At 35.9% G+C, this 71,636-nt stretch overlaps 4 protein-coding genes, 1 long non-coding RNA gene and 1 pseudogene across 10 annotated transcripts; 4 read left to right on the plus strand and 2 right to left on the minus strand.

Moving 5' to 3' along the window:
• The first annotated feature begins 5,681 nt into the window (after positions 1-5,681).
• Positions 5,682-16,624, plus strand: LOC113696228 (transcription elongation factor SPT6 homolog). 3 transcript variants are annotated; one of them, XM_027215631.2, is made up of 17 exons: positions 5,682-5,902; positions 6,031-6,129; positions 6,821-6,950; positions 7,081-7,165; positions 7,249-7,402; positions 7,467-7,602; positions 7,696-7,963; positions 8,043-8,243; positions 8,325-8,450; positions 8,527-8,913; positions 9,001-9,111; positions 9,197-9,973; positions 10,238-10,379; positions 10,455-11,626; positions 12,323-12,532; positions 13,472-13,949; positions 15,772-16,624. In XM_027215631.2, the coding sequence occupies exons 1-17, from the start codon at positions 5,869-5,871 to the stop codon at positions 16,293-16,295; spliced, it is 5,034 nt and encodes a 1,677-aa protein (XP_027071432.2). In that variant the 5' UTR covers positions 5,682-5,868; the 3' UTR covers positions 16,296-16,624. The 3 variants fall into 3 exon arrangements, with proteins under 3 accessions (XP_027071432.2, XP_027071431.2, XP_027071433.2); XM_027215630.2 differs by having other exon boundaries at positions 5,720-5,902; positions 8,524-8,913; XM_027215632.2 differs by having other exon boundaries at positions 5,720-5,902; positions 7,249-7,390; positions 8,524-8,913.
• Positions 16,625-26,972: 10,348 nt separating this feature from the next.
• Positions 26,973-31,919, plus strand: LOC113696231 (nascent polypeptide-associated complex subunit alpha-like protein). The gene is made up of 4 exons (XM_027215637.2): positions 26,973-27,132; positions 29,009-29,090; positions 31,145-31,272; positions 31,390-31,919. Exons 1-4 carry the CDS (start codon positions 27,073-27,075, stop codon positions 31,720-31,722), a joined length of 603 nt encoding a protein of 200 aa, XP_027071438.1. The 5' UTR covers positions 26,973-27,072; the 3' UTR covers positions 31,723-31,919.
• A 1,143-nt stretch (positions 31,920-33,062) lies between these two features.
• LOC113697580 (uncharacterized) lies at positions 33,063-35,338 on the plus strand. 2 transcript variants are annotated; one of them, XR_011817092.1, is made up of 3 exons: positions 33,108-33,572; positions 34,472-34,581; positions 34,958-35,338. It is a non-coding gene; the product is annotated as an uncharacterized lncRNA (long non-coding RNA). The 2 variants fall into 2 exon arrangements; XR_003449904.2 differs by lacking the exon at positions 34,958-35,338 and having other exon boundaries at positions 33,063-33,572; positions 34,472-34,652.
• A 41-nt stretch (positions 35,339-35,379) lies between these two features.
• LOC113696666 (uncharacterized) lies at positions 35,380-36,375 on the minus strand. Its single transcript, XM_072056155.1, has 3 exons — positions 36,010-36,375; positions 35,538-35,773; positions 35,380-35,440 (listed from the first exon to the last, which is right to left on the minus strand). Exons 1-3 carry the CDS (start codon positions 36,373-36,375, stop codon positions 35,380-35,382), a joined length of 663 nt encoding a protein of 220 aa, XP_071912256.1.
• Positions 36,376-36,715: 340 nt separating this feature from the next.
• LOC140010036 (uncharacterized) lies at positions 36,716-39,444 on the minus strand. Of its 3 annotated transcripts, XM_072056406.1 has the most exons (4): positions 39,095-39,444; positions 38,052-38,160; positions 37,889-37,980; positions 36,716-37,569 (listed from the first exon to the last, which is right to left on the minus strand). In XM_072056406.1, exon 4 carries the CDS (start codon positions 37,426-37,428, stop codon positions 36,913-36,915), a length of 516 nt encoding a protein of 171 aa, XP_071912507.1. In that variant the 5' UTR covers positions 37,429-37,569; positions 37,889-37,980; positions 38,052-38,160; positions 39,095-39,444; the 3' UTR covers positions 36,716-36,912. The 3 variants fall into 3 exon arrangements, with proteins under 3 accessions (XP_071912507.1, XP_071912508.1, XP_071912506.1); XM_072056407.1 differs by having other exon boundaries at positions 36,716-37,964; XM_072056405.1 differs by having other exon boundaries at positions 36,716-37,980.
• Positions 39,445-59,411: 19,967 nt separating this feature from the next.
• LOC140009824 (nascent polypeptide-associated complex subunit alpha-like protein 1) lies at positions 59,412-60,597 on the plus strand (annotated as a pseudogene).
• Positions 60,598-71,636: the final 11,039 nt, after the last annotated feature.

Genomic DNA, 71,636 nt, shown 5'->3' on the forward strand with positions numbered 1-71,636 from the left:
ATTTGACCACATTGAGAAGGATTGAAGATTCAGGACCAATCATCAACTGCAATTTCAGAAGACAAGCAAGGAGCAGAAAACTTATTCTATGCTTGTCTCATGGCCACTAAGGTCAAGAATAATATGTGGTATTTTAACAGCAGTTGTAGCAATTATATAACAAGAGATAAATCTATTTTTGTTGACTTGGATGAATTTACAAAGATTGAAGTGAAGATAAAAAATGGAGTCATAATTCAAGCACAAGGATTGGAAACAATTGGTGTCCAAACCAAGCAAGGTATGAAGTTCATTCATAATGTTTTATTTATTCTTGATTTAGACCAAAATTTATTAAGTCTTGGACAGCTTTATGAGTATAAATATGCACTTAATTTTGATGATTATGAGTGCTGCATTTATGATGAAAAGGATGATAGATAGCTTGTGATGAAAATTGAAATGCAAGCCAATTGAAGTTTTTCAACTAAATTTAATTATAGGGGAAATCAAGCCTTGAAAACATATGTCAATAAAGATTCATGGTTGTGATACAAGAGGTTTGGTCATTTGAATTTTTCATAGCCTCAAAGTGCTTCAACAAAGAGGGATGGCATATGACTTATCAAGAATTAAAGAGAAACATAAAATTTGTTAAGGTTGTGCACTTGGCAAACAACACCGGCAACCATTTCCTAAAGGAATTACATGGCGAGCCAAAAAGCTTTTGAAACTGATTCATACCGATATTATAGATCCATGAAGACAACTTGTCATGGAAGTAACAAGTATTTCATCCTTTTCATTGATGATTTTTTAAGAATGACTTGCAGTGATTTCATGAAAGAAAAATTCTAGATGTTTTCAATTTTTAAGAAGTTTAAAAGTCTTATTGAAAAACAAAGTGATTGTTACATCAAGAAGTTGAAGAGTGATCGTGGCAAGAAGTACACATCAAATGCATTCCAAGAATTTTCTAAAGATGAAGGTTTGAAAAGGCAGTTAACTATTGGCTACATACCATAACAAAATGGAGTTTTGGAAAGAAAGAACCAAACTGTGATAGAGATGGCAAAATCTATGTTACATGACAAAAACTTGCCAAAGAAATTTTGGGTCGAAACCATTTATACAGTTGTATATTTGTTCAATCAAAATCCTACAAAACTGTATGGAATCAAACTCCAATTGAAGTATGGAGTGAAAGGAAACCGTCAGTGAAACACTTGAAGGTTTTTTGGGGCATTTGCTATACTCAATTCCATAAGAAAAGAGGTACAAGTTTGATGAAATAAGTGGAAAATATATTTTTGTTGGTTATAACTCCAAGTCTAAAGGTTATAGATTGTTTACTTTGAAGACAATCGAAATCATTATTAGTCGAGATGTTGTATTTGATGAAAATATTGCTTGGAATTGGGATGAGAAAAAGATTGTGAAGCAAGTTGTTTGGCATCATGAAGAAGAAGAAAATTCAACAAATGAAGAAGAAAATGGTGATGATTCAGCACCAACAAGCAGTCCACCATCATCTCTAAGTTCAAGTTCGAGTTCAAGTTTGAGTTCTCCAAACTCAACTCCAAAGAAAATGAGGAGTTTGAGTGATGTTTATGCAAGATGCAATTTTTGCATTCTTGAACCAGAAAATTATGAAGAAACATATGCAAAAAAGAATTGGAAAAAGATAATGGAAGATGAAATTTATGCAATCGAGAAAAATGAGATTTGGAAACTAGTTGAAAAGTTTCAGGACAAGGAGATCATTGGTGTCAAGTGGATTTACAAAGTCAAACTGAATTTGGATGGTTCAATCCAAAAGAAGAAGGTAAGACTTGTTGCTAAGGGTTATTCATAGCAGTTCGGGATTGACTACAATGAAACATTTGCACCGGATGTAAGATTTGATATAATTAAAGCTCTCATTGCCGTGGTAACCCAAAAAGGTTGGAATCTCTACCAACTTGATGTTAAATCTGCCTTTTTGAATGGAGAATTGAAGAAAGAGATGTATGTTCAACAATTTCAAGGTTTTGTCAAAGAAGGACAAGAAGACAAAGTGTATAAGTTGAAGAAAGCATTGTATAGATTAAAACAAGCTCCAAGGATTTGGTATAGCCAAATTGATTCTTACTTTATGGAGTAAGGATTCAAGAAGAGTAAAAGTGAGCCAACCTTATATGTGAAAACTCAAGGTAACTCAAACATTCTCATTGTTGCTTTATATGTTGCTGATTTGCTTTACACCAGTAACAATAAAAAATGATTGCTGATTTTAAGAAAGACATGATGAAACGATATGAACTGAATGATAGGGGACAACTACATCATTTTCTCGGTATGGAGATTTATCAATATGATGATGGAGTCTTTATTTGTCAAAAGAAATAAGCTGAAATTTGGCATGGCTTGTGAAATTTGGCATGGCTGATTGTAAACTTATGGTCACACCACTTACTGTAAGTGAAAAACTTGTCAAAGAAGATGGTGAAAAGAAAGTTGATTCTATTTTATATAAAAGTTTGGTAGAAATTTTGTTTTATCTCACAGCTACAAGGCCGGATATCTTATTTGCTTCAAGTTTATTGTCAAGATTTATGCACAATCCCACTCAATTATATCTTGGAGCAGCCAAGAGAGTGTTAAAATGCATCAAAGGGACACTTAACTACGGCATCAAATTCAGCAAAGCCGCTTCTTTAAATTTGCATGATTATTGTGATAGTGATTGGGGTGGATGCCTTGATGGTATGAAGAGTACCTCAGGCTATTGTTTTTCACTTGATTCTGGAGTATTTTCTTGAGCATCAAAGAAGTAACAAAGCGTGGTACAATTATCCACTGAATCTGAATATGTGTCTGCAAGTTTGGCAACATCACAAATCATTTGGCTTAGGAGAATTCTTGAAAACATTGGTGAGAAGCAAAAGGAAACTACGGTGATGTTTTATGATAACAAATCAGCAATTGACATTGCCAAAAATCCAATTTATCATAGTCGAACTTGCCATATTACTATCAAGCACCATTTTATTCGAGACGCAATTGAAGATGGTGAAGTTGAACTAAAATTTTGCAAGAGTGAAAAGTTGTAGGCATCTTTACCAAGGCACTTCTAAAAGACAAGTTCAACTATTTTCTAGAGATGCTTGGAGTTCAAGAACAACATATGTTGAATAATGTGCTGAATCAATTAGTTGATTAATTACTTAGTAAATGAGATAGTTGGAATGTTCTCTATGTATCTAGAAGGTTGAAAATTAAGAAAGTTGTTGGTAAGTGTGGTTGGAAATCCTTCCTATGTATCTAGAATGATCATTTACAACTAAAAATTGACCTTGTAAGCTCCAAAGCAATACAACAAAAGAGTGAAAGAAATAAAAAGAAAGAAATAATTGAAGCTACCCTTGTTTCCAAATATTCTCAGTTCTTGGTCTAATATCCAACAAAAAGACAAAAAATTAAGCAAAATCTAAACATCCTCTTAGAGCCAAAAATAAATTGTAAATTCAAGAAGTGGCACCAGATTATGCAGCTAGTCGGTGAAATGGTAGTAGTCCTTGGCTAACCGAGGTGGCTCCGTGGCAGACTCACGGTAGACTGCTCACGGATTCACGACAGTAAGTGGCGGTGCATCCTTAAATTCTAACAACAACAAATCCTAATGAACCGATGGTGGTGAGGTGGTGGATGGATTGAGTGAGTTGGTTTGGGTGCGAAAACTGGGAAGCTAACGGTTGCGAGCCGCAGTGCTGTGGAAGACGAGAAGAGGAGATAAAACTAGGGCAACGCCGCAACGGGAAGTCAACACTAGGGCAGCAATGGCCAATATCCTCCTTGATTGGTGATGGTGGTGAGACGGTGGATAGATTGGTGATTTGGTGTGAAGGAAGAGGTGGTTGTGAGTGGTGGAAAAGGGAAGAGAAAAATTAGGGTAGCAATGGGAATCCTCGTTTGGGAATTGAAATTTAGGATATAATTATCAGATACACAGTGAAATGACAATAATGCCCCTATTTTCGAGCCTGTTGAGTAGTTTACAGGTCGTGCTCAACTCGGCTTGTTTCATAAATGAGTACATATAGAATTGAACTTGACTCGTTTACTGAGAAAAACGAGTTGAGTCGAGCCCTTAACAAACTGGGTCGAGCTCGGCTTGCGAGCTATCCGGTTTGATTAACAACTCTATCAAAAACCCATTGTCATTGAGGGGCCTTTTGATAGTGATTATCATTATCATTTCCAAGTAACAACAAAACAGGTGGTAAGTTTTTGCAATGATTTTGAAAGTAAGGTAGGTGATTCATGGAATTTTTTTAAAAAAAAATAATACTAAAACACTTTTTATAATGTGATGTATGTGATATAAAAAGATAGTTGGGATATTAAAAAGGTGATTAAAAAGTATGTTAGGATGCAAGTAAATAATTTTGCAAATAATTATCAATCTAGACAAACCCAGCATATTCTAGATCAAATAAACAAAATTAAACTCCATTTTTACAGATGATGCAAAAATTATTACCTACTTATAGTTTTTGCATATATCCAAAATTTTCATTTCTTCAATATTTTTTCCATGAAATTTATGAAAAATTTTCTATTTCGATTTCATTCATGGGAACAATTTAAATCTTTACTCATAAAACTCTCTTTTTGCTATTGATTTTTTAAACTTTTCTTCTATCAGTCGTTTGATTACACACAGCTAAAGAAAACTTTTGATTCCTTACATAAGACCATATAGATCCATATTTTTGTAGTTTCATTGTAAAACAACACAAAATTAAAAATAGTTTTTAAATTTTTAACCCAGTTTCTATTTTTTGTATTTTTTTCCCTGCTTTAGGGATGTTTGAGTGCGAGGGTGATTTCAAATTTTATTATGATACATTATATTTATATATGTATATCCTTTCACTTCTAGACATGGGCATCGGAAAATAATTCCTTTTTCTTTTACATGTTGTACATAGAATTAATTTGTTGGCACTAAATGGGTAAAAAGAATTAATTTGTTGCACTAAATGGGTAAAACTTGTATATTTTAAGTTCTTATTTTTTTATTAATTATAATATATATATGAGGAGTTTTGATTTGGTAAGTCTAGAATATTTGTTCATTAGAGTGCTAGAGTTTTTATTATTAAAGTCAACTTGTAGGAGTTATCCTCTTTAGATGAGAAAGATCATAGTGTATGATTTAGTTGGGAAAACCAATACAAATATCATTCTAAATCTAATATAAGATTCAAGAACAATTTCATGATTATGAGCCAGGTTACAATTACTTGAACTAAGCGCAAGATTCAGGAACAATTTCATGATTACGAGCCGGGCTACAATTATTTGAACTAAGTGCAAGACAATTTACACCATGAAGTGTGAAATTTGATAATTTAAGACATAAAGTTAGAATTAACGATAATTGAGAGGTGCATATCGCAATTAACGTCATATGAGACCTATAAGGCTTTTAGGCCCCAAGAACAAGGGGCCCATAAGCTTTGCACCGTTCTTATTTCTTAATCATGAACATCATCAAATAATAAAAGTTTGAGGGCAGAAAGTAGAATTATTACGTAGTTCCACACCACTTTTTAGGGTATATTTAACAATTGAGGAACTTTGAGGGCATAAATAGAATTAGTACCTAATACCGCATCATCCAATAAGTTTCCCATTCCAAATGAACACCCGAACCGCCTCTACCATTTGCTCAAAGTCCCACACGCAGTCACACGCTTGATATATAAACTCAGTACTTCATCTTTCTCTGCTGTATTTACTTCCCAATAACAAAGTGGAGAGCAGTGGGAGAAGGGATTAGGCTAATTTTTCTCATATTCCACTCTCTATTTTGTTTCTTTATTGTTTTCAGTTCTTGATAAAATGGTAGGAAAAGCTGTAATTTCTGACGACGAAGGTAAATATGATTTCTTTTTTCTTTCTGGCGAAAACAATCGATGTTTTTTGAAGAAAAATTTGTGCTTAGTTCGGAAGAAGCAAATTTTTTTTAATGATTTTTGAATGGGTTATCCATTATTTGTGAAGATGAGGTTGGAATCGAGGAAGAAGAGAGGGATGAAGAGCCCGAGGACGGGGAGAGAATAGGCCGCGGCCACGACGACGATGAGGAGGACGAAGATGAAGGTACGCCGTCAGATTGTATTTGTTGTATTTGTATACTCGTTTTTCCTTTTAACCTTCTTCAGCTCGTTTCTAGCCTGGATAATATTGGTCTTTTTGTTTGGGGGATTTTAGGGTTTTGATGATTGATTTTGGAGTTTTTGTGCAATGGGCTGAATGGGCATTTGTATTTGGCGTATTTTTTTTAGTGAAATGTTGATTTGGAGGCTTGCTGATGTTTGATTATGGATTTTACTTGCATGTTGTTGAATTTTTCCCCTCCTATTTGTGCTTATTTTCATTGTTTCTTTTCTATTATTTACTTTAGAATTTTGTTCAGGAATTTCACCGTAATCTATTGCTTGGGAGATTTGGGAGAATAATAACAATCTTCGAAAGAAGCTTGGTTAACATTATTATGTACTTGGATGATAATTACTTCATGGAATATCTGAATGAGTAGTTGTAGACCAAATTGTGATGGAAAATGCATAGTGTTGGATACTAAGTAAAACTTCAAAAAAAAAATTCAGAATCTCATAACTGCATTGATTTGGTGTTATTGTGCTTTAATAACAAACTTTGTTGTGCTAATTGTGATTGATTGAAGACTAGGTAAGCTCTATCTCAATCTCCTGTTGTCCCTTAGAGAATTTGCAATGTGCGATATGCTTCTTCTGTTTAAGGACTTTCTTTTCTCTGTTTTGTTGAGCAGAGGAAGGTCAGGATGAGTATGAGGATGATGGGTTTATAGTTAGCGATGTTGAAGAAGAGCAGGAAGAGGAGGAAGACGATAGGGCTGATGATGGTGCGGAGAGACAAAAGAAGAAGAAACGCAAGAAAAGGTTAGCTTCTTCATCTTCTCTCTGTGTTTTTCGTGGTGCTTTTTATATGATAGTAGTAAAGCTGTTTTTTTTTCTGGATAAGGAAAGGAAAAAAGAAACAGTTATCTGATGTTTTTACTCTTAACTCTAGGGAGTCAGAGAGGAATTATGTTCTTGACGAAGATGACTATGAGCTCCTTCAAGAGAGCAATATTACGGTTCCTCGACCAAAGCTTGTAATGCCCCTTTCTTACATTGTTTTTCCTTGCAATGCATTAAAAGCATTGGCAAACAGTTTCTAATGCTTAAATTCTATCAGGAGAGCAAGAAGTTCAAGCGACTGAAGAAAGCACAGAGGGACACAGCAGAAGAGCATTCTGGGTTTTCCGATGGGGAAGAGTTTGATGAGACAGGGAGGAGGGGAAGAACTGCTGAAGAAAAGCTCAAACGCAGCTTGTTTGGTGATGATGATGGTATAATTAGTCATCTTGATTTGTATTCATGGTGATGGTGGTGAATTCTTATGAAATATTTCAGGACAACCGCTTGAGGATATTGCTGAAGAGGAGCAACTGGAAGAGGAGGATGAGGCAGATATGGGTGAGGAGGATGAGATGGCTGATTTTATTGTTGATGAGGAAGACAGCTATGATGAACATGGAGCGCCCGTGAGGTAAATCTCTGCCATAGATCAATTTTGATAATTGGTCTTTTTATTTCTAACTACTAAAGGTTTCTTGAACTTTATCTTATTGGTTTGATATAGAAGGAAGAAGGTTAACAAAAAGAAGGCCCGGCAGGCACCAGGAGTTTCATCAACTGCTCTCCAGGAGGCACATGAAATTTTTGGTGATGTTGAGGAGCTCTTGAGGCTTCGCAAGCAAGGTTTGGTAAAGATGAGCAGGCATGATGATTCTGGTGAGTGGAAGGAGCGAAGGCTGGAAGATGAATTTGAGCCTATCATCCTGTCTGAGAAGTATATGACCGAGAAAGATGACCGGATACGTGAAATAGATATCCCTGAAAGAATGCAGGTTTTTTTTTTTGCCTTTTAGATGGTATTTTGAATGTATGTTACTGGTCTTTTTTTTAACCATCTTCTCGCATCTGTAGGTATCAGAGGAAAGCACTGGTCCTCCTCCCACAGATGAGGTAGATGATGAGAGTTCGTGGATACTTAATCAGCTTGGTAATGGTGTGTTACCTCTGTCTATGAAAGGACGAACAGATACGAATGAGGCTTCTAACGAGCCCCCAATAGACAAGAATCACATTACAAGATTCTTGGAGTTGATGCATGTCCAGAAATTAGATGTAAGCAAGATTTTGGTTGTAGTGCTGAATTTTGACATTACCTGTATGAACTCTTGAACTGAATTTTTTTCTCTATTTTAGGTTCCATTCATTGCTATGTATAGGAAGGAGGAATGCTTGAGCCTACTGAAGGATCCAGAGCAGCCTGAATCAGACAATGATGACCAGAATAATTCTGACAAAAAACCTAGCCTGAGGTGGCACAAGGTATATGATCTGCCATTGATACTGTACTGGAGTTCATTTTGATCTGGTTGAATGATTTTATCGTATGTACCAGCAGATGCTTTGGGCCATCCAAGACTTGGACAAAAAATGGCTGCTTCTTCAGAAGCGGAAGAGTGCTCTAGAATCATACTATAGTAGACGGTATGATGAAGAATCTCGTAGAGTATACGATGAAACTCGATTAAATTTAAACCAGCAGCTTTTTGAATCAATTACCAAAGCGCTCAAGGCAGCAGAGTCAGACCGAGAGGTTGATGATGTTGACTCAAAATTTAACCTGCATTTTCCAGCGGGTGAAGTTGGTGCAGATGAAGGACAATATAAGAGGCCAAAGAGGAAATCACAATATAGTATATGCAGTAAAGCTGGTCTATGGGAGGTTGCAAACAAGTTTGGCTACAGCTCTGAGCAATTTGGGTTGCAGATATCTCTGCAAAATATGGTAGGTATCTTGAGTTTGGTATTAGAATATTGCTCTGTATGTTGACAGGAACATGAGGAATGGCATGTGATCATTTTCCCTGTCCAGAGAATGGAGGAATTGGAAGATGCCAAAGAATCACCAGAGGAAGTTGCCTCAAACTTTACATGTGCAATGTTTGAAACACCTCAAGCAGTGCTAAAAGGTGCTAGGCACATGGTATGTGAACGTATCGTCATGCTTGCATGTCATAACTAACTGCTTTTTCATATTTGATTGTTTAAAAATTTGCTTGTCATTCCAGGCAGCAGTTGAGATTAGCTGCGAACCATGTGTTCGGAAACATGTGCGTAGTGTCTTTATGGATAATGCTACCGTGACGACAACTCCTACTGCCGATGGCAATGCAGCTATTGATTCTTTTCATCAGTTTGCTGGAGTGAAGTGGTTAAAGGATAAGCCACTTACTAGATTTGATGATGCACAGTGGCTTCTTATTCAGAAGGCTGAGGAGGAGAAGCTGCTACAAGTTACTATCAAGCTGCCTCAAGCAGTTCTTAACAAGTTGATTAGCGACTCTAATGATTATTATCTTAGTGACAGTGTGAGTAAATCTGCTCAATTGTGGAATGAGCAGAGGAAGCTGATAATTCAGGATGCCTTTTTCAATTTTCTTCTCCCTTCAATGGAGAAGGAAGCCAGGTCTTGGTTGACCAGTAGAGCGAAAAGTTGGTTGTCTATGGAATATGGAAGGCTCTTGTGGGACAGAGTTTCTGTGGCGCCATATCAGCGTAAAGAAAGTGACAGCACAGATGAAGAAACTGCCCCCCGGGTTATGGCTTGCTGTTGGGGTCCTGGAAAGCCTGCCACAACTTTTGTGATGTTGGATTCATCTGGAGAGGTTATAGATGTTTTATATGCAGGATCTCTCAGTCTTCGTGGTCAAAACATCAATGATCAACAGAAGAAGAAAAATGATCAGCAGCGGGTTCTAAAATTTATGATGGACCACCAACCGCATGTTGTTGTTCTTGGAGCTGTGAATTTGTCCTGTACAAGATTAAAGGAGGATATATACGAGGTATGCACTCTTGAAGTCTTCACAATATTTTATTGCAGTTGAAGTTTATTGTTTAGTGCTTGAGCTTAATTGTTTTCTAAATTTTACAACAATGCCCTTGTTTCCTGGGGATTTTTAGTGGTCTACTTATTAGGAATATATCATTCATCTTGTTCACATTGTTTATGTTCCAAATTACTGCCATGTTTTTCTTGTTTTTTCATTAGTTTGTCAGGGATGTAACCTAACACTTTCTCCTCTCCCCTCCTGAAAAACACATTACAGATAATCTTTAAAATGGTAGAGGAGAACCCGAGAGAGGTTGGTCACGAGATGGATAACTTGAATATTGTGTATGGTGATGAATCTCTACCACATCTGTATGAGAATTCCCGTATCTCAGCTGACCAGCTTCCTGGGCAGTCAGGTAGATGCATTTTCCTAGTTGTGAATATTGTTTCTGTAATATAGATGGGAAAGTGACCATTTCCTAAATTTATAGGTATTGTCAAGCGGGCTGTGGCTCTTGGGCGCTATCTTCAGAATCCATTAGCTATGGTTGCTACGCTATGTGGACCAGGAAGAGAGATATTGTCTTGGAAACTTGGTCCTTTCGAGAGCTATCTTACTCCTGATGAGAAGTATGCTATGGTTGAACAGGTCATGGTTGATGTGACTAATCAAGTGGGTCTTGATGTGAATTTGGCTGCTAGCCATGAATGGTTGTTTTCTCCTCTGCAATTCATATCTGGTCTTGGGCCGCGGAAGGCCGCATCTCTTCAAAGATCTTTAGTAAGAGCTGGAGCTATCTTCACCAGGAAGGACCTTTTGACTGCACATGGGCTTGGTAAAAAGGTGTTTGTCAATGCTGTAGGTTTCCTCCGTGTAAGACGCAGTGGATTGGCTGCTAGCAGTAGTCAATTTATTGATTTATTGGATGATACAAGAATACATCCCGAATCCTATGGTCTTGCACAGGAGTTGGCAAAAGATGTTTATAAAATGGATGTAGGAGATGACATAAATGATGATGATGAGATGCTGGAGATGGCTATAGAGCATGTCAGGGAGAAGCCTCATCTGCTAAGAGCTGTCCATTCATCTGAATATGTTGCCGAGAAGGGTTTGACCAAGAAAGAGACCCTTAATGGCATAAGATTGGAATTGATGCAAGGCTTTCAGGATTGCCGCAGACCTTATGTAGAACCAAGTCAGGACGAGGAGTTTTACATGATTTCTGGAGAGACTGAGGAAACACTTTCTGAAGGGAGAATTGTGCAAGCAACAGCTCGCAGAGTTCAACCTCAGAGGGCGACTTGTGTTCTTGATTCTGGATTGACGGGCATGTTGACAAAGGAGGACTACACAGATGACTGGAGGGGTTTTGATGATTTGACTGAGAAGTTGCGGGAAGGTGATATTTTAACTTGCAGAATCAAGTCAATTCAAAAGAATAGGTATCAGGTCTTTTTAACTTGTAGAGAGAGTGAAATGAGAAGTAACCGGTATCAAAGCTATCGAGAAATGGATCCATACTACCATGAAGACCGCAGTAGTTTACAGACTGAGCAGGAAAAGGTTCGTAAGGAGAAGGAGCTAGCGAAGAAGCATTTTAAACCAAGGATGATTGTTCATCCTCGTTTCCAGAATATCACAGCAGATGAGGCAATGGAGGTATGATTTGTTCAATAGTGAGATTGAGTTTACATGTTTATGTACATTAAACTTGATGGAGGAAATTCTGTAAGTTTTGTGGACTTTATTCCTGTCAAGCTTTTTATGACTCTTCATTTGTCAAATGGTAATAAAGATTTGACACATGTATGCCTTGAACTGATAATAATTTGTTTAGGGAGCATACTTGATATAGGTAGGATATGACACTTTAAAGATAGACTGAAAGACGGATGTAGTTTTACAGGTATTTATAGAATGTCATCATGTAGAGATGATATGGTTGCCTGGACTGCACCTGCCCACAACTGAAATTGCCATAATCTTAAGTTCATTTATTTAGTAAAATGCTATATAGACTTGCATTATTTTGTTCATTTTTTTGTCTACATTAATGTTCTTGTATTAGCTTGCGCTCTCATTGTTTGGATATTGTTAGGCTATGGTCTAAGATTTCACCTATTGTAATTTTAGTTAAATGCCCTCACTGATGCATGTCTAGTCTGAGAGTGTACTACGTGTGGCACAGCCATTTAATGTTTGTGCTTCTTAAGTGTTGTCTGATTTGTTTCTAATATAAAAGATGTGAAATAATTGTCAAACAATTAGATTTCGTCAATTGTTGATCACGATAGTTATGTTTACTTGAATATGCTTATAACCTCATGTTTTGTTGCTTACTTTTTTCTGGTGCAGTTTTTGTCTGACAAGGATCCCGGCGAAAGTATTGTCCGTCCTAGTTCTCGTGGACCCTCATATTTGACCCTCACACTCAAAGTCTATGATGGCGTTTTTGCACACAAGGACATAGTTGAAGGCGGAAAGGAGCACAAGGATATAACAAGTTTGCTTAGGATAGGGAAAACATTAAAAATTGGAGAGGACACATTTGAGGATTTGGATGAGGTAAGAATCTGGAATCATATTATGTTGAGCTGTTAATTTTATGGATTGTCATGTGACGCACACTGTCCAGTCTTCCCACAATTGGCCCAAAGGGGGTAGTGAATGCAAATTTTATTAATTTATTTTGGACCCTAGTAACCACAGTTTCATCCCCGTTGTTTGTGCAGTTTTTATATAGAATTATGGAGATTAAATCACTTCTCAGGAATATGTTCTTGTAGTTGCTACAGCAAGTGATTGTTTCTCCATCCTACATGAGTGTTTGTTTCTAGACTGACCTCACTTAGTCTTCCCAATTCATTTTCACCATGGTAACTAGTGTTTGCCAAAGGATTGTTTTTCAGCCAAAGGATTGTTTTTCAGGATTACTAGTTGCAGCATTTTTTTTGGCACCTCTATCTTATCTTGTAAATTTGTCTGACTTCCTTTGTGTCTTAACATTTGTCATGTGAGGTCAAACTCAGAACCAGAAGAGTCTTTTGAATTATAATAAGGCTGAATGGTGGTAATGGTAATCCATCTTTTGTGAGTCAGTGTACCCGTGATTTCCATTATTCTTTTGAGTTCCAAATGATTTCAGGGCATAAAGATATTGGTTGGTAACAAAGTGCTCTTGTTAACTTTGTTTTCTTTCCTATCATGTTATTAACATTATGGGCTATATATAACCTGTTCTTTCTGTGGGTCATTTACTGTTTGAGTGTAAACTGAGTTTTTAGGAGAACCTTCTTTTTGAATATTTGATTTTTATATATCAAAGGAAAGCCTTGAGGTTCCCACTAGCTGTGTTTAAATTTGGTTGGGTTTCATATTTTGTATCTACTGCATGGGGGTGGTAATTATGCTTGCAATTTAACTTTTCAAATTGTGTGTTATCAGATTGTAACTTCATTTATAGATCCATGCATTATGTGCTGTTCTTTGTTACTTTTACATCAGGTTATGGATCGCTACGTGGATCCTTTAGTTACTCATTTGAAGGCCATGCTGAATTACCGTAAGTTCAGGAAGGGCACTAAAGCAGAAGTTGATGAACTCTTGAGAGTGGAGAAATCGGAGTATCCAATGAGAATTGTTTATAGCTTTGGTATATCTCATGAACATCCTGGAACATTTATCCTCACCTACATAAGGAGTTCAAATCCACACCATGAGTATATTGGTCTATATCCGAAGGGGTTCAAGTTCCGTAAGAGAATGTTTGAGGACTTAGATCGCCTCGTTGCTTATTTTCAGAGGCATATTGATGATCCACATGACTCCACACCGTCAATAAGATCTGTAGCTGCTATGGTGCCAATGCGAAGCCCTGCAACTGGGGGCTCATCAGGATTTGGTGGTGGTTGGAGTGGTTCCTCTAATGATGGTGGTTGGAGAGGTGGCCAGTCTGCAGACAGAGATAGGGGTCCTAGAGCAGGTAATCAAAATTCAACAACAAACTGAGTTAAGATCGTGCTATATGGTTGAAGATTATGTAATATCATTCTCTTCTACTGTGTGTTCATCTTAGTGTAATTCATTGACAATTATGAAACATGAATTTGATGCCTATTGCTTTCTTTATTTTATTTTTTTTCAAATGTTTGATGTGCTTTTAGATGTTTTTTGGTAGTTCAATAGAAAGAGGCTTTCTACTGTTCTTTGATGCTTGCTGATGTAGTCCTGACTTTTGGCGAATTCATAAATTACTGTCTTTTCTCCTCTGGCCTTTGTACCTCTAGTTGTGAGACAGATTTGATTCAGTCATGTCAATTAGGGTGCAGCATTGAGGAGGGTGAAAAAAAGGAACCCAGAAAAGGGTTCCCCTTCAGAGTAATTCCTCAATAATGTGTTAGAAGGTCAATTTCTGCATAGAAAAGAAGAGCTTTGGGTAAGCTGAGAATGTTTACTCTAAGCTTTTGGTTAAGGCACTTCATCTTCTTAATTTGTGGGTGAAAGCCTTGGACGTAGTGGATGAGTGCCCCCAAAGTTTAGCATTTTTTACATTTTGAAAGAAAAAAGTTATCTTATGCGCAATCCCAAAAAAAAATTATGGATAGAAGACTGAGATAGTCTAGTTATTAATAATTTGCAAATTTATTGTAAGCTGTTGTATATTCTATTTAAGCATTTGGTTGTTGATTTTCAAGTATAGTCTAGATTGAAGTTTATTTAACTTCAGCCTTAATATGCTGATTTATAGTACTAATGAACAAAAATTGCTTACTGGTTGAATAAACACGTTTTATCTGATGAACTCTGAAAGACTGCTAGAATGTTGTATTTGCACATTAGAATCTATACCTGAGGTGCGCAATTACTAATATTGGTGTTCAAATCATGAGGCACATGAGTTGTGTAAGGGGAAATTTGGTTTCTCAACAGTTGCGGAGGTTTGAACTGTTGAAATGCATCTGACAAATGATTGCTTTTCCAATTCCAAAACAAATACAAATCAAGAACTTCTTGTACATAATTGGGCTATGAAGTTTATTGCCATTTCTTGTCTGCAAGCTTACTGATGTTATGGCCTTCTAGTTGCTTTCCGCATATTTCTTGTAAAGGGAAATCCGGTTTCTCAATACTTGCAGAGGTTTAAACTGTTGAAATGCATTCGACAGATGATCACTTTTCCTGTTCCAAAATAAATGCAAATCAAGAACTTTTTCTTGTTTGCAAGCTTACTGATGTTGTGGTCTTCTTGGTGCTTTCTGCATATTTCTTGTAAGGGGGAATGTGGTTTCTCAGTACTTGCAGAGGTTTAAACTGTTGAAATGCATTTGACAAATGATCACTTTTCCCATTCCAAAATAAATGCAAATCAAGAACTTATTGTACATAATTGGGCTCTGAAATTTATTACCATTTCTTGTCTGCGTGCTTACTGATGTTATGGCCTTCTAGTTGCTTTCTGCATATTCTTATCAGGGGAATTTTGGTTTCTTAATATTTGCAGAGGTTTGAACAGTTGAATGCATTTGATAAATGATCACTTTTCCCATTCCAAAATAAATGCAAATGAAGAACTTCTTGTACATAATTGGGCTATGACGTTTATTGCCATTTCTTGTCTGCAAGCTTACTGATGTTATGGTTTTCTAGTTGCTTTCTGCATTTTTCTTGTTTAACCTTTAACATTTCCTCTTGACTACCAGTCTGTCGTGCTTATGGAATTTTTTATACTTACTGAAATTGAATGCCAGAGTCAAAGTTCCTTGTATTGTTACTAATTTGGGTTGCTTTCTTGGTCTGTTTTGCAGGAAGAAGTGATTATAAGAATGGTGCCAATCAAGATGGACATCCAAGTGGATTGCCAAGGCCATATGGTGGCCGTGGTCGTGGCCGTGGCCGTGCCCGTGGCTCATATGATGGTGGTAGGGGAAATAACAACAATAGCAGGCAGGATGGAGACTACAGTTCGCAAAAGTGGGGCTCCAAGGATAATGATGATGGATGGAGTAACTTTGCTGGTGCTAAAGTTCAAAATACACCCGGTAGGGAAGCTTTCCCGGGTGGCTGGGGTGGTGGTGGAAGTGGTAGCGGTAGTGGCTGGGGGAGCAGTACAGCAGATAGTGGTAGCGGAGGTTGGGGTGGTGGCAGCAGTGGCGGTGGTTGGGGCTCTGGTGGCGCTGGTGGCAACAGCACTGGTGGTTGGGCACAGGGTTCAGATGCAGGTACCGATGCTGGAAACTCAGCCTGGGATGGTAGCAAAAAGAGTTCAATGCAAGCTCAAGGTGGTAATGGTGGATGGTCGGGGAGCAGTGGTGGTGGTAGTGGTTGGTGAGGTGCTTGCTTGCAGGAACCACGTGTTTCTATTTGACCAAATATTATGATAGTTAATTAAGTGCCGAGATTTTTTGGCCTTGCCCTTGAATTTATGGTGCAGCTTTTGTTTCGTAATCCCAAAAGTTTCACCCTAAAAAAAAAAAAAAAAAAAAAAAAGGACGCTCTGCTTTTCATGCCCCTTGATGTAGGTAAGGTCGAGGCGCTTGGACATGTTTAGGGTAAAGGTGATAGACGTATTGTTAGGGTGCTCGTTTGAGGACATATTGACTGTAGTTATTTGGGGAGAATGAATGAGGTGGCTATATCTTCACTTGCCGCATTCCTCAATTCAGCAAGAGCAGAAAGTATGGTAACTCATCACAGTGGCATACATGGTAGTTGTTGAATCTTAGCTGCATTATGGTTCCTTATTTTGCTTCTACTACTACACGTTGCATACTATCAATTAAGCAACGTCGTTTTTGATGGTTTGATGATTTTAGCTATCTGAAACAGAATTACGAGAAATGATTTGCAAATCTAGACATAATGTTTGATAATCATGATCTGAATCTACATTATTTGCTAACTGGCTTCATTTGATCTACCAAGTTATGGTATTAGTAATAAAAGACGCCTATGCTGGTGGAATTTGAGAAAGCAAATACCATTTCTATGGAAAATGGTGACGACTTGAAGAGATAAGAGGGAGCCATTATTTCAAGTAGTTTGAGAAGATCATGCAATGGAAATGTCCAAAAGAGAAAAAAAAAACAAAAATAAAGCACGGGGCCACCCGAAGATCGTTGCTAATCAAGCAACAGTGAATGTATTTTATAACCAATTGGTGCATCGCATTAGAATTTTGAGGGGAAAAAAGTAAAAGCAAAAGTATTCACTCTTGTAATGATGGTCCGTCTTAAGCGCAGAACAATAGTAAGGAGGAGAGTCACGGGAAATATGGTGGTTTAGTGTATTGATGCAATTAAGAACTCAGTTACCCCATATAGTTATTTATGGTGGCAATACATTGTGTCATGTCGCTATTGTGTTTGTTTTAGAAATTAATTAATTTGGATTTAACTCATTAGGATCTGATATTGTGCCATGATTTTCTTATTGTTGACTGAACATCATAATCAATAAACCCAAATGAATTGGAAAAACCTAACCTATTAATCACATATCGTAATTTATTTTGATTATTTAAGCGATTCAATCCTATTGTTCATGAGCTTTTAAAGATAAAGTACACGAAAGTCAAACTATAAATCAAAATCCAAAATTACAAGAATTAGATATATCAGCCAAAAAAACAAAGTTTGATACTGCAATACATAATAAAACACAAAATTAAGATTCTTCAAACCACCAAAAAAAAAAAAAGCAATACATAATAAAATCTTCAAAGCACAAAACAAGTTACAAAGCTTAGTTATTTAATAGAAATAAAAGTCAAATAATGCCATATATGATAGTACATCAATGTCATGAGTCTGCAAAACTTTTTTACTGAAATCTTTAAGCAAAATTTGAGCATTTTTAGTTTTATGGATTGCTCAAAATGACCTCATTAATGTTTGATTATAAAAAAATAGTCACTTTATAGGTGGATCAACACAATCTGTTTTAACTAGGAAAAATGTTGACCTTATAGTGACCTGCGAAATTTCAAGCGGACATGAATAATTATTAATTTCAAGTCATGTTCAAGTTGTGTAGTCGCATCGTGCTATAAATTGCCACTGGGGTTTTTTTTTTTTTAATTTCGAAACTTTAATCTCTCTATTTCCACATGATATTGGAAAGTTTTTTTTGAAAGTTTTTTTAGATTGTTCTCTCTATTTCCACGTTCATGTTCTATCCTCACTCATTTCCGTGATATTACTCGTGTAATAAAGTAGGGAACGGTGCCAACCACCATTTCTATCTATTTCGAATGAAAATTGTTTAAATTTTTTATTGAATTATCTATTATAGTAATTTTGTAATGTGATAATTAAAATATTATTTAAAAACAATGCATCGTATCCAAATAAACTCAGAGGAAGAATTGATGTAATTAAAGAATTATAGAGACAATTCCAAAATTATGATGAATTTTAAAATCATTCTTCAGAAGGGTAGATTGTGATGTGCCTTCTAGTAAGAGGGATCTTTGCATTTGCAAAATGCGAGCTTGACGAAGTATAGCTAAATTTATTGAGTTCTCATTCATATTTCAGCCATAAGGACAGCAATTTTTCATTTGTAGTTGCTGACTTTTGTTACAGAAGATGACAAACATCTATTAAAGAGAAACTTGAATTATTCAGTCAAATATAATTGATAATTGTTAGAGAAAGGAGGAAGAATACGTTTTCTTGCTTGGAATAGAAGGTCTGCTATTCTCGCATTTGAAGAACGCGAACTCTCAGAGCTCGCATTTCGCAAGTGCGAAGACCTCACTGGTGGAAGCCACCACAACAAACAACCCTTTTGCGGAACGATTTTTTAAATCTATCATAATGTGGAAAATTGCACCATTCTTCTAAAGTTGAGGGATGCAATCGAAATTAAGTACTTGTTCAACCGTGTTGAAGTAATCCTGACCGGAGCTGCAAAAATTGATGTAACTATCCTCTGTGTTGCTAATCTTTTTGATATTCTGTTCATTACTAGTTTGCTTGTTCCAATTATCTTCTTCCTGTTGTTGTTACTTTTTGGGTAGGGTTTTGAATGTTTGGATCTGTTTAGAGTTTTAAATTTTGTTTGGCAAAGAAATTGGTGTTGTATGAAGATTTTTCTGGATACTGTTTGCATTATTAAAAGTTATGCAAATTATACATTTGAATTCATATTTGTGTATATGAAAAGAGAATCTAATGTAATAAAATTAAAGAGAATTGGAAAATTGACTTGTCATTTCTTAGTTTACTTCATTTGGATTTTGAATATTCCGGGAGAACTGGAAAATTTCTAGATTATAGGTGACAGTAAAAATCTAAGGACTGAATTTTTGGCTGGAGAAGAAAACATGAATGAAATGTCATATAGGAATGTTAATGAAAAATTATGAGATTTAGGCAAGGGACTTTTTATGTCTTACAGAGCATGTTGCATTTTGTAATTCATTCTGTATTATGGCTCCTAATGTTTGAAAAGGAAGTTGTGGATCTTAGGATTATCATATTTTCAAGTAGCTTATTTTAATGGAAAAGGGTTTTGAGTAGCTTGTTTTATTTGTTAATGAGATGGTTCATGATCCTCTGGGATTTAGCTGGCTTTTATTGGGAAAGAAGGTCAATTTTTTTTTTTTTTGGGGGTAAAAGGAAAGAAGGTCAATGGTTTTACTCAAGGCTTAGAATGTAAATGGCATTTATTCTATTGACTACAACTAAATAGACCGCCATATAGCCATAATCCAATGGTTAATGCTCTTTTTTCCTTGTCTTAGAAAAAGGAATTCTCTCTTTTCCCATTAGTCTTTCAGCTTCTTTTCCCCCAAGTCCCCATTTTTTTTTTAATTATCTTGGTTTGAACAAAAATGAATAATCGTTTTAAATTCATTTATTTACAAAACCAATTCGAAGTGCAAGGCAGCATCTTTACCTCTTTCAGTAGTAAAAACCAGAAAAAAAAATTTTTTATTCATGTTAGAAGTAGTGTTACAAGCATAGAAAAATTAGTTAAGAAATTCCCAAGCAAAGTCCTTCATTCTTTTGATTTATGCTTGATATGTTAGTCCACAAAATTCTGTATATTGATAGAAGAGCCCTCAGCCCAGTGGCTCAGATTACTGTCAATTAACAATTTTATCAAGTGGATATGCACATTTTGAATATAAATCATGAATATATTGATTAAATATTAGTAGAACATTGCTTAAAACCTCTTCAGTACTGTTCAATATGGCATCCAAATGCTACTCTTGTCCAATATTTGAGGGCTGGAAAGGTCAATTTGCCTGGATTCTGGCTAACTTGATTACAGTTCAATTGTACGCCTCGTGTTAGTTTGTTCGCATTCGACTTCCCTGCCCTTTACTGTTTCTTAAAACAATGCTTTGATGAGATTCGTGATGATAGCCTGAGGAGATTAATTTACTTCTAGTATAGCTCAATGTATTAGCCTTTGAATTTGGTGACGATTTGATCAACTTACACGCATTAAGGATGTCTTTCTGTAAATGTCTGTGTACTAGAAACATCATGTACGTGAGATTCGAATGCGGAAATAATGTAATACTTTTTAAACAAGTTGTAACTCCATTTTAACTGTTTGTACATGCTTACAACAAGAGTGTAATATTATTCCGTTATTGTGAGTCTCATGTATAATAATTATGTGTCTATTATGCAATTTTACAAGTAATTCATATAGTGTCACAAGGTGTTCAAAAAGTATTATATCATTTTGAACAGTTATCACTTTGTACCCCGAGTCCGTGAAATTCGGTCTTTCCTGTAATCGGTGAAGTGTTTTACTTTCAATAAATCTGTAAAAATAACTAGGAAATTATAAAAATACTGTGATTTGGAAAACAAAAAGGGGTGTGGGGGGGGGGGGGGGTTGGAGAAGAGGATAAAGTTCTCACTTATTTAAGAAAATATAATTAAGTTCACAGTTTATTTGGCCAATGCATTCTGATTGCCCTATTTGAAAAGGCATATAATTCAAGATAATGTAAAACGTCGTACTATTGGCAGGACAAGGCCATGCAAGTGGAGGGTCAAAATAGAGCTAAACTTCTCATTGAGATTACTTTTAGATAGCCGTATTAGTGATTGATTTATGTTAAACTTCTTATTTTTTGGGACTGGAATCTCGTATATTGATATGTCTAATACTTCTCAAACTTGCAAATGTTTGTCATCTCAAAGCTGGATGTGTTTAAGAGCCCCAATTCAGACACTTAAAGTTATTTTTGGCAAGGACAAGATAGAGGATTTGAGCTCACAATTGCAGACTCATGCTGAGGAACAGTTCAAGGCTCCTAATCTCAACTATGTGACATCAAGGCCTGACCCATCAATAATAGCACAAAATGATGAAGAAGTAGATGAGACCGCTATAGAGGCGACGGACATAGAATTGGCAATGACTCGAGTTGGGGTGTCTAGGGCAAAGACTGTCAAAGCTCTCAAGGCTGCAAATGGTGGCATTGTATTTGCCATTGTGGAGCTCACTTTTAGCAAGTCTTTCCATTTAGGGTCTGTTTGGTTGGAAGTAAAATGTTTTCCTTGGGAAAATATTTTCCGTGGAAGTAATTTTCCATGAAAATCATTTTCCTTTCATTATTTTCAGGTGTTTGGTTAGTTTATTGAAAATATTTTCTTACTTCATTTTTCTGGTGTTTGTTTAACTTTTGAAATATTTTCACTTTTATCTCTGTCTTTACTTTCTACACATTATAACTACATACTTCTTTCCATGCAAAATAAGAAAATTTATCTCATTGTTTAACTTTAAAAAATTTTGGAGAAATGTATATATGAATAAAAAATATCTCCTTAAGCAATAAATAAATTGCTGGCCATTTAGTGTCAAATATCAATCACATGCAATGCTTATTGTGACATATATCTTGCACTCTCACTGCTGAAAGTTTTTCTAGAAAAGAATGTCCCTATTATACATAATTAATTACTAGCATAGGATGAGCAGGATGAGATTTTTTTTTTATTTTGAATATACTAGGGGGAGGGTTGGGTTGGGTGGTACGGGGGAGGGAGTGTAAGGAAGAGATCTTGGGTTCGAGTCCTCCTGTTTATACTAAAAAAAAAAAAAGAACATACTACAAGATGTTTTCAGTAAGTTTGGAACATACTACAGGCGGGATGCATGCATTTCGGAAAACAACTTCAGTAAGTTTGGAAGGGAAGTTGTTTTCCATAAGATGAGTGAAAATATTTTACATAAGAAAATGTTTTCAGTAACTTTTGTGCAACCAAACACGGGAAATTAGGAAAATATTTTCCTGGAAAACATTTTCACCCGAAACAAACGGACCCTTAGTTTTCTGTATTTTCAAACTTTTATGTTCTCTTTGTCTTGCTCCCTTTTCTTTAGTTTTTTTCTTTTTCTTATTTGGTTCTTCAAACTTGAGAGCTTGTTCAATAGATCCTTGTGATTATGCAATTTTGGCTTGTCCAGGACATGTCAATTTTCAGCTTAGTGTGCATTAATTACTCGCATGACATTGAGGTTATAAAAAGTGAAAAAGAAAGATGAGTTATTGGTGTAGATTATCATAAGAATCTGATTACCATTTTAATTTAATTGGTAATTTTTGCAGCCTTACGGAATCACTTATCTCAAATGTTTTGTAAATCATTTCCATAATTCAGTATAATTCATATCAAAATGTGATTAAAATTGAGTGGAGTGCATGATTTGTATCCGGCTCTGTCTCTTTTCTTTGTGCAGGCATCTGCTATTCTTGTACATCATGCAAGAGTTTTTAAGTTGCTTCTTCATCCTTTTTTCACCAAAGACAAGATTGCAAGGACATAACAGCCTATTTAAGGCAAATTCCTCAGATTATTGTTAAAAAAAAGAAAAAATCACAAAAATAATGATTTGACATGGATATGATACAAAACTAGGGGTGGCAATTTTCGACACGACCTGAAAACACGACACGAACCTAACACGAAATTAATGGGTTTGGGTTGAGGTTTTGGGAATTCGGGTCAGAATCGGGTTGAACCCGATGAACCCGAAAAGAAAACAGGTCGATTTCGGGTCAACCCGTGGTGACCTGATATGACCCGATATGACCCGTTTACGAATTAAAAATAATTTAATAAACATAAAAATAATTTTATCTAACTAAACTAAGTTATTCTTTTTTTCAAAGGCATTAATTACTTAATCCTAAATGAATTTATTTAATTTGTGTGAAGTTGAAATTATTATATTTGAACAAATAATATATTATATTATTTTTTACTTTTATACTGTTTTAATTTATTTTATATTTTGTTTGGGATAAAACACTTTTACGGTGTTTAATTTATTTTAGATTTGGTTTGGAATTATTTATTTAAATTTTTATTACTTGATTATGTAATTAGTTTTGTGAGAAATTGATTTTATTAGAAATTACAGTGATAAATTAATAAATTAAAATTAAGTTTCGGGTCATTTCGGGTCGACCCGCCAACCCGCCGACCTGAAATTTTCGGGTTCGGGTCAGCAAACCTAACCCGTCACGGGTTGACGGGTCGGGTTCGGGTCAGCATATTTTCTGACGGGTCGAGTCTGACCCGACCCGCCAACCTGATTTGGACCTGAATTGCCACTCCTATACAAAACTATGCCTGTCGGGTTGACTAAGCCGGGCAGCAAAGAATATTTTTTTTTTCAAATACTGGACTGTCGGGTTGACAATCCAAAGCGGAAATTTTTTTTAAAATAAAATACAGGCCGGCACCCATCATGAAAAGGCCAAAAAAAAAAAGAACGACTGGCTTGTTGGAGACACCACCGTTACTCAATCATGTCTCTCCAATTTATACCTCTTCTTCAAATTATCCACTTTGAAAAGCGGCTACTGTCGGTTTCTCATGGCTCACATCTAGCGTAATGATAAAAGGAAAAGAAAGTTACAAGTGATAATATCATAAACCTCTTCTAAGATTTTTTTTAATATCACTTGGCACCCCTAAGATTTCAAAAATATCACTTACCTTCCTTACTTTTGTTATTTGTGTAACAAAATTTTTAAAAACCCTAAATTACCCTTTCACTTGCTAAATAAAAGTATTTCTAAATCAATTTGTTTATTTCAAGAAAACCATCATTTCAAAAACAATCTCTTATAGTACTACCACATCACAATGCTATACCCCATAAAAATACAAAATTTAAAAAATAAAAAAGATATTTGAAAAGAAATACACTTGCATCAATTTAAAAAATCAACTCAAAATAAACAAATAAATTATACCTAGCTTTATCACAATCACAAATATTAAAAGGCCAACAAAATTTAATTTATTATAATTTACAACTAAAATATTGCATAGTCATCCAAAAAATATGAGTAAGAGAGAATGATGAAGAAAAGAAAGTGACTTTTGTTTCTTTTTTTTTTTGCAAATTTTGCTCTCCATTTATTTGATATGTTGTGAATTATGTGTCAAATGAGGGTTAATATAATATTTTTACAATTACTAAAGGAGATAAGTGATATTTCTAAAATCTCAAGGATATCAATTAATATTAAGAGAAACCTCAAGGGAGGTTTCTGATATTATCCCAAGTTACAAATAGAATCCCATTAAAAAAAGCAACTTCAAAGTCGTTGGTGTAAGTAGTACTAGACTAGTGACATCCACATACTTCACGTTGGAAGTGCCACTGGAGCCAGGTAGGCAAGCCAAATTAGTTACTACGAACTAAAAGCCACTGGGCCATTTTAGTTCATAGTAACTTCAAAGCCATCGAGCCAGTCTTTTTGTTTTTTTTTTTTAAATTTTTACTTTTGGCCGACCTGTGAAAAAAATTTTCACGTTGGCTGCCGGGCTTTGTTAGTCTAGCAGCCTAGTATTTTAAAAAAAAATTCTTTCCTTTTGTACTATATCTATGTTAGAACATTATTTTTGTGATTTTTTCTTTTTTTTGGACAATAATATGAGGGATTCGCCCTTATTTAATAGATGAAAAATAATAATCAAAGGATATCTTATGAATAAACAAGTTTTTATCTTTTTCCATCATTACCCACTAAAGTTGTTCAAACAAAATTGAGAATAGGAAAATTTACAAAATAGATCAATTCTGACGCCAAGGAAAAAAAGCTAATTGAGTCAAGTTTTATACGCATGTTGAATATCAATTCAGCTAGAAAAGAATGCAGGTCAAGTATTAGTTGGCATTTTCTAACAATATGTGAATACTGGACCCTCCATATGGTAAAGGTAGATCAGTAATTTTGTCCAGTATGGACAAAACTAATTGAGCAAGGCCTAAGTTTCTTCTTTTCAATTCTCATACTTGGAAAGATGATTTTATATCATGTTAATAATTTTAAGTTGTTAGCTTTGTTAAACTTGTCACTTTTTTTTTTGACTATGGAAGGATGTTGTTTTGAACGCTTGTTTATTGTGAATCTATGAGAATTGATGTTTTTTAATGGTTTTTTTTAACGCTAGCATAAACTTATGATGAGATATTTTAGACTTATATTTGGCTCCCAATTGTCGATTACCGAAATATGACCATTTTAAACTTAGGTACCAAAGGATTCCGAACCAGTATGACTAGGTAGCATATGACCATAGTCACTAATAGTTCAAAATTTTGACTGTCTTGTAAAACTGGTTTTTAATAATGTAACATTCCGATGAACTAATTATCTGGTTCATGAATACCTTAATGTCGATCCAAACATTGGATGTGTTATTATACTTATGTTATTGTGTTAACTCTCCTATAGTGAAATACCAAACATGACTATTTAACAAAAACTATAATCTTGAAAAGAAAATAAACACTTGATAACTCCTCTTCACTCGATTTAATCTAGCATAAATGAGCCATAGTTCTTCGTTCATATATTTCATGACCCCTTACAATTCCTAATTAATACACTCTTCAAGTAAAATCCTCTTGATTAGAGTAAATTAAGATGTTTCCAACTTGACTCCATCCCAAGTGCATTTAGGAGGCATAGTATTTTTACTTTCATTATTTTTTGAGTAAATTTATATACACTGTCATTGTATACACTATCACGATTGGATGGATGACACATGAGCAAATTTTGAATTTCAAATTCGAATTTTGCACATGTGACATATATCTAATGATAATAGTGTATACACTGACACTGTATATAAGATTAATCCTTATTTTTTTTTACCTTCTCTCCACACTATTTTCATCCCTAACTGCTATAATTTGTATTTAATTTTAAACCATCCCACCACCCCGAACTGCCATAGTTCTTCACTAATATAATTAGGAGCCAAAGTTCTTTTTTAATATACATTCTCAAAATAAAATACTATTGACTACATTATAAAGTGAATAAGCTGAGTTAAGTCTGAGCAGTGCTCTACTCGAGTTTGACTTATCTAAAAATGATATTGCTTGAGTTTGAGCAAATTAGACTCAAGTCTAAGTCAAATTATATTTTAAAGAGCTTGACTTCGACTCACATAAGTTCGAGACTAAGGTAATTGTTAACACATCTCAGTCCACTACTTCTAAAATTTAGTGTTAATTATAGTATTGCATTAAACCATTGGATTAACATTTTATACTCTAACAGTGTATTTATTTTCTCACACTAGTAGCATTGGATGTATGTCACATGTGCATTATTTGAATTTTAAGTTTAAATTCATATTATGTGATACGATTAAACCTGCTAATGTAAAAAAAATTATATAGTGACAGTATATAAAAAAGTTATCCGAAATCATTATCTATTATACACTCTTGAACATTTTATTTTTAGTAATTTAATACCTTATACATTCAATCAATGGCACATTTTTCAATTAAAATTGAAAATTAACAATCCTTCTATTACTTTTGGATGAAAAGATTTCAACATCCCCAAGCTCTCCACATCACCCCAAAAAAAAAAAAGTTTTAACACCCCTAATTAATAACACGGTAAATTGTGAAAATTGTTAAATTGGGGCCACAAATCGAAAGCCAATAATAATTCGAGGATACAAATTGCAAATACTGTTGAATTTTCTACCACAAGTATTTAGGGTTCTTTGAGGGTTTCTTTTCTTTCACCCCAAATCCTCACTCTAAAACAGACACACAAACGACGTTTCCTCTCCGACAGCATGACTGCCCAGTCCCAGGAAGAACTCTTGGCCGCCCATCTGGAGCAACAAAATATCGATGTAATTTTAATCTCTCCTGTCTCTGTGGATATCTTTTGTATAAATTGTTGTTATCTAAACTTTTGATTTTTTTAAAGGAAATTAATATCTATTTGCTGCCTCAGTTGCAAAAAATTCGTTATTTGTAGTTCAGTATATCTTTTGGAATCTATATTTACAGGAAATCCTTTATTTTTCTGGCCATATTGGTCAACGAAAAGTTAAGGTATATTGATAGTCAGGTGATGATGTTGTGTTAGTATTGCGGCTTCATATGTTTTGCTGGAAAATTATCAATTTTGATGAAATGAATTGGAAAATGAACGAGAACTAACAATTCCATATTCAATTAAAGCAGAAAAATATGGTCTTTTTGGTGTTTCGTGGCTACTGATTAGACAGGATGTGTGCTTCAAATCCAAAAATGTGTTGAAAATGAAGGCTAGTTAGTTAATTAATAATGCGGGAGTCAAGTTTTTAAATCGGAGAAAGATATAACCTTTTTGGGGTTTTGCGGGATTAGAAAGGATGTGTACTTCAAATCCAAAATTTTGTCGAAAATGAATGCTCGTTAATTAATAATGCGGTAGTCAAGATTTTAAATCAGTTTTTTTTGACATATCGGTGATTGCAAAGAGACTTTTGGGCAAAAAGATGCAATCTTTTGAAATGAAAGCCATAATATTTTTTCAACTGAGTTTGGGTGCATGGAACTGCACTAGGAATTTCTGTGAAACCATCGCATTTAGCTAAATGATATTACCCTTTTGAAAGCTGATAATGGAATTGCCCTTGGCTTCATGATGAACCTGTTGATTGCAACTTTTTTGCATTGCAGGTACAAATGAATGAGTGCTTCTGAAGTCACTATTATGTGATTTGGAATTTTGTTTAGAGGGATGCAATTACTCATAATGAACAATTCAGGATCCATTTTTTCATGTCCCCCATCTCTCATAAAAGTGTGGCACTTGACATTGATGAGTCAAGAAGGACTATTCTTTTGTTAACCTTGGCTTGCAATTTAGTAGTTTAACTTTTCAGAGTGATTTATCAAAGGGTTGTGCTAAATTTAGCTGTGTGCACTATAGTGACATACTATAGTCATTGTTTTTTAAGGAATCTAAGGTTGATTAACAGTTTAGCCAAGGCTTGCACTTATTAAGATATTGTTATCTCCAAATATCTAACATGTGCTCAAATGTCGCAAAATACTTAATTTGACAGGCAATGATGCCTGGGATCGCTAAGTCAATTTAGTTCCTGTTCTATCTCTTGTGGATTTTGGAAAATAATTGTTTTTTTCTACTAAAGGTTCATAGTGATGGTTCAATTCTTCGTTTATTGCTTCTCCAACCTGGTGAAGATAACCCGCTAGAATGTCTTTAGCAGATGTCACTTTGTGGTTTACTGGCCTGTCAGGGCTGCTATGAATTTACCCCTTTATTGCTGTTTTAAGTTAAGGAAATGAAAAGAATGGGTACTAGATTCGTCTCAATTCTAGATGAATTTACAAGTGTCAATTATGGATTTCATTCTAGGCTGCACTAAACTCCTTTAAATTTTAACAGACCACTGGATCCTTTCGTCTCTAGAACACAATCAATAAATTTGTGCCTTCTATGCACTCCTCTCATCTTCTGCTGCATGGTTTTGATTCTGAAGTATTGCATAGTTAGAAAAAAACAAGCAACTGGCCAAAATCTTTTCAATATGGTTGATCTGCCTTTCAAAATTTTCCACTGTTGTCTTGCTATGGGCTAAAAATCTTTTTTCTCCTACAATCTGCCCTTATTTATTCAGCTAAATCCTGCCTAAAATGAAGTCAATTGTTGCACTTGTTTGAAGCTGCATTGCTGGCTTATTTTTATTTAATGATGAATATGCTGTTTTACAGCCTGAGGAACCTGTGATCGAGGATGACGATGAAGAGGATGATGAAGATGATGATGATGACAAAGATGAAGATGACGTTGAAGGTACTTGTACATTCTGTATGATATAGCACCTTTAAACTCACTTTTAACGCTTTTTGTGGAAGCTTGATGTCGTGGACTATTCAATTAGAGAAATACAACTGTTAAAAGATTTCTACTTATAAATGTTTTCTCATGAAATCTTACCTCTCATGTCTGGTTGGTGCAATAATTTTGTTGTTGGTGCAATAATTTGTGTTAAAGTATGAATTGTTTATAGTGTACGATACAGCCACATTCTGTGAGATTTGCATACATAAAAGCATATTCTTTCTGATTCAAGAAATATGCTAATGTGCCTAATCTTCGGTTGGATATAGCACAACTCTTTGTCGTGCTTTTATTTAACTTCTTCGTAATTGAACAGTATTTTGATGTTGTAAGAAAATATGTTATACCTTTTCATTAATATGACAAATTAAAACGAATTCCTCCCATCCTTTTACTGCCTGTTTGTTGCTCCACTGGTCATTTTCATTCCTCATTCCCTCATGTCTCTCTCTATTTTTCGTATATTCTATGTTCACCCAAATTTCCTGCTTGCTTTCTCCTCCCACCTCTGGCTTTCCTTCCCTCTTGCTCTCTTTGCCTGCCTCCACTTCTGGCTTCGCCCTTCTCTTAATCTCTCTCCCCTCTCCCTGCTTTTGTTAAGCATTTCTCGTCTCTTCTGGCCCCTGTTACTCCTCCATTTCTTTTGCTTCCTCCTTTCTCTCTGCACCAGGCCACCCAATGATCATTACTTTAATGCCGACCTTGTGCTACTTAAACTCTTCCCTGTTGTTCACTGGCTGCTCTGCCACTTGCTTATAGCAAGCTCTCTTTTTCCTACACACTTGTTTCTGTTTGATGATAGTGCCCTGGTAGTGGTATGTTTTTGCTTGTGCTCAAGAAGCTATAGCTGTAGTCTTGTGGACATTTTCAGAGCGTTGGTGTGTGTTGGACTTTGTCAGAGCGTTGATATGTGTTTTTGTCTATGCTGGTGGAGTGTAGATCTCTATGCTGGCGGTGTGTTGTTTCTGCTATTTGGAAAACTGGAGTGATGGATCAGAGTTTTTCAGGCTTGGTTTTGAATGAGAAAGACTTTATTTTTGGTGTTAGTAGTAAAGGTCGAGATGGTGGTGAGGTGGTTACTAGGCTGTATTATGGTGGTGGAATGTTTAATCATTTGTTTTACTTGGTAATTTTGGCTAAAATGAATCTAGACTATAAGTATGCCATTATAGTATGTCATCTGCTAAAAAATAGCTGTCCAGCTATCCAGCCAGTGCTATGTCTATGCTGGTGATTGGGAAGAAGAAAAGACGATTGTAGTGTTAAAGAAAAAAATTGCAAGAAGAAAGGGGGAATAGAGCAAGTGTGCTAATATCCTGTTTTGTGGTTGTGAAGGTAATTTGGCTGATTGTCAAATGATTCGCTTGTACCAATTAAAAATTATGCTGAGAGTGCAAGGGACAAATCACATGTTCAATTGATACTGTTATCCCATCAAATTCTGACATGAGTGTAATTTATCAAAACCAGATGGTAGGTACTTGTGATTTTGGCGAACTTCATGTCAATGTAGTTTTTTTGTGTTAATCACATCCAAATTTCTCTCTTTTTTTGCCTACTATTCTTTTCCAATACCTTTTCTCAGACTACTTGTGCAGAGTAGAGAAACTTTGATATTGAATACAACTTTGGTAGGAATATGCATACGAATTAGTTATGACTTGAGGCACTAAATTTGTGTTTCTTCTCTTTCCCTTTTGCCTTTTCCAAAGTGTCTTGAGTCTTTATGGGTTTCACATGAAAGATTCTTGCAAAGCCTGTAATTCACATACTAGACCAACATTTCAATGTGGAAAGAGTGTCTTCAGTTCAGATGCTTACAATGTTTTAATGAGCTACACTTTTTGCACCAACTTGCCATCATTCATTACTTGAAATGAAGCATAAACACATATCAAGGTGATCTGGCAATTGACTGCTTTGAAAATGGTTACAATATGTGCTTTGCATCTAGAAATTTCTAAAACTGCATACTTTACGAATGATATCATACTGCTTCTTGTCAGGACAAGGAGATGGTAGTGGAAGATCAAAACAGAGTAGAAGCGAGAAAAAGAGTCGGAAGGCTGTGCTAAAGCTGGGGATGAAGGCCATCCCAGGGGTCAGCCGGGTCAATGTTAAGAAGAGCAAGAATGTCAGTGAATTTAGATGATTTATGAATACTACTGAAAAGTTATTTGTTTATTATTTTCTGTTCCAAATTTGGAGGTATGCTACTTTTTCTGAATATTTGACTTTGTTTATGTTTTAGATTCTGTTTGTCATCTCAAAGCCAGATGTTTTCAAGAGCCCAACTTCAGATACATATGTTATATTTGGTGAAGCAAAGATTGAGGATTTGAGCTCGCAATTGCAAACTCAAGCTGCAGAGCAGTTCAAGGCTCCTAATATCAGCAATGTGATATCCAAGCCTGAGCCATCAACTGTAGCTCAGGATGATGAAGATGTAGACGAGACTGGTGTAGAACCCAAGGACATAGAATTGGTCATGACGCAAGCTGGTGTTTCAAGGGCCAAGGCTGTGAAGGCTCTCAAGGCTGCAGATGGAGATATTGTGACTGCCATTATGGAACTTACAAACTAGGAAGCCCTCCAAGAGTCTCCTGAGACCAATGAGGGCAGAATCTGTATTGTCAAGTTTTATATTGTTGTGGCTTTCTTATTGCAGCTCTTTTTCATTGACTTCTTTTTAACTACTCTTATAATGTTTGAGCTTATCTATAGAATGTTTATGAATTGTATCAGAGTTAGAAAAGTACCATGTGATTTATGATGTGGCAATGGCTGCGTGAGAGTTTTATGGCCTCATGTCTAGCTTCTTTGTATTGGTTTATAGGGTTTCACTTCCAAAACAAGGACGCAGGAAAATGATAGAAAATGACATTATGGCAATTTGAGATCGCAAATCTCTGTGGTGGCTTCTGCTGATGCGATGCATGAGGGCCTTGCAACTAACTGATTTCTGGTGTTTTAAACGACATCGCCTTTGAAGATAAATGTGTTGTCTTGGGTATCTTCAGCTTCTAAGTGAAACTGTGTCTTAACTTCTGAGATGGTGAAATTTGGTATGTCAAGGACTCGAGAGACCTTATAGGTTAGAAGTTAGTCGTTATTTTATGTTTAATAGATTAGTCAGGCACCTGCGGAGGTCTCTAACCCTGCCGATTGCTCAATAGGTGTCAAATATCATAATTTTTTTTTTATTACCTTTCCAAAACGATTGATATTCAAATATTTTTTCTTAGAGCGTATTGATTTGACTTCATAAGTGGGATCAAGCATGTTGCTGCTAAAAGCAGAATCTCCTTTTTTTTTTTTAGAGAATCTCCTTATTGTTTCTGAGCAGCTAAAAAGTTATTTTTTAACTAGAAGGAATTTGGTTTAAATGTAAGATATCTTTTCAGAAGTTTTCGCAACTTAATCATAGAGGTTGGAATTATCAAAGATTTGTCCTTTTTGATCTTTGTCTTTGACTCACTGGAGACCTAGGAAACAAATAGAAGATGTGTGCGAATGAGATATCTATCAACAAGAAGGAAAAGGTATTCATAATTCAATTGAATGTTATTATTTTGTTTTCGGAGTATGATATGATGATTGAAAAAAAAAAGTCAAAACAATCATGGTAACATTCAGTTTCCTTGAGTGTTCTTTCATGCCAAACTTTTTCATTGTTTTAACTAAACGTTCTAAATGTTTGGATGATATTGAGGTAATCTGACTTTTCTTTTGATATAAAAAATGGTTATATCCTTTCACAGCTACGTAATAAAAGGGAAAAAATCACCTATGCTTCGAAAACATGTATTATACCTTTCTTTGCTATAGATTAATGGTCAATTGGATCGCACGTTTTAATACATGCAATGCAACATGGGATAAAATACATTAATTTTTATTTTTGGAGTCTACGGAACAAATAAATTCATAAATTATTATGACAAAAAAGTGTTTCTACAAGAGAAGTTATTTGTGAAATTACTTATATGATAAGCGTATTTGCCTTTGTTAAATGTAAACTGAACAAAGTTTGCATTTGATAAATGTAAACTAACGCATTAAAAAAAGAAAAGAAGAAAGCATACCTCGCATTAATGCGAGGTCCTTGGTCTTTCAATCGAAAAAAAAAGAGCTCGCAATTGAATGGCAAAGAACTTCGTTGACTCATTTTTAAACCCCAAAATTAGAAAACCCTAAAACATGAACAAAATTGGGAACTGCAAATTGAACCCAAAATCCATCCCAAATCCATCATTCAAATTTGTGGAAGAGCAAAATCCATCAAGAGGAGGTACGAATTGTAGGGAAGGTCTGCAAGTTTGCTTTATCTTACAGCCCCGACACCAAAAGCTTTCGCCAGAAATTTGAAGTCACTGGAAAGCTGCAAAATGGAGACCATTACATTGATGCTACATCCATTAGCCGGTGAATGAGGTACGCTTTCTGATGCTATCATCCGGAACCAGAAGAAGTGCCCTGGAGCCCGTAGTTATCTCCAATTTTTATTTTGATTTTTCTCCTTCTGGTGAAAAAATGAATGAACAGGTGGTTTATTGAGCTATTCCACATACCTTAATGTCCTATCTACCAATTTGCAAATTTTTTTTTTTTACATTTTTTTTTGTTTTTGTTCAAAGAAGAAGCCGGTTGGTTTTTTCATTGTTAAGCTTTAATTAGGACTGCCGGAACTATGGACTATAACTAGCTGCTTGGAGTTTGCAATTTCTGTTGGTTTGAACTGATCTTTTGGAGTATCGGTATTCACTAGTATCTTTACAAACTTGCACTGTTGAAGTAATTTTTTTTTTTTTCGAAATGGCTGATTTGTCTTATAATTAGGAATGGTTGAATGATGAGCTCGTCAATGCATGAATCAAATTACTATGGAATGTAAATGATGAATTTGGTCACTTCCTTTTTCATCTTTTTTATTGCTAAAGATAGTTATGTTAAGAGTTTATATGCCTGATAAATTTTAAATGAGAGTTTATACGCCTGATGAATGTCAAAATAAATCTATGAAATATAGACTTTATTTACAATTGAAATGGTCTCTATTTTGGTTTTTCATTTGGTTTTAAAACCCAGAATTTAATTATTGCATATTTGGTTTATTAGGCACTCAATTTTTCAGTCCATACGTAATTCTAAGAACTTATGTTAGAAGGTTTCTTGGTGGCTCCCATTTGTATCTCACTGAAGTTTGATTCTAGGACATGGGTTGCTTGTTAAAAATTTTATAAAGTTGTTCAAAATTTTTGACAAATACATGCTGCGATTAAATTTTTTTTTTTTTTTTTAGGTTCATAGTTAACTCCGTTCTATACATACAGGTGTGGATGGAGTTGGTGACACAAAGGCAAAGCCTTTATGAGGCTTTGATTGGTACCACTAGGATCAAATAGCCACAAGACCATCTTTCGAAACTTAGACTAGTTATTGGGTAAGTTTATAAGTTTACGACTTGAACAAGGTTACCTCTCTTTAAATTTACGATCGCTACGTTTGGATTAACTGTTTTTTTGGGTGTTTTTCAAAAAATTTACTGTTCATTTTTTGTAAAACAGTAAATATTGTTTGGATTGCTGTCATTCACAAACAAATTATTTTTGAAAAACAAACGTGTTTGGATTGACTGTTTTTGAAAAACAGTAGTTAAATTTTTAATCAATCTTAGTTGCATATCCTTTCTAAATTACTTAATTTGTTCGTGGTACAATTAAAGATAAGCAAAACGGTGGTTGCATAAGACTACATGTCATTTAATTTGTCCATGGAAACATTAATTATTACAAAGGCTACAACAATCCCCTTTATAGGTAGAAAGCCTCACGAGGGAGAGATCACCATGTTCTACTGATATTGGTGATAGTACATGTGATCGGTTATTGCTCTCCTATCTTCATTTCAGTCAACAATTCCTTGTGCCGACATATCGAGTGATTGTGGTTCAAACATTTGGTTGCTCTGGTCTGAATTATCTGCCAATGCTGCATCAGCTTCTTCTTCAACAAAATATACGTTATTGGGAATATGATCGTGCATGAAGTTGTGCAAGGCACAACAAACAAGGACAATGTTATTTTGTGTTGCCATCAAATAGTTCTGTATGGGCCCCTTCAGTATCGGAAATCGCTTTTTCAAGACACCAAATGTGCGTTCTATAATGTTTCTTAAAGATGCATGGCGTCTGTTGAAAAGTGCTTTTGCTACTCGCTCTTGTGGGATTCCCCGTGCACTCCTAAAGGGAGCCATAAACTCTGGCATATTTGTGTATGTCACGTCCACCGCATAATATTTGCCTGCATATCATGTACAGATAGTTATGTTCATTATGGCAACTCAAATTTAGTTATAAGAAAACTCAATTAGGCTAGGTTTTATGATCAAAGATCTCACGCACCTGCTGGTGGCATTAGAAAGACACAATTAAGATCAAGTAAAACATCTCGTAAGATCCTAGAATCATGGGCACTACCCTTCGACCCTACCCTGGCATAAGTGAATTTCATATTATGGTCACACACGGCTAGAATGTTCTGTGATAAGCCGCCATGCCTGTTCCGGTAACGATCCCTGTCTTCGGCTCTACACCAAACTGATACGTGTGTTCCATCGATAGCTCTAACGCAATCCTAATCACATGGGTTAGTGTTACATATTTAACAGGTTTTCATAATGACTAACTAAACATTAAATCCCTAACCTTAAACTATGGCCAGAACAACGCATTGTTCTGTATTCTTGGATGAATTGTGTGATAATCCATTGGCCTGACAAAGTCGCGTCCCAATCGAACGAGAGATCGAAGGCAGCGTCGTAGATGGCAATCTACTGTCTCGGAAGAATGTTGGAATCTTTTGGCTAGTACCTTATATCGCTCATTATGACTCAAGCACAGAAAGCAAATGGCGATAGACTCATGAATTGCCACCCGTTGTGTAGGGTGTGGCTTCCAATAACCTCGCTTAAGCAACAAGTCATATAATTGCAGGAAAAGGGGAGCTTCCATGCGAAGGTTGTCGAATATTCTGCCTCGATGGCCATTTATTAGCTCTACAACCCATTGAGCACCTGACTGTGAACCATATCGGATTCGTCGCCGCTGCAAAGGGTTTAGGTATGGGTCAAATAAGGTCAATCCTAGAAGAACAAATATGGCGAAGATCAAAAAGGGCTTCTCCTCGTCCGATTCGTCAGAAGTTTCCCCACCATGTGCATAATGATCATTTTCCATCAAGTGTTATTGGTTCAGTTTCGTCAAAGGTGAATCTGCAAGGTTTATGGCAGCAGTATAGATCAAATCAAGACTAATTGGAAAATAAATCATAAGACTTAAAAAGTGCTATACACCTGGAATAGTTAATATCTGAAATTTTATGTTCTTACAAAGGCAAGTCATTAATTGCCTTGTTATCACCAACAAACAAGCCAGTGTTAGCAGCAAATGGTATCATAAAAGTTAAATGAAGTTAGAATGATACTTGGAAGTATTGGCCGGCAATATGCAAACATACTAAAGCAACTGCTGATTGGCCACAAATATTATGAATAAAACCTGACAACTAATTGTTAACTTGTCTGAATTATAAGAATTATAAAATACTCAACAAAGTCAATGCCACAAAGTGCGGTACACTCAAAGAAACAAATGACAGTCCAAGAAAAAATACTCAAAGTTTCGATAGCAAATGCTACAACTAACGGTCTCAAGCATAAACAAACAAAGGCAACGACGGCCAGCTTTAAAAAAGTGCTCCCAATGCACAAACGACTATAACGGGGGTGGGGGAGAAAGCTCCTGAGTGCCATGTTTCGGTGGGAGACAGCCTCGACGCTTCATAAAGGTGATGCGGTTGGCGTCTGATCCAACTAAATTCCAAATAGCCAGCTCTTGAGGGTCCTTCAATATTTCAGCAGCGGCTATTTTGGCTACATAGGCCACGTTCTCTAATCCCCGAAGTTCAGTAATGGCAACATCGTACTCTGATTTCTTCGATCCATCTCGGCCAGAACGATGCTTGGTCGAAGAGCTTACTGATACACTCATGCTGCTACTCTTCTTTCGACTAACAAGCAACTCAATAGTGTCAAGAGTCCTGAAGTATCTATCAGTCACTGAACCGGAGGCGGTAGACATAGGACTATAGCTTGATGCATCACCAGACTTCCACTTTCCTTTACCCGTCTTCCCTTTCTCTTCATTTGCCCCTACTACCTGTACATCAGCATCGCAGTCTGCATGGTCCCTCCTGCCCTTTCCCCGTGCATATCGTGTAGTAGCCTCCATCTCTTGCTCATCTGCTGAAGTATGGGGGTCGTTTTCGTAGCCAGAGCTGAAGTCCCCCGTTGCGCCTTGATTGACAAATACTTCCTCGAGTAAATGATAGACTAAGCAGTCATTTTGAAATTTTATTAATTTTGGGTTCACCTTGTACAAAAAACACAGCCAAAAGGGAGTTAACGAATTACCTCAGATTAGGAAAAAAAACGTGCAACGATGGCTATTCTTTAGTGAATAGTTATATCTACTCCATCTTGGTCCACTTGTTATCATCCATAAGGAATGTAAACTTTTGGCTATCCCAACCCAATCCCATTCCCCGCCTCTTGAAGGAAATGTATAGTTTGGTTAATTAACCCATAAACAAATCCAGAAACAACAAAAGAAACACATTGACAGATTATTCAAGGCATAGAGAGGACATACTCAATAATAACCAAACATGAATAGGAGGAGCAAGAATTACCTTGTAGTAGTTAGAAATGCACTGCGTTAAATCGTTTTCCCCTCAAGCAGAAATGGATGAACGAGTAGTCTAGATGCTATTCCGTTTCAATGCTGGTTTGATAAGGAAAAAAATCACTATCTGTAGGCAAGGCATTGAACAAAGGGGAACGAAACAAATATACCTTTGGCAGCACGGCGGGTAATAGGGGGCATGTAGCCTTAAATGGCAGCAACCATACAAGTCAGATCAACCTGTTTTTTAGCACCCCACGAACTATGAATTTAGACAGCCTGCAACGTGTATCAGAGAAGTTGGGAAAAAAATTACATGCCTTAAAGTCGCATCAACCAGTGACATTAAGGAAACAACACAGTTGTAGAAGAATATTATGGCAACATGAGTTTAGTTTGCAATTAAACAAGGCAAGACAAAATCCTTGTGCGTGATATGGAAAACCACAATAGAAAGCACTAACTCGAGCTAGCAATCCACATCCTATCCAAATACTAATATTCAACCTGCCATGGTACTAAGATTTTACAGAATCTGCAGCCATAGAAATATTTCTTGCTTGTTTTGTTAATTCAACTTCAATTCCGGTAACGACTGAGTTGGAGTATTTCTTCCTAATTGATTGAGATTCAATAAGCCACTAAAGTAACCAAGCAGTCAATGATGTGCCTGCTCAAGGATTTAATCAGTTCCAGTTGGGTTTTAACTGTTCCCTGGGGAACAGGTCGGAATTAAGACTAACTAGGACCTAACAAATTCAGGATACATTATTGTCTGTGCAATCATTTGCTAGACAAACATGGCACTGATTACTAGCAAACCATTGGCACTGGGCAGCGCAACCCCAAGATGAGAAGTCACTGCCAACTAGCACAATAAAATCTCCAATGCAAAATATGAGAAACATTAAGCGTAAAAGTACATAATTTACATTTTCAATTGGAGGTAAAAAAGGGGGAAACATACGATAGACCTAAATCCGTTTTTTGGGCAGCAAGCTAAGAATCAGCAAATTTACATTGGGGTGTTGAATTTCTGCTAAGAAGCAGCAAACAACCTGGAGTAATTGCTCTCATATTTAATAGTAGAGTACATTATACCCAAAAAAATGGCAAAGGTCAATTGTTATTTAAACCCTTTCTTTAACGGAAAAGAAAAAAAATGAAAAATATTGGAACTATTTGCAATCCAGAAAACGAAGGGGAGACTTACCACAAGAGCAAATTCGATGGGGGTGGAATGAGAATTCTATCGTACTCCGGTTATCTGCTGGTGTGATGTCGAACCGAAATCAGCAAATGATGGGAGTGGGTCGGCAGCTTGAATCACAAATGGGTCAGAAGTTCCTTGATGCCTCTCAAACTGTCGCAACGAATCGGCAAGCCAAATGTCTGAAAACGTGTGAGGAGCGGCAGAAAGGTACAACTCAGTAAGAATGCCTCAATTAGATCTCCGACAGTAGAAGGAGAGAAAAGCAGAGTTTGGAATGAAGCGGTGTTCAACAGTCAATTGGGAATGTAATGTGTTTTAGGGTTCAGTAATCAGTGCTGCCAAATACAACACAATTGGGACTTTGTGCAAAAACGACGTAGGTTTGCCTCAGTTTCACTATGCACTTAATTGTTATTGGTTCACAGTCTTTGTGTCGTACAAAGACAAAAACTGTTTTTCCAAATAATTGCTAATCCAAACGTAGGTGATATTTGTCCAACTACTTGAACAAGTTGGTTCTGTGACCCTTTTGCTGTTGTCCAGAACTCAACAAATAGAGAGGAATTTTTTTTAACCTCTTTACTGCTGACTTGGAAATTTGGATTTTGTCATAGGGAAAAGACAATGTAGATTTTGTTCTTCAAAAAATAGATATAATTGCTGTCCAATTTATATTCTAATTTTTAAATTTTCGTTTGTAGAAGAGTCCATTTCATTTTTTTGGGTTTATTTTATTATCAATTGATGAAATTAAACTTAAGTCATCTCTTGTACTGTATACTGGAATTGCATGCACGTGGAGGAGGCCTGTTATTGCAGGCCCGTTAGTGTTGCTGCAACAACACTACACTCGAGAAAAGTGAAGTGTTTAATTATTATATTATTGCAATGTCATAATGATTCAAGGTTTTTTACAACTATAGGCTTGGGAACGTATACCTACTATGTGCTCTTATCGAGTGCAGCCGTTGGATCACTACTGGTCCATATGAAGCTTGGTGTGCACATATCTTTCAAAGTTGTAATCCTAATCATCAATTCGAACAAGAGTCATATGTACTAATTACTTGCCTCCTCATTTATTCTATGTAGGTGGAATGCTGAGTTCCATCTACACGGGATTGCACGACATGTTCTACCTATGTTTCGAGATCAGTTAACAGGCCCATGTCCTGAAGAGGTATTATAATTTTGCTGCGAGTTTGTTCTGAGACTTTGCCAGTGTACTGACCAAGCTAATAAAATATACGAACTTGTTCGAATAGCCTAATAGTATTTGATTCTTGCAAAATTGTGTTTGTTGATAGGGAGTTTCCCTCCAGTTATAAGGGAGATTCTGTTGAAATTTTTTTTCAAAATATTTGTAAAATATTTGAAATATGCCCTAAACTTATTATCTTTATTGCATTCGACAAAGTTGAGTGATGTATGTGGTAATTTGCCTACGGATGATACCGTAGAATCCGATCACCAGGACCCACCATCCAAACTGGATTCGATGGAGGATCATAGGCTACTGAGCACCATGTTGGCACATCTACTCTAATCATACCTTACACTCAAGTCATGCAGGAGCACACTACATCCATTAGGCAATCTAGGTCCCTAGTGATTTTTTCGGAGTTTACATCTAATGGGGACTTACATTATGATACTTCTGAACAGCATGCAGAAGGTACAGATGAAGATCAGAGCATCAAAAATTATGATGTTACACTAGAATCATGGATTACTCAAGTCAGTACAGTAATACCAGACCAGCAATGTCGAACATAAAGAATACGTAAATGTAGGGGATGTGGTACTCATTAAAAATTTGGATAGCATTGATGACACGCTGATGATGTTGTATAAATTACCTAAATTAGAATTACACTTTTTCGTGTCATTTTCCGTTTATATAACATTTACTTCCACGAATGCCAGTAGAACAACTCAATAGGCATATCTTATATCTCATTCCATATGGGTATTCCTTTATACAAGTAAAAAAACCTTCATAAAATTATAAAGAAATGCTCTATTTCCATGAATAAAAACAATATAAAAAAGGGTAAAATACACTAGCCTCTCTTCTAATTAATACAAAAAGTTAGGTACCTCCCCTCGTCATTTCAAAATAACACAGACCTATTACCTATGATATATTTGATTGTATAATTTTATCTTTTACCTTTCTTACTCATATTTTTCCTACTAAACATAAGAAAAAAGTAAAAAAAGAGAAATTTATTCATGAAAAGTGAAGGCCTAACATATTAACAATTTCATTTTAATTTTTTTTATTTTGACCTATGAAAGTAAAGAAGTATACATGTGTAATTATTCTTTTACAAAAAATGTATTAAAATAAAATGAGGTGTTTCCAATCCTATAATTATCAAATCTTTTAATATAGAAGAAGTATACATGTATAGTTATTTCTATACAAAAGATTATTTTGAATACAAATTTTTTGGGAGCTCGTATTTGCTAACGGTGAGCTCATAAAAAAATATTTAATTTGTTTGCTAAAAAAGATTTTTAAATAACATTTCTTTGGGAGCTTGCTTTTGATAAATGCGAGCGCCAAAATAAAAAAGATTGCGAGCTCTAAAATAAAAAAAATAAAATAAAATTTTCTAAGTAAAAATGATTTTCTAAATCAAGAATAAAAAATATTTCTTAAATAAAATTTTCCTGGAGCTCGCAATTATCAAATGCGAGTTCCAAATACAAATGATTTTTAATTCGTATTTTATGTAAGCTCGTAATTACTAAATGCGAGCTCTATAATAAGAAAAGATTTGAAATAAAATTTTACTCTAGGCAATGCAAGCTCCAAAATTAAAAAAATAATTTTTAAACAAAAGTTTTTGGGCTCCAAAATAAAAATGACTTTTTAAACCCATTTCTCAGTTGAGCTCGCATATTCCCTAAATGCGAAGATCACTTGTTGGAACTGCACACCAAAATCACCCCTTTTGCAGAATTGTTTTGAAAGAGAAAATCATTCAACACGTCCCTCACATTTTGCAAAATGATTTTTTTATCTCTCACTTTTAAAAGTATAATTTTATATCCCTTACAAATTTATATTAGTCAAATTTGGTCTCTATTTAGGTTTTCAACTAATTTTTGGTCGAAATCTACCACGTGTCTTGCATGTGATCATTTTTTAGGGGTAAAATTGTCAAATCATATTTCACATAATCTGATCCATAGTCTTTCACATTTTACAAAATGAATTATTCATCCCTCACATTTCACAAAATAAAATTTTTCGTCCCTCACATTTCACAAAATAAAAATTTTCATCCCTCATTGTTCATGTCTACGAATAGTTTTTTTTTTGTTTTTTGAAATCCATGTATATATCTATTTAATTTCTCTTAAGTTGTACGAATAGCATGTAATATATGTCTATTTGATTTCATTTGAACAAATTAATTGTAGTTATAAGTGAAATCAAATAAACATATAGTACATGCTATTCATACAACTCAGGTGAAATTAAATAGACATATACATGGATTTAAAAAAAAAACTATTCACACACATGATCAATGAGAGATGAAAAAATTGATTTTGTGAAATGTGAAGAATGAAAAAATTCATTTTGTGAAATGCGAGAGACTATAGATTGAATTATGTGAAATTTAATTTGATAATTTTACCCCTCAAAAATGATAACATGCACGACACGTGGTGGATTCCAATAAAAAAAACTAGTCAGAAACCTATGTAGGGACCAAATTTGATTAATGTGAATTTGTAAGGAATATAAAATTATACTTTTAGAAATGAAGGACGAACAAAATTATTTTACAAAATGTAAGGGACATTTTGAATGATTTGTCCTTTTTGAAATTCATCATAAACTTGGAAATTTCTCTCTATGCAACAACCTAAGCCAACTTTGTTCTAGGTTCTGCGTTTGCTTTCCTTTTCTCCTGATTCTTTCATGTTCACAGCTAAGCTTTTCTCGTTTGTTGACAATTATGTTTGCCTTTGTTTACTTTGCATGTTTCATGGTGACTATGAGAGGTTGAAGTTGTAGTGAAGTGTTGATTATGTTTGCTTTTATTTGCTTTGTATGTCTTATGGTGGCTATGAGAGGCTGAGGTTGTAGTGAAATATTGAATGTGGAGTGGAGCTTAAAGTTGGGCTGGAATTTGGATTTTATGTATCTAAGAACCAATCTCATGAAGATTTTGATTGACAACTATTAGCTGAGTTTTGGCTTCTAACAGTAGGTTATATCTTGATTTTCTTGCTAGACTTGGGCTTTTTTGGCACTACATTGTGGCAATTTGAGGGTATCGACACTGTTGTTTCTAAAGATTTAGGGGAGTGTTGTGACATGTGTAACGCACAGAGTTCACAGGGTGGCTTGAGTAACTTTTGAATTGAAACTACAAGTTTAAAATGGGAAATCTAAGTTATTCAATTGCCTATGGGTCGGAGGCTATCTACTATTCCTTTCTCATGTTCCGTTTCAATGTGTGTGACAGCCCCACCTTCCCCTAAGGCGAACCAAAGAGGTTAGCGGACTGCCTGCCCAACTCTCGCCAGGACTAACGTTGTAGACAAACGCAATCTAAAACGTTCTGGAAAAATAAAATGTGCTCACACAAGCCGGAATCGCAAGATAGCCAAACGCAAATCAAATCGTCGGTGAGTAGTGGGTGCCATGTCATATAACTCGGAAAAATATTTCCAAACCAAATAAGACCCATAAACAGGGTTAAGCAGTGTTATATACATACGTTTGTAATTTACAAAACAAAAGCGAGATAATTAGATCAAAATACAGTTAGGGTTTTGCCCAAAAGAAGTTATTCAAAAATACATTTACATAAGCTCAACTCGGCAACCAACATGTACAACCTTTCCAAAAGTAATCAATTTCCTGTAAGGAAAACAAAAGGAATAGAGTGAGCTTACGCCCAGTGATATACTATCACTCAAGTAGCAAAGTTCATATAAGCATCAAGTTTCTCATTCCAATACATCAAAAGTAAGCAAAGGCACACATCAATAGTGTTGATAAAAGGATACGGGCGGCTCTCAAGAGCCCCTTTCCTCACTTGCATTCTTGATCGGATCTCATTGACCCTCCGACAATGTTTAAGAGTAACCAACCGTAGGCTCCACTTTACGTCCATTCCTTCCACCCAACATACCTCTATCGGGCCCGAACTCAAAACAGTAGAAATTTGGTAATACTCGAGTATATCGGAATCAAAAGTCTCACTACTACAAGATTCCATATAACAGTCCCCATGGCTCGTCAACTTTCACGACCAAGCCCTCGCTGGCTCGATTCAATCGCCTACCAATGGGGTTGAGCTCAGTAGTAACAGTAAAAGCCGTTGGATCCTCGTCCAAACGACACCAAATCCAATTTTCCATGTACATTTCAAGTACCACAGTGAAACAGTAGACAGTCGTGTATAATACAAAAGGGGGTGAGAGCGATCAAGTACATTCTCACTTTAATCAGTTTCAACAGTGCAAATAAGCCTTCAAGTCATCAAGTTCAATATAATAAAGCCACATTGTAAACAAACAAGTGAGTAGTATACTCACCAAGCAAGCAAATGATATTTCATAAACTTCCGCCCAAAGAGCGTTTTGGGCCACCGTCACGTCCTAAAACATTCAAATAAGCACAATAAGACTCGATTACAGGTCATAAACCAATTCTAAATACTACCAAAATAGGGCTCCATAAGAATGTATAAGCACTAGAGTAAACCAGGGAAATTCGGAAATGGAATTAAGCTCTAAACCATAAAAACAGTTTTTGACATCATTTTGCGGTTTTGGCACGATTGGCACTACGATTATCAGATGGAGGTGCAATACACACCGTTTCGAAGCTAAGAGGTAGGGCTACAATGTTGAAGAAGGCTACTCAGTCCAGTTTCTAGTGCAACCAGGTCAAAAATTCAATATACTAAACCAGAACCGCAAAAACAGGTGAACAAACCGCATTCTGGTTAACGAACCGTAATTCAGGCTACCTAAGTCCAAATCAAGTGATTCCAAAGCCATCCAAAAGCTAAGACACCAGGCTACATTTCTTAAGAAGGTGTCAATAACCAAATCAGAAGTATTCCCAACCAAATTAACCAATTACAGAAGCAATTATCAAGTTCGGGTAGAAACAGGGAAGCAGGGGTATTTCAGTCTTTTCGTAAGCTACGCTACTCCGATTGGCCTAAAATTTTGTAGGCATCTCTAAAATATCATTCCCTACAAATTTTATGTTTTAACCCAAGGCTAATTCGGCTTCTAACTATGATGAACAGTACCGGGCAGAATGAGGGGAAATGAAACCCTAATTTCCAAAATTTCTTTCCAAAGCAGAAATTTTCTATAGTTAACCACAATTTACACCTTCTAGCTTCATTCAAGATCATTTCCAATCATCATCCATGGCCACAACATATGAATCATACTAAAATAGAAAAATCATGAATAATTATAAAATTTCACCAAATTCAACCAAAATCATGATATAATCCACAAAATCACCTCTTAGGCTGCCACAAGTCATTAATTAGACATCATTAACTAGAGGAGAGGGGTTCCTTCACTACTCACCTTAGTAACCAAAGGAAAAGAGCAACTTGGCACCTTAATCCTTCAAACAACTCCACTAATCACCTCACAACCACTCACTTAAGGGTTTTTATGGAATAAATGCAAGATTAAATGGTGGGTTTGTTGGATTTGAACAAGATTTAATCAAGAATTTGGAGAGCTTTTCTTTCTTTCTTCCTTGGAGTTGGCCGGCCACAAGAGCTTGGAAATGAAGATAATTTTTGTAATTTTTGGTTTATTTGGTCAAATGGTAAAAAGGTGAATAGTAGTCAAAAGGTAAAACTAATCTCCAAGTGACACTTGTCACTTCCTTAATGCATCTCTATCTCTTTGTTCCTCTCACACGAATTCACTTGGTAACCTCTAATTATCTCTTAACACCCGATAAATTAAATCCAATATCCAAAACTTAACCTAACTGACCGAATTTTTCCGAATTTTTCGCACTAGTGGGTCCCACGTCCGGTATACGCTCTTAATTTCTCAAAAACTAACCAATACTAGAAAAATCATTTAAAAATCATATTTACTCATAAAAATTATCTAGAAACTTTTCGAATAAAGAAAATGCAGAAAACATGCCAGTAAACCGAATAAAACCTAGAAAATGGGAAAATTACGGGTTCTCCCACTCTCTCCCCCTTAAAAGAATTTCGCCCTCGAAATTTCTCACCTTAATTCACGAAAAGTTCAGGGTATTTCTTTTGCATTTCTTCTTCCATCTCCCCTGTAGCTTCCTCTACCCCATGGTTTCTCCATAGTATCTTAACCAACGGAATCTGCTTGTTTCTTAGCTCTTTGACTTTCCGGTCAAGCACTTGGACAGGTTTCTCTTCGTAAGCAAGCGATTCGTCTACGTCGATCTCCTCTGGTTGTAAGATATGGGATGGGTCGGGATAGTACTTCTTGAGCATCGAGACGTGGAAGATGTCGTGAATTCGAGAGAGACTGGACGGCAGCTCTAATCGATACGCTACCGTTCCTACCCTCTGGAGGATCTTGTAGGGCCCAACGAACCTCTGTTGGAGCTTCTTTCCTTTGCCTGTTGTGACGCTCCGTAAGGGTGTGATCTTGAGAAACAGATGGTCTCCAACTTCGAATTCCAATTCTTTTCTTCGATTGTCGGCGTAACTCTTTTGTCGGCTTTGAGCTGTTTGGAGTCGTTGCCGTATCAACTTGACCTTTTCTCGAGCCTCTTCCATCCACGGAATAGTTGCCGGGTCTAGTGCCTTCCTCTCGCCAACTTCGTCCCAGTAGATCGGTGACCGGCATTTTCGTCCATATAGTACCTCGTATGGAGCCATTTGAATCGACGAATGGTAACTGTTGTTGTACGCAAACTCTACTAAGGTCATGTGTTGACCCCAGTTGCCTCCAAAATCCAGAATGCAAGTCCGTAGCATGTCCTCGAGAGTTTGGATTGTCCGCTCCAATTGTCCATTCGTCTGAGGGTGATAAGTCGTGCTCAAGTTGAGTTTAGTCCCCAGAGTTTCTTGGAATTTCTGCCAAAACCTAGATATGAAACGGGGATCTCTATCGAAGACGATACTCACAGGAACACTATGTAGTCTCACGATCTCGTCCATGTACAGTTGGGCCAACTTGTCCATGGAATATTTCATGTTTATTGGCAAGAAATGGGCCGACTTGGTTAATCGATCGATGATCACCTAAACGGCATCGTGCCCTCGTTGCGTACGCGGCAAACCTGAAACGAAATCCATGGTGATGTTTTCCCACTTCCACTCGGGTATCTTAAGGGGTTGTAACAAGCCCGATGGTTTTTGATGCTCCGCCTTAACATGTTGGCAAACGAGACATTTTTGCACGTACAGAGCGATTTTCTTTTTCATATTGTCCCACCAATAGGTTCCTTTCAGGTCCTGATACATCTTGCTACTACCCGAATGGATTGTATACTTGGACCGATGGGTTTCCTCAAAAATCTCCGTTTTCAACGCTTCATCCTTTGGCACCACTATTCGGTTTCGGTATTTTAAAATACCTTTAGGACTAAAATTGAAATCAGTTGTTTCTCCTTTTTCCACTTTCTCTCCCCACTTTCGTACCATCAAATCCTCCTTTTGCGCTTCTTTAATGCATTCCAGTAGAGTGGAGGTCACTTTAACATTGGCAAAACTCACCTTATGACTCCCAAGGCAGGGTTTCCACTCACAAACGGATTCTAACAAATCTCACTTTTTGATCATCAACCCTGCTATTTGAACCTTATGACTTAAGGCATTGGCTACCACGTTGGCCTTCCCCGGATGATAGTTGATTGTGCAGTCGTAATCTTCCAGGAATTCCATCCACCGTCGTTGCCTCATGTTCAATTCCTTCTGTGAGAAGAGGTACCTAAGACTCTTGTGGTCCGAGTAAACCTCAAAGGTCACCCCATATAAGTAGTGCCTCCACTTTTTCAGCGCAAAAACAACGACGGTTAGCTCTAGATCGTGGGTCGGGTAATTCTGCTCGTGGAGTTTCAATTTCCTAGAGGCAAAAGAGATCACATTACGGTTCTGCATTAAAACGCAACCCAGGCCTTCTCGTGACGCGTCAGTATACACAGCAAATCCGTCCACTCCGTTTGGCAAGACTAGCACTGGAGCCATTGTCAATCTTTTCTTTAACTCTTAAAAACTTATCTCACATTGGGCATTCCATACGAACCGACCATGTTTCTTCGTCAGGTCAGTTAAAGGACCTGCTAATTTGGAGAAGTCTTTAATGAAACGTCGGTAATACCCAGCCAGCCCTAGAAAACTACGGATCTCTGTGGGATTTTCTGGCCTCTTCCAATTGGTCATGGCCTCTACTTTTGCCGGGTCAACCGAGATGCCTTCTTGAAAAATTATGTGCCCTAAGAAAGCGATTTTCTCTAGCCAAAACTCGCACTTACTGAACTTGGCGTACAACTGGTGTTCTCTTAGGGTCTGCAACACCACGCTCAAATGCCGCTCATGCTCCTTACGAGTTTTGGAGTAGACCAAGATGTCATGAATAAAAACAACGACAAATAGGTCCAAATAGGGCTTAAAAACCCTATGCATTAAATCCATGAAGGCGGCAGGAGTATTGGTTAGTCCGAATGGCATAACTGCGAATTCGTAATGACCATATTTTGAATTGAATGTGGTTTTCGGAATATGTTCCCTTCTAATTAACAACTGGTAATACCCCTGGCGGAGGTCCAGTTTCGAGAAGACCACTGCTCCTTGCAACTGGTCGAACAACTCATCAATGTGGGGTAGTGGATATTTATTCTTAACCGTGACGTTGTTCAGGCTCCGGTAGTCGATACACATCCTCAAACTTCCGTCCTTTTTCTTTACAAACAGAACAGGAGCTCCCCAAGGAGACCCACTCTATTGAATGAATCCCCGCTCCAGGAGGTCTTGTAATTGCAATTTTAGCTCCTTGAGCTCTGCAGGGGCCATTCGGTATGGGGTTTTTGAGATAGGTGAGGTTCCAGGTAGCAGGTCTATCTTGAATTCTATCTCTCTTTCCGGAGGTAGGGCTACTAACTCATCAGGAAATACATCTGAAAATTCCTTTACTATGGCCACGTCCTCCACCTCTAACTTAGCCGTGGGGGTGTTAATCAGAAAGGCTAAAATCCTTGCGCCTCTCTACTTAGCAGTTTCCTAGCCCGAATGCCCGAAATCAAAGCAGATGAGGCTAACCTACCCCTTATGTCCAACCTTAAGGTTGCCTCACCAGGAATGCGGAATTCTACCACTTTTATTTTACAATCCAGTTGAGCATTATACTTGGCTAGCCAGTCCATACCCAAGATCACATCATACCCCTTAATGACCAAGCTCATCAAGTCCCCTAACAATCTCTTCTCTCCTACCCACACTTCACAATCCCTATAAACCATACTGGTAACCAAACGTTGATTCCCCGTAGGTGTACTAACTTCTAGGTCGTATGGTAAACTAGCAGGTTTTATATCGATGCCACACATGAAATCAGGGTTAACAAAGGAATGAGTGGCACCAGGTTCAATTAAAACTTTGGCAAAACGGTGAAAAATAGGGATCGTACCTTCTACGACCTCTGAGTAATCTGGGACCTGTTGGGGCTCTAATGAATACACTCGAGCTGGCACCTTAGGTTTGGAACCATCTCCTTTAGCTGGTCCAGCATTGGTCCTCGGCGATTATTGGCTCCCTTTTCCATCTTGTTTTAAGACCGGGCAAGTGGCCAACTGGTGGTCTGCGCTTCCGCAGCGCAGACATTTGCCTTCCTTCTTCCAGCAATTATCCTCGGAATGATTCGGCTTTCCGCAGTACCTACAAGGCCCACGGGACGCCGAACCTGAACCCTTCTGGAAGTTTCCGCCTTGGTCTCTCCCAGTTGGGCGACCCCTGGACTGAGTCCCTCTACTGGAACCCGTCTGTCGTCCACCTCCAACTCCTCGTCCGAACTTGGAAGGGGTACATTTATCTCCTTGCCAGGAACTACTTCCAGGAAAATCTCGTTTTTTTGCCTGAAAGTTCCGTACTTGAAACTTAGCACTTTCTACCCATTAGGCCTTCTCCACGACCTCGCTAAAAGCGTTGATTTGAGCCACTGCGAGGTCCTTCTGGATTTCGACATTCAAGCCCTGGATAAAATGCCTGATCCGCCGTTGCTCGGTCATAATCAGCTCAGGAGTAAATTTGGACAGGCGGGTGAATTGGCTCTCGTATTCCGCCACAGATTGAGCCCCTTGGCGGAGTCGAATAAACTCGTCTTCCTTCCTCTCCTGAACTAGAGGAGGGAAGAATTTCGCGTTGAATTCTCTCATAAAATTCACCCAAATCCTAGGCGTTTGTTCCTGTTCCCATTTTTGCCGTATTACGTTCCACCAGGAACGAACCGCCCCTTCCAGCTGAAAAACGGCAAAAGTCACCTGCCGTTTTTCAGTGTAGTGCAAGGCCGCAAAAATATCGACCATCTTCTCGAGCCATCTTTCTGCGACATCCGAGTCGGGCCCCCCAATAAACTTAGGTGGAGCAAACTTTTGTAATCGTTCGAGAGCTTTGTCTTCGCTCTCGATGTGGTTGCCAGGGTTTCCAGGATTAGGGTTTGGGTTTTGGCCCTGTTGCTGCACCACTTGTGCTAGCAAGTTGGTCATTTGCTGCATAGCTGCAGCTATTTGCACGTTAGGGTCAGGATTAGGTCCAGATGAGGTTTCCCATATACCCCTGTCCAGCGTGGGTTGCCTACTTCTACGGCCACGTCCCCGTCCACTCCGTGTACCTTCCATGAAATCTACTTGATCTAGGCAAATGTACTAAACCAGTATAATAACAATGCATGTAAGTAAAACCCAAAAACTTTTACAATAACATATATATACACTCCAAACAGGGTCAAACAACACACATATCAAACAATCGGTCAGGTCAAGTACAGTCAAGTCAAGTACAAATATAGACAATCCCCAAGGGAATGGTCTCATCAAAAGAATATACACGTAGCTAATCCAAACGTACAAAACGATTAGCTAAGGCTTTTCTCTATTCGCCCTATATACAAAAAATAAAACTATCCCAAAAGCCCTAAAAGTCGTGACCTAGTCCTTCGTCTGACTAGTGGACCCACCCGACGGGGTGGATTCACCTCCTGCCTCGGCCCCTGTGCACGACTCCTCGTCGCTCACTCCCTCGACCACGTCGGCGCAGAGGTTCAGGATCGATGCGGCTCGAACCTTAACCATTCGAGCTCGCTTAAACTCGCGCTCACGTGCTGCCCTAAGTTGAGTGCAGATGTCATCAACCCTATCCTCTACCTCAAGCACGTCGTACTCCAGCCTCTTAATGCGCTCAGCCTGTTTCTCATTGGCCGCCCTAAGCTGGGTCACCTCGGCCTTGAGCCTAGCATTATCTTTGGCCAGCTCCTTCCGTTCCTCGGCCACGGCCAACACTAAGGTGTTAGGGTAGGCGTAGGTGTGGCGACACTCACACCGTCGGAGACGGTAAGCCAGGTTCCAACGCACGACGGCCCCTCTGGGCTGGATCTGGTACAGAATCACCGGAAGCACCCCACGGGGTAGCTCTCCAGTAGGGGGATGACTAGACTCACCATGTCCGTCCATCCTACACCAAAAGGGTAAGTAACCGTAAATAACCTTAAGGGATGTAATCAAAATAATCCTCAAATCGAGCATTTCTAACAGGCCCAGGCCAATTCAAACTTAGGCTTTGATATCACCTGTGACAGCCCTACCTTCCCCTAATGCGAACCAAAGAGGTTAGCGGACTGTCTGTCCAACTCTCGCCAGGACTAACGTTGCAGACACACGCGATCTAAAACATTCTGGGAAAATAAAACGTGCTCACACAAGCCGGAATCGCAAGATAGCCAAACGCAAATCAAATCATCGGTGAGTAATGGGTGCCATGTCATATAACTCGAAAAAATATTTCCAAACCAAATAAGACCCATAAACAGGGTTAAGTAGTGTTATATACATACGTTTGTAATTTACAAAACAAAAGCGAGATAATTAGATCAAAATACAGTTAGGGTTTTGCCCAAAAGGAGCTATTCAAAAATACATTTACATAAGCTCAACTCGGCAACCAACATGTACAACCTTTCCAAAAGTAATCAATTTCCTGTAAGAAAAACAAAAGGAATAGAGTGAGCTTACGCCCAGTGATATACTATCACTCAAGCAGCAAAGTTCATATAAGCATCAAGCTTCTCATTCCAATACATCAAAAGTAAGCAAAGACACACATCAATAGTGTTGATAAAAGGATACGGGCGGCTCTCAAGAGCCCCTTTCCTCACTTGCATTCTTGATCGGATCTCATTGACCCTCCGTCAATGTTTAAGAGTAACCAACCGTAGGCTCCACTTTACGTCCATTCCTTCCACCCAACATACCCCTATCGGGCCCAAACTCCAAACAGTAGAAATTTGGTAATACTCGAGTATACCGGAATCAAGAGTCTCACTACTACAAGATTCCATATAACAGTCCCCATGCCTCGTCAACTTTCACGACCAAGCCCTCGCTGGCTCGATTCAATCGACTACCAATGGGGTTGAGCTCAGTAGTAACAGTAAAATCCGTTGGATCCTCGTCCAAACGACACCAAATCCAGTTTTCCATGTACATTTCAAGTACCACAGTGAAACAGTAGACAGTCATGTATAATACAAAAGGGGGTGAGGGCGATCAAGTACACTCTCACTTTAATCAGTTTCAACAGTGCAAATAAGCCTTCAAGGCATCAAGTTCAATATAATAAAGCCACATTGTAAACAAACAAGTGAGTAGTATACTCATCAAGCAAGCAAATGATATTTCATAAACTTCCGCCCAAAGAGCGTCTTGGACCACCGTCACATCCTAAAACATTCAAATAAGCACAATAAGACTCGATTACAGGTCATAAACCAATTCCAAATACTACCAAAATAGGGCTCTATAAGAATGTATAAGCATTAGAGTAAACCAGGGAAATCCGGAAATGGAATTAAGCTCTAAACCATAAAAACAGTTTTTGACATCATTTTGCGGTTTTGACACGATTGGCACTACGATTATCGGATGGAGGTGCAATACACACCGTTTCGAAGCTAAGAGGTAGGGCTACAATGTTGAAGAAGGCTACTCAGTCCAGTTTCTAGTGCAACCAGGTCACAAATTCATTATACTAAACCAGAACCGCAAAAACAGGTGAACAAACTGCATTCTGGTTAACGAACCGTAATTCAGGCTATCTAAGTCCAAATCAAGTGATTCAAAAGCCATCCGAAAGCTAAGACACCAGGTTACATTTCTTGAGAAGGCGTCAATAACCAAATTAGAAGTATTCCCAACCAAATTAACCAATTACAGAAGCAATTATCAAGTTCGGGTAGAAACAGGGTAGCGGGGGTATTTCAGTCTTTTCATAAGCTACACTACTCCGATTGGCCTGAAATTTTGCAGGCATCTCGAAAATATGATTCCCTACAACTTTTATGTTTTAACCCAAGGCTAATTCGGCCTCTAACTATGATAAACAGTACCAGGCAGAATGAGGGGAAATGAAACCCTAACTTCCAAAATTTCTTTCCAAAGCAGAAATTTTCTGTAATTAACCACAATTTACACCTTCTAACTTCATTCAAGATCATTTCCAATCATCATCCATGGCCACAACATATGAATCATACTAAAACAGAAAAATCATGAATAATTATAAAATTTCACCAAATTCAACCAAAATCATGATATAATCCACAAAATCACCTCTTAGGCTGCCACAAGTCATTAATTAGACATCATTAGATAGAGGAGAGGGGTTCCTTCACTACTCACCTTAGTAACCAAAGGAAAAGAGCAACTTGACACCTTAATCCTCCAAACAACTCCACTAATCACCTCACAACCACTCACTTAAGGATTTTTATGGAGTAAATGCAAGATTAAATGGTGGGTTTGTTGGACTTGAGCAAGATTGAATCAAGAATTTGGAGAGCTGTTCTTTCTTTCTTCCTTGGAGTTGGCCGGCCACAAGAGCTTGGAAATGAAGATAATTTTGGTAATTTTTGGTTTATTTGGTCAAATGATATAAAGGTGAATAGTAGTCAAAAGGTAAAACTAATCTCCAAGTGACACTTGTCACTTCCTTAATGCATCTCTATCTCTTTGTTCCTCTCACACCAATTCACTTGATAACCTTTAATTATCTCTTAACACCCGATAAATTAAACCCAGTATCCAAAACTTAACCTAACTGGCCGAATTTTTTTGAACTTTTCGCACTAGTGGGTCCCACGTCCGGTATACGCTCTTAATTTCTCAAAAACTAACCGATACTAGAAAAATCATCTAAAAACCATATTTACTCATAAAATTATCTTGAAACTTTTCGAATAAAGAAAATGCAGAAAACATGCCAGTAAATCGAATAAAACCTAGAAAATGGGAAAATTACGGGTTCTCACAATGTGGGACATGCAACTCTCTCCACTCCGATCCAATGTGGCATTTAGTCCCGTAGACTCTAGAGGTACTCCCATCGAATGTGGCACTTAGTCTAGCACATAATTTAACTCTTTCATACTTCCTTATGTAGTTGTGGCACTTAGTCCCATAAGTTTTAGAGCCCATTGGATGTGGCATTTAACCCTTATCCAATGTGGCACTTCGTTCCACAAGTTATAGAGGTGACTCCCACCAAATATGGCACTTACCCCAGCATAGTACTTAGCTCCTTTATACTTCCTTGCGTGATCAGAACCATAGCACCACTTAGTTCCTTCGCACTTCCTTGTATAGTCGGAACCATAACACCACTGATTATAGACACTTAGAAGTAGTTGGAACCATAACACCATTGGCTTTAGAGGTAGCTCTCGTCCAATGTGGTATTTAGTCTTATAGGTTCTAGTGGTGACCCCTGTCGAATATGGCACTCAGTCTCGCATAGCACTTAGCTCTTTCGCATTTCCTTGCATAGTCAGAACCATAACACCATTGGTCAAATGCGACATGCGCAACACTTAGATCCTTTGCACTTTCTTGTATAGTTGGAACCATAATACAGCCGGTTGAATGTAGCACTTAGCCAGCCCCGCATTTAGTTTCTTTGCGCTTTCTTGCACAGTGGGAACCATAGCAGCGCTAGCCATACTCACCTCGTCGAATGTGGCATTTAGTTCTCTACAGCACTTAGTTCCTTCGCACTTTCTTGCATAGTCAGAACCATAACATTGTTAGTCGAATTCGGCGCTTAGCTTTGCATAGCACTTAGTTTCTTTGTACTTTCTTACATAGTTGGAACCATAACACTGCTAGTCATAGACTCACCTTGTCGAATGTGGCACATAGCCCCGTATAGCATTTAACTCCTTCGCACATCCTCGTATAATCTTTGATAGTCGAAACCATAACATCGTTGGTCGAATATGGCACTTAACCCTACACAACACTTAACTGTTTTACACTTTCTTGCATATTTGGAACCATAATACCATTGGTGGAATGTCACACTTAGCTCGCATGGCCTGGTGGAATGTGGCACTTAGCTTCTCATGGCATTTAGTTCCTTGGCACTTATTTGCATAGTCAAAATCATAACACTGCTTGTCATAAGCTCATCCCTAGTGCTATTAAATAGGATGAGTAGCTTGAAAACTCAACTCTATAAGGCTCAAACTCAACTCGTCAATTTCAGTAAATAAGTCAAGTTTGAGTTAGAAATATACTCGATTCATTAACGAGTCGAGCAAGCTCGAGTAGTTTGTTATTTCAGTAGCTTATTTGGGCTTGATAAGAAAGGGTATATATGTCATTTCATAAGTCAAAGGAATAGAAACTTGGATTTAGGGATATGTTTCATCATTCTTCTTCTTTGATTTCACTCCGTCTCTGCATCTCCGCCTGTCCGCCATAGCCCACAACCACCAACAATCTACCATCACCGCAACCTTGGATGTCTAGCCATCTTTGCTTTCCACCAACAACAATCATGAGCAACTAAGGAAGTTTTCCATTTGTCATCGTCAACCACCACTACTACAAAGTCCTCCATTTTTCACAGTCAAGACCAATCACTACAACCTTGGACCTTTAGTCATCTTTGTTCTCTAGTCTCCATAAAAAATCACTGCAAGGAACCATTGACTAGTGACCACTAACCAATCCAATTTGGTTGGTTTTGCAAAACCACCATGATTTCTGATAAGTAGAATTTTTCTTACTTATGCAAGATTTCTAGTAAGTAGAATTTTTGGATACAATGGTGCTTCGAGTGTTAATGAACAATTTGTTTAAATATGACATAACAAATCTGAATATTTTATATATATATATACATATGCTGACGATTAAGGCCTTGAGTATTAATTTTTACGTAACTTATTTGAGTTTCCTCCCTTAATTCACTCTCTAGCATGATCTGCAATTCGTTGAGAAGGTGTCCCTAATGAATTGTTTGAACTTCATTCCTATATCCTTGCCTCTAGGATTTTGATTAATTTTGTTCCATACTTACACCTAGTGAGTTTGTCTAGCATATTTGCTCTACCTGACTTTCTTCTATAGCCTACAGTATTTTAACCTCAGTTTTGTTATTAGTCCTCATTACTGAAATTTTTTGACTACATCAAGTTGCCTATAAAATCTTTCTAGTAATCAATGGTGCTTGGAAAAGTTTTTAGCGAACATGAAGTTGGATAGAAATGAATTTTGAAGCAACATAATTTTGGTGATGTCTAGGTGCCTGAATTAGAATTTTAATTTTAACAATAGTTTTCCCAGGCATGGCACAAGAAAGTTTGATGTTAAACATCCCTCTTGCAATTTTAGATGAGGTCTTTATGAAAATTGTTAACTAGAGGCCTTAGACTTTTAAGGATGGCAAGTTATTTTCTAACCAAAATATCATCAGGATTAGTATTTTGGGTAATTTATCCTTGGACTTTGTATACTCTTTTCTTACTTAGCCAAATAATTTTGTGAAATTTCATAAATGTTTGTTATTCTTGTTCATTATGCTATTTCCACTCATTTTGTGGAATTTCATAATTATTCCTCCATTTTGAAGATGCTAGCTATGCAAACTTATTTATGCTGTTCATTTTGTATCCAATTACTTTATAGCTACTTCGTCTACCATAGAAAGTCTAATTCAGTTATGCAACGTGTAATTTTATGTGGCTGAAATGACAATTCATAATTATTGACAATACACAACCATTTTCCTTTCTTTTTTGGATCATGGTAACAGCAAATTGATTGGTTTTTTTTCCTTGAAAAAAACAGGTATGTACAATCCTCTATTCATTCATACCAAGGATCATCATCAAGTCTTGTTATGGAGGTTGGAAATGAAGTTGTAGATTAAGAACTTGAGGTGGAGAAAAATGCTGATGAGATGAACGAAGAAGAGCTATATTTAGATATCTTAGAGCAGTCGAATTAAGGAGCAGAAATAGGGCAAAAAGGATCTAATGAAGGAGCAAAACCATTTGAAAAAAGTAAAGGAAAAAAAGTCAACAATATGGGAGGATATGACAATAGTAAAGCAGGCCGATAGAACATTGAAAGTGCAGTGCAATCATTGCAAGGAGCTATTTGCCAAAAGTACATCTGGAGCCACTTCTCAACACAAGTGTCATCTAAAAAATTGTCTACAAAAGAAGCTGACTCTTGGAGAGGAAAATCGAAAGGGGCAGTAGGTCTTATCCTTCACCGAAGGACCCTCAGACGGTATAGCTTCTATCATTAATTTTTCCTATGATCATGCTAAGGTACAAGAGTTAGCAGTTCATATAGAATCAATGATTGGTGTGCTTCTATGTCGGTTAAAAAGGTGCAAATGCTACTTTGTGGCAATAATTGGATCGACAATTTTCATGGGTTAAAAAACAAGTCTCGTGTACGTAAAATATATCTTCTGCTACTGGTTTATTTTGGTACCTCATTTTACCTTATTAGGAGTTGTAACTTTCTTGTTTTCATTATTAGGATGTTGCTGAATCATCTATAATTGAAGAAATTGATCTTTTTGACATCTAAAGGCTATTTTCTGGAATATGTGATGCTATTTCTTGTTGAATTTGTTTCCTGAAGTAAAGCTGGACCTTTCTTGTGATTTGTGAAGCTAGACTTGTGAAGTTGGACCTTCCTTGTGATTTGTGAAGTTGGACCTTTCTTGGTCAAATTTTTAATTATCTAGCATTATTTTATATAGTTATTTGGCTGCAGTTTGTGTATTTGTTTAGTTGAAAAGAATTTGATCAAATCTTGTTATGGTCTTATGGATGTTTGCCTCAGATGGAATTTGGTTGGAGTTTGTGTATTTGTTGACTTGAAAAGAACTTGATCAAATCTTGTTATGGCTGGAATTTGGCTGGAGTTTGTGTATTTGTCAACTTAGCAAGTTTTGTTGACTTTTGGACAGGGTGTGGTGTTTGTTTCCTAAAATTGACATGAAAACTATTTGATAGATATTTCGAGCTCGAGCTCCAATCACATGTCTCATTTGGTTAGCCAAGTTCAAGCACACTTCAAGGCTCATCCACTTAGTCGAGCGAGCTCGAGCCTGACTCCATATAAGCATGAGTCGAGTTCCGCAGTCAAATACTTGACTCGATTTAGCTCGAGTAATAGCACTACTCATCCCATCGAATGTGGCACTTAGCCCTATATAGCACTTGTCTCCTTAGCACTTCCTCACATAATTTTGCATAGTCAGAACCATAAGACCACTCATGTGGCACTTAGCCCCACACAACACTTATCTCCTTCACACTTTCTTGCATGGTCAGAACCATAAGACCGTTGGTCATACGCTCACCTCGTCGAATATGGCACTTAGCACTGGTCACAAATTCACCCCACATATAGACAACGTGTGATTCGCTCTGATACCATTTGTAACTCCCGAGCCCACGAATAGGTATGAGTAACTTTTGAATTGAAACCATGGGTTCAAAATGATTAACCCAAGCTATTCAATAACCCATGAATCAGAAATTATATACTATTCCTTCCTCTTGTTTCATCTCGATTTGGGACATTCCAATATGTATTTCCTTGTAGTAAATAAAACTTGTGATATGATGAGTGTGAAGCTATTTCCATCTTAAAGTGTTATTTGGATCAAGACAAAAATTGGCAAGCAAATCAGGCAAATGACTAACAATAGTGCAGTTGTATGTTTGTGGCTATGTAGACTCTAAAGGCAGTAATGAATAATAGGTAGGAAATAAGCTGAGACTAATGCTAAATCCTATGCTTCAAGTCATAAAGACTGGAAGTATCATAAAGGGATTTAAGAGCGAGCTCTTGACATATCGTCATTTACTGATTTCAATTGGAAACACTGAGATAAATCTAGAGAACATTGCCTTCATAAAGGCTGCCATGAACTATCTTTATAACTTACTATTATGCTGTGAACTCTCTTTATAAGTTTATAACCAGTGGTGCACTCTTGATAATAGTGAATGAATCACTGGTATATTTGGATGCTCAAACCACCATAAACTAAATTTAGTTGTGCTTGGTGCAAGAATGGCTCTAGATATAGAACTCGTCTGTCAAATCAAGTAGGATGCCCCTAGGGTAAAAAAAATTAAAAAAGCCATTACTCTTGAAGCAAGAATGAAAGGAACCCCAAGCGGGCTGCCAACATATCAGAACTAGCTTGTCAATTGTCAATAAGATGAAAAAACCTAAAAAAAGAGAAATCAAGAGAAAATAAAAAACTGCAAGGCAAGATTTTGGAAGGATGTTTAGGTGGGGAAGAGGATGAAGTTCTTACCCACTAAGAAAGTCTAATGAACTTCATAGTTGATTTTTTGCAATGCAGTTTGATTACCCTATTTGAAAAGGCATAGATTTGAAGATAATCCAGAAATTTTTACATTTGGCAGGACAAGACTATGCAAGCCGAAGGTCAAAACAGAGTAGAAGTGAAAAATAAAGTAAGAAGGCAATGCTAAAGCTGGGATGAAGGTCATAACAAGGGTTAGTCGAGTAACTGTTAAGAAGAGTAAGGATGTAAGTTCATTGAGATCATTTCAGATAATAGTATGTCTAATACTTTTTTCAAAAATACACATATTTGTCAATAAATGTTTGTCATCTCAAAGCCAGATGTGTTTAAGAGCCGCAATTTAGACACTTGTGTTATTTTTACGAGGCCAGGATTGAGGATTTGAGCTCACAATTGCCAACTCATCCTGCTGAACAATTCAAGGCTCCTAATCTCAATAATGTGGCATCAATGCCTAAGCCATCAACAATGGCATGAGATGATGAAGATGTACATGAGACTGGTGTAAAGGCAAAGGACGTAGAGTTGGTAATGATTTAAGCTAGAGTGTGAAGGGCAAAGGCTATCAAAGCTCTCAAGTATGCAAATGGTGACATTGTCTTTGCCATTATGGAGCAAACAAACTAGCAAGTCTTTCCATGTTGTTCTTCATATTTTTGAACTTTTTGTTGTTCTCATTTTCTTGCTCTGTTTCTTTACTTTTTTCTTTTTCTTTTTTGGTTCTTCAAACCCGAGAGCTTGTTCAATAGATCAATTTTTAGCTTTGTGTGCATTGACTACGGGGAAATCTCTTAGTTAGAGGACTTCCTTTAGCTTTAAAACTAGGAGAAATGATATAATAGTCCTCAAAAAACTTGAGGCACTCCTTTCCTTTCTTTGCATTATATGAAGTTCAAGGAGTGTTTGAGATTTTTTGAGGAGTGCTAATATCATTTCTCGTCATAGTGCAAGCTATTATAGAAAATTTGACTACCATTTCACTAAAGTGGTAATTTTGTCACCGCACAGAAACACTTACACATGCATGCCTTAGCTAGACTTGGTTTCAATCTCAAATGTGCTATAAATCAGTTTCATAATTCAGCAGTACATTTCAAATCAAAATAAATAAATAATTTTAAAAAATGGAATTTCTTATTTAGTGTTTTGTCTTGCCTAGTGCCAACTAACGAAGCATGTATTTTTTGAAAGGAAAAGTCACATAGTCTAAAAACTTGAACCATTAAAGCATATAATGTTTTGGAAGGCATGATCATAATTTTTCATTTTTCATGAAAATGACATATCCTCGAGTAAGAAAAATAAGAGTAAAGAATATAAAAGAAGTTTTGAATTAAGATAAAAGTATCAATCGCAAAGCAAGTATATTCTCAAGAAATGGCTAGACTATACTACCAATAATCGTGAAAAAGTTTTATTTTTTTTAATAAAAGAAAAACTATTTTCACAACAATTAAATTTGCATTATTAGTAAGATTAAAATAAAAGAAAACTAATCCATTTGCTTTAGATTTTGTAAAATTTGACTGTTAGAGGTGATTATAAGAAATAATCACAATTAACCAAAGCTAATATTTGGAAGAATGTGGATTTTAGAGAGAGAGAGTAAGAGAGAGAGAAGTGGAATGAGTCATGCCATTTAATCTTGTCATCCTTTTCCTTGAGTTGAAAATGAATCACAAGTTTTTATTTACCTTTGAATTAATCTTCTATATACTAATAATATATACACTATCATCATAGAGTAGATGATAACTAATTTAAATTTGAATTTGAAATCTAAAGTGTGTATATGTGTCATACATCCAACTGTAATAATGTATGTAGAATTAACTCTTTAATTTTTACTAGTTTTATTGGATCAAGTTTCCGATAGTTATCTAATTAAGTTGGTATTTTATTGGGTAACTACTTGCATAATCATATTGGATTCACGAAATATAATGTCTTTATTGGAATGTCTTTCTAAGATAGTTTTGAGAAAGTTTGTGAGGACTTCTTTTGGATCTTTAATTGCTTGTGAGAGTTTCAATTGGTTAAAATATTAATAATTTAGTGAATTTATTATTCTTTTTTCTAGCAGATATTTGTGAATATTTATTCCCATAATTGTATTTTTTAAAAGTTAATATTATAACTTCCAAATAGAGTTCTATCATACGTGAAACATTTTTTCTATTCAATAGGGAAAAGATGGCAATAGGAAAAGGCATAAGACAACTTAACTTTCTAAACATAAATAATTTTGTAAAAGATTATTGTTTCATTTTTTTTAGTTGAAGAGATTATTATTCGTGATTAATGACTAGTTTACATTATTTTAGTATGTGTTCATGATCATTTTATTATGTTTTGAATAATTTTAAAGCCAATTAATTAGGGGTTTAGTTGACTTTTACATTATGTAGTTAAACTAAAGAAAATTGCATTTTTATGGAGCTAAGTAGTGAAAACTTCATGTATTGTAGGTTTTAAAAGTTCACTTATCAATTGGGACATAACAATAATTTATTGATATGATTCTTAATGATTTAAAATGCATTCCAAGTGGACATGAAGTGTTGAGGATGAAAGGGTGGAGGTGCAAGAAAGAAATGAAAAAAAAAAACCAAGTAACAGGAAGGAAAACAAATATTCCAACCAGCATCAGTTGGAATAAGTGGATGGAAATGGATGTCCAAATTGGTTAGGGACGGTTTTGGTCAAAAAGAAGAAAAAAGAAGTTCCAACAGGATCCAATTGGAATAAGGGTACCAAATCGATTAGAGGCTGCCTATGGCAGTTTACTAATACGACTCAGGTTTTTTCCCCAGATTTTTGCCCTCCTTTTGGCCATCCTATAAATGTTAGAAGCAATATAGAAACATGTTAGAAACAATATAGACATCAACTTAAGGACCCTTTGGAGGTAAAAAAAAATATTAGAAAGCATTTTAGGTTTAGTGTTGGATTTTTGTACTTTTGAAACTAAATTTCGGAAAAGAGATGAAGATTTAAGAAAAGGAAGATTTTGTTCGGCGCTTTAGCAGCTTCCTTTCTCTCACTCATTATCTCTTGTCACTTTCAATGTTTAGTTGTAATAAATGTTTGTTGGTTTCTTTCTTTTTCACTATGTTTTTCTAAGTTTCATGCCTAGGGTTAGGTTTAATCTCTTCTTTGTAAATGATATGAAATTGATTATTGATGTTATACTTTGTGCAAGCTATTTCATGCTTTTATAATTCATGTTTGCAATTAACTAGCTATATTATAAATGATATAAGATGTTGAATGAACAAATGAAAGTTAAAATCTAGCATTTCTTAGAAAAGTATCAAAGCAAAGTTTCACACTGACAAAAGTTGAGATACACCTTTGTGGTTTTAACCAAATAATATCACAAAACCTAATGAACTTGTAATTAGTTTTAAACCATTAGAGTAAATATGGAATTGTTATAGGTATGATTGGTATACCAGTAAAAGCTGATATTTTATATATTAGAAAATTATACTAATACTTATGCAAAGAATTAAAACTCAATCAATTGAGTCGTCTTATTAGCAAAGTTAGGGAGGAAAACTTATTAGTTTTACCTTGTCATTTTTATTTCTTTTGGTATAAGTTTGTAGTATAGATTTATTTACTCGTACTTGTGATAGTGTAAATAATAGAGTTCAACAAATGTTAATAATTGATTAATCTTCCTAGTGAGATCGAACTTTGTGAGGACCCGAAAATTCCTTTAGAATTTCTTTCCATTTTTGAAACATTAATTTATATTTCCTTCCATATTTCTTTACTTGACTATTTACCTATTTACTAGCCCTAAATTTCATGGTGATTTTGTTAGTTGAGTCAAGAGTTTTACTTTTACTTTTAAAGTTAGAGTAAGCTAGGGTTTTAGCGCATTTGTGTAGTGTGATCAATTGGTGAGGTATGCACTAAATTTGGTAAATAAGAGCGGGTATTAAGTAGAAGGAAGTGTGTGATTAAAAGTGTTAAGAGTGTATTAGAGGAAAACAAGATAGATTAGCTATAAGAAATACAAGAGAGACAAAGGAATAGACATTTCTCCTTTTATTGCCAATTGTCAACAAGCCTACAAAGTTTGACTCAGACTTGATCAAAACTAAGCTTTCCTCTTATCTTCATTAAGCTTCCATTTCAACCAAAAATCCTCCATTTTCAGCTTAGGATGGCCAAAATTTTTTACTAGAAAAGAGGGAAAAAGAAGGCAAAATAAAGAAAAATTGAGGGAAAGCCAAGTGTTGGCAATCAAGGCATTCTTTGACCAATGTAACCTCTAGTCCTTATCTTGCAAATTTCAGCCATCATCCTTCATTTTTCTTCCCCTCTTAGCCGACCCTTAGAGACAAGAAAAGAAAGAAAAACTTCTCCAATTTCCCCTTGATTCCAAGCTAGAACTAGTAGGAAATCAACCTCCAATCCAAAATCAATTCATAGGAAGTTACCACAAGGAAGAAAGGTGGGCTGGAGTGGAGTTATTTTGGGAGAAAACAAGTTGTATTTTGCTACTCATCTTGAGGATTGAAGGTATTCTTGGTTGAGAGTTACTTTATCTCCTTAATCTTGTATTTTGTGGGAGTTTTGGCTTGTTTATAAAAGGTTTTGTGGCTGATCTTGGAGTTTTAGGTTGTGGGCCGTTATATTCAGTTTTTATTGGTTATTTCCAGCTTTTGTTGAGTATTTCTAGCTTTGCTATGGAATTGTAGACCTGCCATTAAGATTTTCCAGCTTATACATGCAATTTTGGCATTACTTGAGGAATTTCTAGCCTTGATTGTGAATTTCCAGCTTTGGTAGTGAATTGTCCAACCCAGGGTTTAATTTTCCAACTTGAGTATGTGATGGTTATATGCTATGTATATGCTTGATTTAGTGGTTTGGTGGCCTGGTATGTATATGCTTGATTTGAGGCTGTTTTGTGGTGAGAATGAAGCCGTGAAAATGGCTGGAAATTAGGAAAAATAAGGGGAAGTGCTGCTGAAAATTTTTCCCACAGGAGACCTTGAGTAGTCTTGGGAAATCTGTTATATCTTGGTGTAAAAAAATCCAAATTTAGTTTCATTTATTGCATTTGAAACTAGACTCATAACTCTTTTAACTGTGAAAATTTCAGAAATTTTCTCAATTCCTATGAATATCTGTGATTTTCCAAATGTGATTGAATTTCCATTCCTGTTCTGTCTTTCTACTGGATAAAGCAGCTGCTTGAGATTTGATTTTGACTGACTTGTGGATAGAATCTTACAAAGGTGTCTTCTGAGAAATTGTAACCCTTTGAATCTATTTTTCAACGGTATAAAGTTTATAAATTTTAGACTTAAGAAACTTGAGATATGATGTTTCAAATAGTGTCGCGCAAAACTGGGAAAAATTCTGTTTTCTTAAAACTGTCCTTACTTTCACTTCCAACTTCAAGTTGGAGTTGTTGAACCATTTTGAGCTTGATTTTTCTTTTGGAATAAGGTGACTTGGCATAATGGATCTCATGGCACTTTATAAATGTGATTTTAGGATGTGGAGGTGAGGTTGGAAGTGCACATGAGGTGAACACTTGAACTTGTACCGTGGTGAGTGTTCCTTGCATGTGTATGCTTTAAATGACTATGTGAAATGTTGTGAATGTTGTCGGAATGTTAAATGTTGTCCAATGATTGCTAAATGGATTTTCGGTGGGTGAGTGTGTACTTTATCACACTCGACCCAAGCCAAAGTGAATTTTCAATGATTGAATGCTACTTGTGCATAAATGTAAGTCTTTTGGCTGAACTGGGCCCTTGCCCTTCGTTGCCAGTCGACTCGAGCCAGAAGCGAACTCAGTCGAGCGGCTGGTGACCCTGGGACAATGTTTGGTATACTCGAGTATTATCACGAAATCTGGTGGAGAACTGGCCAGTGGATTCAATGCAATGATATCAATGAATGAATGACGAGAACACTGAAAGAGTTTTCACTTGCAAACATTTTCTAATGTTGGAGGGATAAGGAAAATGGTTGGCGAATGAATGAATGAATGACTTGAATGAATGACTCTAAGTGAGCACGTATCCTTCCAATGATTGAATGTTTATTTCTTGAATGACTGGATATTATTGTACAAAGTGTTCAAATTGTTAAATGTCATATTTCCATGGTTTCTTTACTTGATTACTTGTTTAGGAACCTCACTGGGCTTTTAGTTCATTCCTTTAGTTTTTGTTTTCCTTACAGGAATGGAGGTCCTAAGCAATTAAGTGTATAACCCTCTTGTACTTATAATTTTGGTTGATAGGATATATTTTGACATTTGATGTTGTATCATACGTTTGGCTTTTGGGATATAAATAAGTTTACATTTTGGTTGAATTGTAGAACTTAAATATTGTTTTGGAGGCTTGAATGATCAATCTTGAGAGTTGATTGAGTGAGTGAGTGAGTCCTGACGAGAGTTGGGTAGGCGGTCCGCCAAGTCCTTGGGTACGCCCTAGGGGGAAGGTAAGGTCGTCACAAACTCGAATCTCCTTATACATATGTATGACCTATGCTACACCCAAAAAATTTGAGTATCAAAACTTAAATTCACACTAGTTTGTAATTCCTTTTCTTTTGGAATGTTATATTTCACTATTTAATTTTCAGATTTTATATTTGGTTTGATAAATCCAAATCATATCATATTTACTTTGTAAGTGTAGTACTATGGTTACTTAAAAGAAAAGAAACAATATATTTGGATACTTTTTATAATTCACGCAGTTGTCTTATAATATTTTTTTGAAACAATTAATGTTGCAAAGTTATTGGTACATTTTTTAAATGTATTTAGGACTAAATAACAAGCATGTACAATAGGTAAAATAATATAGTATGTATGTGCAACAGTATAAGAAGCTAAAAGATATATGAATATCATTATCCTAGGATATTTGCTAAAATTTATAGTATGACAAGTTTTTTCTCTGATGAAGAAGTTTTTTTGTAGTGCTATTTCCATTCCTTTTTTCCCAAAGCTAAAATTGCACAAATATAGTACAGAACTTGTTTTATAATTCAATTTAGTGGCTATGGTTGAAACCCTAGGAATTCTCTTCTTCCTTTCTGCTTCTTAAATTCCCTCCACTATTAAAAAATTAAAAAATTAATTATTTCTTAAATCTCACCGTTACCCTAATTAAAATATTTTTTTTTTAAATTAATGGATGTCTTGTGAAAAAATAAGTTTTTATCTTTTTCTATCATTAGTCACTAAGATTGTATAAAGAAGATCGAAATAGAAAAATCAACAAAGTAGATTAGTTCTGAACCTAAAAAAAAAAAGGGTAATCAATTCTAGTTTTTTATATGTCAGCTAAATATCAATTTAGATAGATAAGAATGTAGGTCATGTATCAGTTGGATTTTTTGAAATCTATTGTTCAACGAGAACAAAAAAAATCACATAATCAATAGAAAAAGTTAGGTAACAATAATACAATGATACTTGAATATGGGGGTTGAGGTATGGATATCCCACTCTCTTTAAAATGATTCAAGCATCTATGGAAAAATTAACTCCGATGCTGCAAATTCTCTAGTTTGTTGCCTCAGGATTCAATAACCCTACTATATTGATTATCACTCTCTATAGTCTGCACAACTAAGAGCGTATAACCCTACAAATACCCATTTTTACTTGCTTAACTATGAGATAGATTGTAGCTCTCATAACTTATGTTGTAGTAGTAATTTTTCTATCTAAATTACACATATTTATAGGTGATGAAAAGATAGTCAAATATAACTTACATTACTAATAATACACTAAATAAATGCCAAAATTTATTGGCTGCTCAAATCATATTCATATTATAATTGTAGGCTACAAACTTATTACGATTGAAAACTCTTAATTTCATATAATAAAGTTTTAGTCAAAGAAAATCATTCAAATACCAATAAATTCCATAATCCGTTACCAATTTCTTCTCCTTGTAACCTATGTAACTTACACATTTAATTGAGTATTTGACTATTTCATTAAAATACTACAATAATTTTTCACTTATTTTAATAAAATAAGATAGCATATTATAATATTTTATATGGCATGAAAGGACTACCATACATAATATAGGTAGCCTTGAACCTATATTTAATGTTATAGTAATTTCAGATACCAGATCTAGTAGTGAACTACGGTCTTGGGCTATAGGTGTTTTGGGATTTTAAATATTACCATTTGTATATGATAGTTAGGTGTTCTCGTATGCTCTCGAAATTAGCACTTTATGGCCTTTGCTAAATTTCAATTTTTTTATGAGTTTAAAAGAGAACAAGCCTCAATTCTCTTTAGGGCAAGCCCACTCATAACACTCATATTGATAAAATCAATTAAGAGTGCTATTATATCTCAAACACTCTGGGGAGGGTTGGGTCGGGTCTTAAGGTGGAACAGATTATAAGTAGAAAGTCTTGAAGTGGGTGGTAAGCAAGGAGAGATTATAAGTAACAGATCCTGGGTTCAAGACCTCCCACTTACAAGAAAAACAAATCATAAGAGTTATAGATTTCATTAAGAGCAATAAAGCTCAATTGTATTTACATTACAAGATGTATGCACATATACTATAAGGATGGACTATAAATATAAAAAGTTGTGCATACCTTTATTTTTCAAATCTCCATGTAATTCTTTTTCCTTTTGAACCTAACTCATGGATTTCTAATCATTGAATTGTGTATCTTTACAGGTGATTTACGTATTTATAGACTTTAGTCCCATCCCTTTTAAGGTAACTAGAGGTCTTGTCAAGGGATCAGTAACATTATCCATTGACTTTATATAATTGACATTGATGGTCTGATTTCCATCATATGCTTCAACAATATTATACTTTCTCCTTAATGCTATTCATTTCCCATTATAGTATTGATTGTTTACTGTGCCAATAGCTACAATGCTGTAGCAAAAGTTAAAATAATTAACTCAACTTCTATTGTGAATTTTGATAATTTGTTGCTTCTTTCATTTCCAACATATAGCACCACTAGCTAACATACAAATATATCTAGTAGTTACTAAGGAATCTCTAGGCAATATATTCCAATTTGTATCACAAATTTCTTCATTAACAGTAGGGGTAATTTGCATAGAATAAACTATATGATTTTTTTTAGCTAAATATTTTATATGATGGTCAATTGCATGCGAATGAATAATATTTGGTTTACTAGTAAATCTTTTAAGTACTCCTATAGCATATGTTATATCAAATCATGTGCAGTTAGTTGCATAACGTAAACTTCCAATTATACTAGCATAATCGTTTGGTCACATACGTCATTGTCATTTTTAGTAGAAAACAAATGAACATTAAGATCAAAGGGCCCATTTTCATATTTAATATCACCATAGTTATATTTCTGTAACAAATTTTCAGCATAATGTGTTTGATCCAAAAGAATACCATTATTCAATTTTAAAAATTTTATTCCAAGCATAATATTAGCTTTACACAAGTCTTTCATGATAAAAGGGTTTTTTAGAAATATTTTTATTTTCTCAACAATACTTACGTTGGAGCCAAACATTAACAAATCATCTAAGCAAATAATTTCATGTAGATCATCAATGTTTTTAGCATATAAACATTTATCACATTCACTACATTTAAAACCATTTAATTACATTTAGATCATACCACTACTTATGAGCTTGTCTTAGGTTATACGAGAATTTATTGAATTTTACGCACTTTATTTTCTTGATCAGAGATAACAAATCCTTCTAGTTGGCTCATATATACATATATACATACATACACACACACACACATATCTTCATCTAAATCACTATTTAAAAAGATGTTTGTATATCCATTTGGTCAATAACTAAATTATATAGCAATTAAAATTCATATTGATACTATTCTTGAAACAAGAGAAAAAGTATGAAAGAAATCATTATCCTCTTTTTGTTTGAAATTTTTAGCAATTGATTGATGTATTTTTTAAGAACCCATTTATAGCCAATAATTTTACAACTAGATGGTGAATCTACTAATTTGTAAATCTTATTAAAAAAAAAATCAATCTCATCATTAATAACTTCTCACCAAAAAGTTGAGTCAAGAGATGATAAAACCTCTTCAATGGAATTAGAAATTTCTTCCAAATTATAAACATAATAATCTTCACCATAATGATTTTCTATTTTAATTCTTTTACTTCTTCTAGGCTCAATATCATCCATCTTTTGGTTTTCCATAGAAGATATTGACATATGTATTATCGTTATTGATTTTTTGACCCTTACTATTTCTAGACACATAAAGGAATTTATCTTCATGAAAAATAGCGTCTAAAAATTCAATCACCATATTATTTTCCAAATCTAAGTATCTATAGGCATTACTTGATAAAGAATAGCCAACAAAAACATATGTAGAAGCTCTAGCACCTAATTTTAGTCTTTTAGGATCATTTAATCATACATAAGCTAAGTAATCCCAAACTTTTAAATAATTTAAATTAGGCTTATAATATTTCCACAACCCAAAAGGAGTTACTTTAGTATATTTATGAGATATTCTATTTAAAATATAACAAGTAGTCAAAATTGCTTCACCAAGGATTAGATTGTCATTAGAACTAACAACCATAGTATTAGTCAAATTAATTAAAATTCTATTTTTTCGTTCTGCTACCCCATTAGAAGATAGTAAGCAAGGAGATGTAGTTTCATGAATTATCCCTAATAATTGAATATATGAATTAAAGTCAAGCGATTCATTTTCTTTACCTCTATCACTTCTAAATCTCTTGATTTTTCTATCAAATTGATTTTCTACTTCTTTGATGTAGACTTCAAAAACATCACTCTTGTTTTTAAGCAAGGAAATACAAGTATACTTTTTAAAAAACATCAATAAAAGTCACAAAGTACTTTTTACCACCACGGTTTAAAATTCTTTCAAATTCACACAAGTCTTATGAATTAAATATAGGGGTTGAGAGTTTCTTTTAACACTTTTAGGAGATTTCTTTGTGATTTGTCTTACTACAAGACTCACATTTTTCGAATTCATGATATCAAACAAAGATTATTTAGACTTTTTACTTGCTATTTATATGACATGGTGGTGCATGCCAAAAATCCATAAAGAAAAAGCATGTAAACAAAACTTGAAGGAGCTTTGTTGATGTTCACAACATTTAACTTAACATGTTATCACATGCATATCCTTTACCAATAAAAACACCATTTTATAATCACACAAATATCAGACTTAATAATTTAATTGAAGCCGACCTTATATAGAAGAAATCCAAATTTTTTCTCATTTAATGTGTGTGAAGCACATCCTTAAGAATTATTTGGTCAAAAATAAAATTTAATTCAACTACACCAACACCTAAAACTTTAATAGTATGAGAGCCACTAAGCATAACTTGCTTTTCTTTTCAATCGGTGTGTAACTTTTGAAACAATCGTGGTCAAAGAACACATGTTTAAGAGCACTTGTGCCTACCCACAAACCATCGAAACCTCCAAATATGTTGACTTCTACAATCATGGGCACAAATGACTTTTCCATAACGTTAGTGTGTGGCATAGCCCCACATTTTCGGTATCTGTATACTTTAACAAAATGTCTTTGCTTTCCACACACAAAATACTGATAAATTGGAAAAGTAGCAAA

Source organism: Coffea arabica, chromosome 6e (assembly GCF_036785885.1).
Source record: "Coffea arabica cultivar ET-39 chromosome 6e, Coffea Arabica ET-39 HiFi, whole genome shotgun sequence".
NCBI lineage: Eukaryota > Viridiplantae > Streptophyta > Magnoliopsida > Gentianales > Rubiaceae > Coffea > Coffea arabica.

Coding starts and splice junctions, on each gene's coding strand:
- LOC113696228 (XM_027215630.2), top strand. CDS start 5,869: ATGGTAGGAAAAGCTGTAATTTCTGACGACGAAG. Junction 7,403..7,466: donor CTTGTTTGGTGATGATGATG/GTATAATTAGTC, acceptor GAAATATTTCAG/GACAACCGCTTGAGGATATT. Junction 10,380..10,454: donor CCAGCTTCCTGGGCAGTCAG/GTAGATGCATTT, acceptor CTAAATTTATAG/GTATTGTCAAGCGGGCTGTG.
- LOC140010036 (XM_072056407.1), bottom strand. CDS start 37,428: ATGGAGGCTACTACACGATATGCACGGGGAAAGGGCAGGAGGGACCAT.
- LOC113696666 (XM_072056155.1), bottom strand. CDS start 36,375: ATGGAAAATGATCATTATGCACATGGTGGGGAAACTTCTGACGAATCG. Junction 35,774..36,009: donor GTCATAATGAGCGATATAAG/GTACTAGCCAAA, acceptor CCATGTGATTAG/GATTGCGTTAGAGCTATCGA. Junction 35,441..35,537: donor CTAATGCCACCAGCAGGTGC/GTGAGATCTTTG, acceptor CATGATATGCAG/GCAAATATTATGCGGTGGAC.
- LOC113696231 (XM_027215637.2), top strand. CDS start 27,073: ATGACTGCCCAGTCCCAGGAAGAACTCTTGGCCGCCCATCTGGAGCAA. Junction 27,133..29,008: donor TGGAGCAACAAAATATCGAT/GTAATTTTAATC, acceptor GCTGTTTTACAG/CCTGAGGAACCTGTGATCGA. Junction 31,273..31,389: donor ATGTTAAGAAGAGCAAGAAT/GTCAGTGAATTT, acceptor TTTATGTTTTAG/ATTCTGTTTGTCATCTCAAA.